This window comes from Mus musculus, chromosome X (assembly GCF_000001635.26).
Source record: "Mus musculus strain C57BL/6J chromosome X, GRCm38.p6 C57BL/6J".
NCBI classification, from domain to species: Eukaryota; Metazoa; Chordata; class Mammalia; order Rodentia; family Muridae; genus Mus; species Mus musculus.
In genome coordinates, this window is record NC_000086.7 from 56,167,773 (window position 1) to 56,239,861 (window position 72,089).

A 72,089-nucleotide genomic window follows, 5' to 3' on the forward strand; every position below is an offset into this window, starting at 1 on the left:
CACAACTAAGGTCACAAGTTCACTGGCTCACAGAAGGGACAAGGCCCAGTCAGAAGCAGCAAGACCAGCTTCCACGAGAGATAACCAGATGGCAAGAGGCAAGCACAAGAATCTAAAAAACAGAAACCAAGGCTATATGGCATCATCAGAACCCAGTTCTCCCAACACAGCAAGCCATGTATACCCCCAACATACTGGAAAAACAAGATTCTGGCTTAAAATCACATCTCTTCATGACGATAGAGGACTTTAAGAAGGACATAAATAACTTCCTTAAACAAATACAGGAGAATACAGTTAAAGAAGGAGCTAGAATCCCCCAAAGAGGAAACAAAAAAAAATACAGAAAAACACAACCAAACAGGTGAAGGAACTGAACAAAATCATCCAGTATCTAAAAATGGAAATAATAAAGAAATCACGAAGGGAGACAATCCCAGAGATAAAATACTTTCTCAGAGTAAAAGGCTAGAAAAAAAATTCCAAGCAAATGGTTCCAAGAAACAAGCTGGCATAGCCATTCTAATATCCAATAAAATCAATATTCAACCAAAAGTTATCAAAAAAGACAAGGAGGGACACTTCATCCTCACCAAAGGTAAAATCTACCAAGATGAACTCTCAGTTTTGAACATCTGTGCTCCAAATGCAAGGGCACCCACTTCATAAAAAAACTTTACTAAAGCTCAAAGCACACATTGTACTCACACAATAGTAGTGAGATACTTAAACACCCCACTCACATCAATGGACAGAACATGGAAACAGAAGCTAAACAGAGAAAAAAAATGAAACTAACAGAAGTTATGAACCAAATGGATCTAACAGATATCTATGGAACATTTCATCCTGCAACAAAACTATATACCTTCTTCTCAGCACTTCAGCCCCCATTTATCCACTCCATGATAACTATAAAGTATCATTGGTAAGTCTTGCCACAAGGAATGTTAAACAATTCTACCTGGTGTCAATATTATGCGCAATGACCATTGGAAATGATTTGTAAACTATTTCCTCAATCTATAATTTACCATTATGTGAAGGGTGGATTGCTGGCTGATTCAGATACACATATCTTATAAAAATGTTTAATGAAGTAAAGAGAATTTTGTCTTGTTTGGGATTACAAATTGCTGTTGAAATATACAACACAGAGGTTCTATTAATCATATAGGATATAAGATAGGTCTGCAAAAAACTTCCAGCCACAATAGTCACAGATCAAAGAAACCAATTAATTAGAAACTTTTAATGATTTTTTAAAAAAACGTTAGGAGATATTAATTGGCTGAGACCCATATCTGTATCTGGATTGACTACTCAAGAGCTAATTGATTTAATTACTGTAATATTTGTTTATATCTCATGAGGTGATTTGATCTTAAATAGTTCAGGAAATAAATCAGCTGAAGCTAAAATAGAATTGGCTCTGGTAGAAAAGAATACAGGATGCATATATGGATCTTTATTTGCAAAGCAGAATTGTATCTTATTTATTTTGCCTTCTACATACTTTCCCACAGGAATTCTTATGATGAAAGAAGTTAGTATCTTAGAATGGATAGTCTTAGCATGTAAACAGAATACAAAATATCCAGAAAGGTTTTCTGATTTGATTGTGAAAGGGAGGATAATACTTCATCAATTAGCAGGAATAGATCCAGCAGAGATTGCAGTGCCATATACTCGTGCTCAATAATCACCTCATTATGGGTAATCAGTGAGGATTGGCAAAGAATTTGAAGTGACTTGGGGGAGGGGATTAACATCAAATACCCCAAAGGCAAGCAACTTCATTTTATCAAAAGAACTAATTGGATTCTTCCCCATATAGTAAGAGAAACACCAATGCCTAAAGATCCTCCTTTAATACAGATAGCAATGAACCAGAAATTGCAGGTTATACATCAGGAAGTATAAGTAAAATAATACAAAGTCCACATACTGCAGTCCGGAAATCTGAACTATATGCTATTCTCATGGTTGTATTAGACTTTGCAGAACCTCTTTATATAGTTACTAACTCTCAATATGCAGGGAGTTGTTTTGCAAATAGAAACTGCTGAACTCATTCCAGGTGATTTCTTTGTTATTTATACAACTACAAGTAATTAAAAAAGAGAGGTCATCCTATCTATCTATCTATCTATCTATATATATCTTTCTATATCTATCTATTTATCTATCTATCTCTATAAATCTATATCTATATCTATATCTACCTATCTATCTATCTATATCTATCATCTATCTATCTCTATCTCTATCTATCTATCTCTATCTATTTCTCTATCTCTCTATCTCTCTCTATCTATCTCCATCTATCTATCTATCTCTATCTCTATCTATATATATATATATATATATATATATATATATATATATATATATATCTATCTATCTATATCTATTTATCTCTATCTATATATCTCTATCTATCCATCTATGTATCTCTATCTATCTATGTATCTCTATCTATCTATCTCTATCTATCTATCTCTATCTATCTATCTCATCTATCTATCTATCTATCTATCTATGTATCTCTATCTATATATCTCTATCTCTATCTATCTATATCTCTATCTATTTATCTCTATCTATATCTCTCTCTATCTCTATCTATCTATCTCTATATATCTCTATCTATATCTATCTATCTATCTATGTATCTCTATCTATATATCTCTATCTCTATCTATCTATATCTCTATCTATCTATCTATTTATCTCTATCTATATCTCTCTCTATCTCTATCTATCTATCTTTATCTATATATCTCTATCTATCTATCTATCTATCTATCTATGTATCTACTTATATATTTGTATTTAATGATATATATAATTATATATCATTATATATATCTATATCTATCTATCTATCTCTCTCTATCTATCTATCTTTATCTATATATCTCTATCTCTCTCTCTATGTATCTACTTATATATTTATATATAATGATATATAATATATATATCATTATACATCATTATATATATATCTCTATCTCTCTCTATCTATCTATCATATTCATTCTCATACAGGTTTCCCAGGACCATGAGCACTAGGAAATGATGAGCTAGACCAATATTAATGAGAAATGTATTAGAGCCTTCAAATTTTCATAAAAGACATCATATAAATAGTAAAAGCTTAGAAAAAAACCCTATAACTTTACAACAGGCCAAGGAAATTTTAAAATCTATTCTAGTTGTTCCTTATATAATCAATCTCTACTACTACCTGCCAGAAATAACCCTTAAGGTTACAAAAGAAATGAAGTTTTGCAGACATATATGTTTCATTTTGCAGTGTTTAGAAAACTAACCTATGTAAATCATGTAATTGACAACTATTCAGGATTCCAATGAGCTATGTCTTGAGTTCTGAAAAGACTGCTTTTGTATTAACTTGTTTATTACAACTGATAGCTATGTTAGGAATATCTTTACAGATTAAATCTGATAATACAGGCATCATGTATCCAATAAAATGCACCAATTATTTAAATATTATAACATGAAATACATTACGAGTATACCATGCCATCAATCCTACAAAACAAACAATTGTGGAAAGATCTACCATGACATAAAAGGAAATGCTCATTTAACAGCAGGGGGATGTAAGATCTCCCAGAGATAGGTTAAAAAATGCTTTATTGATTTTAACTTTTTTAAATGTCAATGAGACAGGCAACACAGCTGCTGAAAAACATTGGACTTTAGAAAGGAGTGCTGAATTAAACCATCCCAATTTTTGTATTAGTTATTAATTGTATTTACATTTCAAACATTGTCCCCTTTCCTGGTTTCCCCTCTGAAAACCTCCTATTCCCCTCCCCCTGCTCACCATCCCACACACACCCACTTCCTGGCCCTGGAATTCCCCTACACTGAGGAATAGAGCCTTTACTGGACCAAGGGCCTCTCCTCCCATTGATGACCAACAAGACCATCCTCTGCTACATATGCAGCTAGAACCAGGAGTCCCACCATGTGTACTCTTTCTTTGGTGGTCTAGTCTCTGTGAGCTCTGGAGTTACTAGTTGATTCATATTGTTGTTCCTCCTACAGGGATGCCATACTCTTCAGCTCCTTGGGTCCTTTCTCTAGCTCCTTCATTGGAGACACTGTGCTCAGTCCAATGGTAGGCTGAGAGGATCCATCTCTGTATTTGTCAGGCACTGGTGGAACCTCTCAGGAGACAGCTATAACAGGCTTCTTTCAGCAAGCACTTGTATGCACCACAAAAGTGTCTGGGTTTAGTGATTGTATATTGGATGAATCCCCAGGTGGAGAAGTCCCTGGATGGTCATTCCATTAGTCTCTGTTCCATGCTTTGTCTCTGTAACTCCTTCCATGAGTATTTTCATCCCCATTCTAAAAAGATGGATGTTTTCACAGTTTGGTCTTCCATCTTCTTGAGTTTCATGTGGTTTGTGAAATTTATTTGGGTATTCCAAGCTTCTCAGATAATATCCACTTATCAGTGAGTGCATATCATGTGTGATTTTGTGATTGGTTTACCTCTCTCAGGACGATATCCTTCAGATCCATCCATTTGCCTAAGAATTTCATAAATTCATTGTTTCTAATAGCTGAGTATTATTCCATTGTGTAAATGTACCACATTTTCTGTATCCATTCCCCTGTTGAGGGGCATTCCTCTGTGTTCTTTCCAGTCTCTGGCTATTATAAATTAGGCTGCTATGAACATAGTGGAGCATGTGTCCTCATTACCAGTTGGAGCATTTTCTGGATATATGCACTTGAGTGGTATAGCTGGGTCATAAGGTAGTACAATGTCCAATTTTTGAGGAACTACCAGAATGATTTCCAGAGTGGTTGTACCAGCTTGCAATCCCACCAGCAATGGAGGAGTTCTCATCTTTCTCCAAATCCTCATCAGCATCTGTGGTCAACTGAGTTTTTGATCTTAGCTATTCTGACTGGTGTGAGATGGAATCTCAGGAATGTTTTGATTTGCATTTCTTTGATGACTAAGGATGTTGAACATTTCTTTAGGTGCTTCTCAGCCATTCGGTATTCCTTAGTTAAGAAATATTTGTATAGCTCTGTATCCCATTTTTTAAAAGGGTTATTTGTTTCTCTGGAGTCTAATTTCTTGTGTTCTTTGTATATATTGGATAATATACCTCTACCAGATGTAGGATTGGTAAGAACATTTTCCCAATCTGTTGGTTGGCATTTTGTCTTATTGACAGTTTCTTTTGCCTTACAGAAGCTTTGCAGTTTCATGAGGTCCCATTTGTCAATTCTTGATCTTAGAGCATAGGCTGTTAGTGTTCTGTTAAGGAAAATTTCCCCTGTGCCCATGTGCTCCAGGATCATCTGGAGTACTTATCCCAATTATATTAAGGATGTGTTTTCTTCCGAATGTAAGTCAGGAAATGTGATGCTTTGGGGGGAAAAGTAATCTTTCTTTTCAACAGAAAGAGAAAAGCTTCCTTCTAAATTAATAAAGATTTGATTTAATGGGGGAGTGTAGTAGTTTGTGTTCTTATTCTAATTGTGTTACCCAAAAACATGTTTGGAATATCCAGCACATACACTAAAGGAAGCCTGACCCAGTTGGTTCTGATTAGGAAATAAAGTTGCCAACAGCCACTGGCTGGGCAGGGAGACAGAGGCAAGACTTTTTTTTTATGTTGCCTGTCCCTTTCAGTTTATTTGTAAGCACATGTAAGTCTTTCAATAAAAACATGGGGTTATTACATTTATTTTTCATGTGAGAGAGCTAGGATATAGAAATGATGTAGGACATAGGATATAGAAATGCACCTATGGTTGTTCAGCTCATCAATGGGAAGGAGAGGCCGTTGGTCCTTTGAAGGTTCTATGCCCCAGTATAGGTGAATGCCAGGACCAGGATTGGGAGTGGGTGGGTTGGGGAGAAGCAGGAGGGGGAGGGATAGGGGATTTTCAGAGGGGAACCTAGGAAAGTTGATAACATTGAAATGTAAATAATGAAAATATCTAATAAAAAGAACTTTTAAATTCCCAGGCACAGTGGAGGAAATGAAGGAATTCCAAAATGCGAGGGGCATAGAATGGACCAGGACAGGAAGAAGGAGGGTGAGATGGAGGAAATGTGGATCCATAGGGAAAGCAGCCCTATGGGAGGGCTTCACAGAGGGTCACAGAACAGCAAAGATAGTATATGGATTTAGACAATGTTAACTCAGAATTACAGGAGGGGAGTGTGTACTAGCCATGGGAAGGTTTGGAAGTGTCCAGACAGTGTGTGTGTGTGTGTGTGTGTGTGTGTGTGTGTGTGTGTGTGTGTGTGTTCATTTTCTAATCCAGAGACTCTGGCAAGTTGCAAGGGGTGCCAGGAGTTTAGAGCAGATTAAATATTTACCACAACAGAGGAGACCTCCTGAAAATCTTGGCTGTGGAGCTGAAGGAAGAAACCAAGAACAACAACAAAGCAGGTTATGTAAGTGCTGATACCTCTACATGAGAACATATCTAAAACTGGCTGAGACATGAATGTTTCTGCATAAGCCAATAAATCTTGTTGGCTAGAGGGTCTTTAGGACTTATTCCATGTAATCTTTTTATATGGCATGGATGGAGATTAATATCACAGTTTTGTTACACAGTCCAAACTGTCTTATAAAGTTTGTTTGAACTGCTTTTTACCTGTTCAGACAATGAGCAAAGATTCATCTTTGGCTGATTTGTGCATACCATACATGCCACACATGTGTTGATATAAAAATGTTTATTGCCTTTCAAAGTTTCTGTGCTTTGAGAATAAAAGGACCAGACACCAATGAAAACAAGACAAATATTCCAGATGAGCCAGCCACTCAAATTGCCTTTTTTGCTGTTTCCTTACAACCCTGTATGTCCTTAATCTGTTGCCTGTCCATATAATTTGCTCACCAACAGGGCTGCTGTGCCAGGCCTCAGTGGAAAAGGATGTTCCGAATTTGGCAGAGGATTGATGAAACACTATGGTGGGATACCCAGGGGTGCCACCCTCTCAGATAAGAAGGGAAAGGGTGGTGGCAGGAGGAAATTTGTGACGGTACAGGGAGGAGGGGGGAGTTATTGCAATGTAGAAAATAAAGAAATAAAAATCTTCATCCAGAACAACTTCAAAAAGGCTAGCTAAGATACTATAGCATCGGTGAGAAGCTGGAAGCAATCCCACTAAAATCAGGGACTAGACAAGGCTGTCCACTCTCTCCATACCTATTCAACATTGTACTCGAAGTCCTAGCTAGAGCAATTAGACAACAAAAGGAGATCAAGGGGATACAAATTGGAAAGGAAGAAGTCAAAATATCACTTTTTGCAGATGATATGATAGTATATATAAGTGACCCTAAAAATTCCACCAGAGAACTCCTAAGCCTGATAAACAGCTTCAATGAAGTAGCTGGATATAAAATTAACTCAAACAAGTCAATGGCCTTTCTCTACACAAAGAATAAACAGGCTGAGAAAGAAATTAGGGAAACATCACCCTTCTCAATAGTCACAAATAATATAAAATATCTTGGTGTGACTCTAACTAAGGAAGTGAAAGATCTGTATGATAAGAACTTCATGTCTCTGAAGAAAGAAATTAAAGAAGATCTCAGAAGATGGAAAGAATTCCCATGCTCATGGATTGGCAGGATCAATATAGTAAAAATGGTTTTCTTGCCAAAAGCAATCTACAGATTCAATGCAATCCCCATCAAAATTCTAACTCAATTCTTCAACGAATTAGAAAGGGCAATCTGAAAATTCATCTGGAATAACAAAAAACCTAGGATAGCAAAAACTCTTCTCAAAAATAAAAGAACCTCTGGTGGAATCACCATGCCCGACCTAAAGCTGTACTACAGAGCAATTGTGATAAAAACTGTATGGTGCTGGTATAGTGACAGACATGTAGACCAATGGAAAAGAATTGAAGACCCAGAGATGAACCCACATACCTATGGTCACTTGATCTTTGACAAGGAAGCTAAAACCATCCAGTGGAAAAAAGATAGCATTTTCAACAAATGGTGCTGGCACAACTGGCTGTTATCATGTAGAAGATTTCGAATTGATCCATTTCTGTCTCCTTTAAGGTCAAAACTAAGTGGATTAAGAAACTCCACATAAAACCAGAGACACTGAAACTTATAGAGGAGAAAGTAGGGAAAAGCCTCGAAGATATGGGTACAGGGGAAAAATTCCTGAATAGAACAGCAATGGCTTGTGCTGTAAGGTCGAGAATCGATAAATGGGACCTCATAAAGTTGCAAAGCTTCTGCAAGGCAAAAGACACCGTCAATAAGACAAAAAGACCACCAACACATTGGGAAAGGATCTTTACCTATCCCAAATCAGATAGGAGACTAATATCCAATATATATAAAGAACTCAAGAAGGTGGACTCCAGAAAATCAAATAAACCCATTAAAAAATGGGGCTCAGAGCTAAACAAAGAATTCTCACCTGAGGAATACCGAATGGCAGAGAAGCACCTGAAAAAATGTTCAACATCCTTGATCATGAGGGAAATGCAAATCAAAACAACCCTGAGATTCCACCTCACACCAGTCAGAATGGCTAAGATGAAAAATTCAGGTGACAGCAGATGCTGGCGAGGATATGGAGAAAGAGGAACACTCCTCCATTGTTGGTGGGATTGCAAGCTTGTACAACCACTCTGGAAATCAGTCTGGCAGTTCCTCAGAAAATTAGACATAGTACTACCGGAGGATTCCGCAATACGTCTTCTGGGCATATATCCAGAAGATGTTCCAACTGGTAAAAAGGACACATGCTCCACTATGTTCATAGCAGCCTTATTTATAATAGCCAGAAGCTGGAAAGAACCCAGATGCCCCTCAACAGAGGAATGGATACAGAAAATGTGGTACATTTACACAATGGAGCACTACAAAGCTATTAAAACGAATGAATTTATGAAATTCCTAGGCAAATGGATGGACCTGTAGGGCCTAATTCTGAGTGAGATAACCCAATCACAAAGGAACTCACACAATATGTACTCACTGATAAGTGGATATTAGCCCAGAAACTTAGGATACCCAAGATATAAGATACAATTTGCTAAACACAGAAACTGAAGAAGAATGAAGACGAAAGTGTGGACACTTTGCCCCTTCTTAAAAATGGGAACAAAACACTTATGGAAGGAGTTACAGAGACAAAATTTGGAGCTGTGACAAAAGGATGGACTATCTAGTGATTGCCATATCCAGGGATCCATCCCATAATCAGCTTTCAAACGCTTACACCATTGCATACACTAGCAAGATTTTGCTGAAAGGACCCAGATATAGCTGTCTCTTGTGAGACTATGCTGGGGCCTAGCAAACACAGAAGTGGATGCTCACAGTCAGCTATTGAATGGATCACAGGGCCCCCAATGGAAGAGCTAGAGAAAGCACCCAAGGGACTAAAGGGAACTGCAACCCTATAGGTGGAACAACAATATGAACTAACCAGTACTCCGGAGCTCTTGTCTCTAGCTGCATATGTATCAAAAGATGGCCTAGTCAGCCATCACTGGAAAGAGAGGCCCATTGGATTTGCAAACTTTATATGCCCCAGTACAGGGGAACACCAGGGCCAAAAAGGGGGAGTGGGTAGGTAGGGGAGTGGGGGGGTGGGTATGGAGGACTTTTGGGATAGGATTGGAAATGTAAATGAGGAAAATACCTAATAAAAAATTAATAATTAAAAAAATATTTCTCTTCTCTAAATTAAAGCAAATATAATGAATATGATAAACATCATTTACTTTATAATGTATTATACAATCTTAAAGGTCCATTTAATATATAACAGAGTTTTGCTATGGACTTATGGAAGACTTAGTTCTATAAACATATTTAGTTAGGATATTCGCATATCAATAACAGTTCTCAATTTTTGGCTATACTGTTCAAATTCATCATTTCAGCCATAGGCTACAGAAAAGCCTTTTATCAGTACTAATAATCACTGGCACATTAGTAGTAGTGGGGGAGGTGGGGGTGGTGGGGGTTGTTGTGGTTGTGGTGGTGGTGGTAGTAGTAGTAGTATTAGTAGTAGTATTTGTTATTTGTTTTTGCTTTGTTGATGTTAATATTATAGAAAAATATTATTATTATTATTATTATTATTATTATTATTATTATTATTAACTTATGAAAAACTATTGACAATTTGAGAACTGAAAAGCATTTTCCCGTTTTGGTTTTTTTTTTTTTTTTTGACCAGGGAAACATGAACTACAAAAAAAACAATTTTTCACTTTTCATTTATTGAGCCCAACAGATCATTCTGTGTTAGGGAAAATGATCCTTTTTTTTTTAATTCAATTATCTCTACTTTAATGTCAATTACTAATGAACATACAAGCCATCTCACACATGAGATGTTTTAGCCATAGGGTTAATTTTTCCAAACTAAGTTGGTTCAAGTTTATTGCAGCTTACTCTTCTAGTATGTACATATACAATACCTGGAAGTATTTTAAATGTCAATTTAGAAGTACAGTTAGTCTTGATGGTAGATTACAAGTTCAGGAATTATTTCTTTTTTTTTTAATTTTTTATTAGGTATTTAGCTCATTTACATTTCCAATGCTATACCAAAAGTCCCCCATACCCACCCACCCCCACTCCCCTACCCACCCACTCCCCCTTTTTGGCCCTGGCGTTCCCCTGTACTGGGGCATATAAAGTTTGCGTGTCCAATGGGCCTCTCTTTCCAGTGATGGCCGACTAGGCCATCTTTTGATACATATGCAGCTAAAGTCAAGAGCTCCGGGGTACTGGTTAGTTCATAATGTTGTTCCACCTATAGGGTTGCAGATCCCTTTAGCTCCTTGAGTACTTTCTCTAGCTCCTCCATTGGGAGCCCTGTGATCCATCCATTAGCTGACTGTGAGCATCCACTTCTGTGTTGGCTAGGCCCCAGCATAGTCTCACAAGAGACAGCTACATCTGGGTCCTTTCAATAAAATCTTGCTAGTGTATGCAATGGTGTCAGCGTTTGGATGCTGATTATGGGGTGGATCCCTGGATATGGCAGTCTCTACATGGTCCATCCTTTCATCTCAGCTCCAAACTTTGTCTCTGTAACTCCTTCCAAGGGTGTTTTGTTCCCACTTCTAAGGAGGGGCATAGTGTCCACACTTCAGTCTTCATTTTTCTTGAGTTTCATGTGTTTAGGAAATTGTATCTTATATCTTGGGTATCCTAGGTTTTGGGCTAATATCCACTTATCAGTGAGTACATATTGTGTGAGTTCCTTTGTGAATGTGTTACCTCACTCAGGATGATGCCCTCCAGGTCCATCCATTTGGCTAGGAATTTCATAAATTCATTCGTTTTAATAGCTGAGTAGTGCTCCATTGTGTAAATGTACCACATTTTCTGTATCCATTCCTCTGTTGAGGGGCATCTGGGTTCTTTCCAGCTTCTGACTATTATAAATAAGGTTGCTATGAACATAGTGGAGCATGTGTCCTTCTTACCAGTTGGGGCATCTTCTGGATATATGCCCAGGAGAGGTATTGCTGGATCCTCCGGTAGTACTATGTCCAATTTTCTGAGGAACCGCCAGACTGATTTCCAGAGTGGTTGTACAAGCCTGCAATCCCACCAACAATGGAGGAGTGTTCCTCTTTCTCCACATCCACGCCAGCATCTGCTGTCACCTGAATTTTTCATCTTAGCCATTCTGACTGGTGTGAGGTGGAATCTCAGGGTTGTTTTGATTTGCATTTCCCTGATGATTAAGGATGTTGAACATTTTTTCAGGTGCTTCTCTGCCATTCGGTATTCCTCAGGTGAGAATTCTTCGTTCAGTTCTGAGCCCCATTTTTTAATGGGGTTATTTGATTTTCTGAAGTCCACCTTCTTGAGTTCTTTATATATGTTGGATATTAGTCCCCTATCTGATTTAGGATAGGTAAAGATCCTTTCCCAATCTGTTGGTGGTCTTTTTGTCTTATTGATGGTGTATTTTGCCTTGAAAATGATCTTTATTATAGAAAGAGTGTGGGTAATCTAGTACTTTAACCAATACTGCCTTTTTCTTGTTTTTAAATACAATCTTCCTATACTATAAGCAGCACATCTTCCTATCTTTTGGTTGTAACAAGAATTGTTAAGTCAATTCATAATTGGCATAGTGGTACATGAGTTTAGGAGGCAGAGGCATATAGAATCTGTGTGAGTTCAGGACCAGACTGCTGTACATAAGAAGTTCAGGTGATCCAAGTCTACAATATATGGCTTAGTTTTAAATAAACAACCCCTGATAAATTTTCTTTTTTAGATACTTAAATTTTATGGGATGAATTCTCACACTCTACATTACATGGCCACAAATAGACTGAACCCTTGGCTAGCCTCCAACTTGCAGCCATCGTCCTAGTTTCTGGGACCTAAGTGCTGGAATTACAGGCCTCATATACAGTGTCTAATTTCACTCATATTTCTTCGAGAAAGGTATACGCATTCTGGGACAAAGACAGTCAGCCTACTTTGATATATGGGTGCTAAGAGAAGGATATACATGTTGCTTTCCAACTTACTCCCAGTGATGTTATCCTGGGAATTGAATCATCCTCTCTACTTCACTTGGTTTGAGGAGACAAACAGTGTCTTAGGGGCTTTCTTGGTCTTAGAATCAATCTGTATGCTTGGCTCTGATTGTTGATGGTCTTTCTGTGTTGAAAAAAATGAGAACTGGGAGGATGCAAGTTTGCCACCAAAACTGAGAAGTTATTTAGGGTACAGTATGACTATGGGTTAGTGTAGAGTCAGAACGCAGAATGGTCAGAGTCTGTGATGCTCACCTGCTAGCATGCTGACAGAAGTAGTCAGATAGGATCCAAGCTCTTCACTACCAAGTGCAAGGGATCCTAGGGAATCAGTACCATGCCATCTGCACTGATAAGTAGCCATACACCGAGTGACAGGTGGCAACAGCAATTGTTTAGATGTTGAAAACACCCTTTGGCATCAGTGACTTCAGCTCCCATGATGATCATAGAACATCAACTACCTTCAGTCTCTTCCCTCTGTGCATAATGAGTGCATCCAAACTAAATAGCACAGGATGAGGAAGGCAGCACCCTAATTATCATGCATATACCTATTGTGATTCCAGATGTTACTTTTTGCTACCCTTTTGTGAGTCTTCGTGTAATATTTTACTAGCATGCACAATACTCAGTTTTGACGTTTCAAATGGGTAGCTAGTCACTGTTTCTGGATAATAGAATCATCCAGTATGTTTCATGGGAGATGGTTTTCTGCTTTGTGTTCATGTGGTTATTCTGTTTTCATGTAAAGAATATTAATCTTTTCTTTATGTAAGAAAGTTACAAAGGAAAACTATTTCCACCAAGTTTCACTATCTTTGAAAATTCAGAATAATATTATTCCCCCAGACCATGGAGCCAGCCTTGCATGACTTGTTTTTGACAAATCTTCTAATGGTAGTTACTTCTCCCACTTCATGATGAACTCCTGCATCCAGGTCCTGATAGAGGGCAGAACATTTTCCTTCCTTTCTTTTCCAGAACTGTGCTGCTCATTCTTGTCTCAGTTGACCTAATTCTGCTCCACCCCCATCTCCCATGCAACCACATTTTCTTCCTTCAAGGGCACCACAAAACTATCCTCAATTTATCTTACCCAGAGTGTTTTCTCGGTGTAAATGCAACATTTTTTTTCTAATTTGAATTAAAGCCATCATTGCAAATTGTGTAGAAGTGTACTTTTTACACTAATGAATTTTGAGTTCCTAGAAATTAGTAGCACTGTATTTCTAAAGTCAGAAGCTAAGTTTACGGGTGCATTAAACATAGGTGTGGAACTCACATTTGCACGACACCTAGCAGTCCACAGAGCAAGCACAGACACAATTTATGCCATCATCTCAGGTTCATAATATATCTTTAACGGGAAATGTATTTTCTAGGTTTGAGAACAGTTGTTCAAACAATTTCTGCAGCAGGAGAACTGTTTTAGCATGCATAATAAAATCCATTGTCTCTGACATAGGACTATGTCCTAAAAGTATACTTAAAATGTCTTAAATAAAGTTTTCAAGACCAAGGGGCCTCTCTTTCCAATGATGGCTGACTAGGCCATCTTCTGCTACATATGCAGCTAGAGAAACGAGCTCTGGGGTTACCGATTAGTTCATGTTGTTGTTCCACCTATATGGTTGTAGACCCCTTCAGCTATTTGGGTACTTTTTCTAGCTCCTCCAATGGGGGCCTGTGTTCCATCCTGTAGATGACTGTGAACATCCACTTCTGTATTTGCCAGGCACTGGCATAGCCTCAGGAGAGACAAGAAGTGGGAGTGAGTGGGTAGGGTAGCAGGGCAGGGGGAGTATATATGGGATTTTGGGATAGCATTTGAAATGTAAATGAAGAAAATATCTAATAAATTTTTTAAATTAAAAATAAATAAAAGTGAAAAATAACCATTAAAAGTATCTTAAATACTCACTACAGTACTGTTGTTTTGATGGGAAATCCTTGGTAGGGGTACATATTCCTTCATGTAATTTTTATTTCACCTGTAGTCACTGTCTTCCCCTATAGGTGAAAGCTATAAATGAGCTTCCTGCTGTTGGTGAGGCATCAAACCTTGGTAGAAGCCTTTCTATTAGATGTGTCAGCTCAGTAACTGAAGAAGATGTCTATATCAACAAAGACACATTTTTCCCATTATACACGTTGTCTGGAGGTAGGAGTTATAGCCTTAAAAACAGAGCAAGAAATGTAAGTATTGGGCTTGGGTTATAAGTTGTCCAGAGTATGGGGGAGCATCCTTGTTCACAGGGCTTTTGCCTTTCCTTCCTGGAGGAAGATATTTAAGTTGAAAGTACTGGGAAAAATGGAAAAAAAAAAAAGAAAGTACTGGGAAAATTACTTTACATTCAGGAACAGTTGGTCAGCATGTGGCAGTGAGGAAGGACCTTGGGAATGCAGTGGGACCTGACTGTATTAATAATCAACAACTGCCATTTTACAGCTGTTTCAGCATTCAGGCCTTTCAAGGGGGACTTGCTGCTGGTTGAGTATTCCATGAACCCAGACACTTCAAACATCAATATCCACTCTGTGAGCCCCCGTCAACTCTCAGGATATGGATGAGGTAATTGACCTCCATGTTGTCTTGTCATGGGTAGGCAGCTGCCTCTCCTTTTTACTGATCCCTTTCTTGAACAGGATTTTCTATACTATGTTTGGCAGTATATCCCTTGCCAGAGTGGACAAACTTGTTCACTGAAGAAAAGTAAGTAAGGAGAGAATGATGGGCAGGAGAGTGAGAGAGAGAGAGAGAGAGAGAGAGAGAGAGAGAGAGAGAGAGAGAGAGAGAGATTGATTGATTTCTTAGTTGTGTTTTCCTTGATGTTATGCTGTGCTGTGTACAAAAGTTGGAAAATCATCTTGGCTGTGAGGAAATTGTGGAGAAGGTTTTATTGCACTGGGTTTGAGTTACTCAGCCTCTTGATGAAGGCAGGTCAGAACTTGACTAGGACAGCCTGAGAATGAGTTGTAAATTCAGAGATGTAGAGTGTGAGGTCATGATGGGTGATGGTCCTACTGATTGGATCTGGGAGTCTGGGGGTGTGGAGGGCCGTCTGTGGTGGGTAACATGCTTCCCCAAACCTACTGTCATCATTTCTCATCATAGGTCTGTGTTACTGGCATTGATGGAAGACATGGTGTTGTGGAAGCCAGCATCTTTTTCACCCTGGATTCTCTCCATACTCTCCCTGGATATACACCTAGATTGTATGATATTATGAACGCTACTGTGGTAGACAGCATCCAGTCCCACTGTTCTCAAAGAGTGGTTTCTATGACTCCAGTGGATATGTTGTATTAACCCATACTTTTGAATCATTTTAACATTACTTCTGCATTCTAATGTCTGGTTAAATAACATAGTATGAGTAAGCAACATAAATGTGTTTGAAGTCAAGAATGTATAATTTGAGCACTCTCTTTGTTTTGTTGGTGGTGGTGGTGATGGTAATATCTCTTTATTTTTGGAAGATGACCTGTCAGTTCAAAAATGTGCCCAGGTGGGTCTTGACTATAGAGCAAACACCGCATGCCCAGGTCAAGTTCACCATTGTCCATATGCAAGAATGTATTCTCTGCTGCCAGGGGAACCTCTTTTCTATGCTAACATGTCACTTCCATAGAAAGGAGTGTTGAGGTGTGTGTTTCTCCATCAGCCAGCAGTTAGGTTATTTCTTGGTAAATATCAGGAGCATATTTCTAAAGACATTAGTAAGTAAATTCATTGAGCAGTAGTATTCCTTTGCTATAACTTCAACATTAGGGATTAAGTTGCTCAACATCCTATTAGGAACTCATTTACTCATTTAGATGAGAATGTTAGCTAGTGTTAAAATATGTTCTGTGACTGAGTTTTTGAGATAAGCGTAGCTTTTTTTTTTTTTTTTGTAGACATGAATCTGTTGGAAACATTCCAGCTTGCTGCTTGAAGTTCAGACAGGTTTTCCTATGGTAAAGGGCACTTGGATGTCTCACATTCATACTCCATTCAATTTCTTGCTTCTCTTTGATGAAATATAAATGTTTCCCTGGATCAGCGGCATTTGAGAGCTTAAATATCACTGTTAAGTTGTTTTGTCCTCAACCCATGTGTATTGTCTATAATTTGAGCCTATTTCCTGGTAAACAGGAAACAGTAGACTTCTTAAATCTATTCCCCCCTGTCCACCAACCAGTTGTGCCTGCTCTGCCTGATAATGATTGGAGACTATATTAAGGATTGGTCTTAATGAGTTTGAACTTTGGCTTACTGATCATTTCCACAGAATTTTTTGATGTTGTTTTTGAGACAGGGTTTCTCTGTATACCTCTGGCTGTTCTGGAACTCACTTTGTAGACCAGGCTGGCCTCGAACTCAGAAATCTACCTGCCCTTGACTCCTGAATGCTGGGATTAAAGGCATGTGCCACCTAGCCCTGTTTTCACAGATTCTTATCATATTAAAATTAATCTGATAGTGTGACAGTTGTGCTTGCATGCACATATACACACCACATGTCATAGTGCTCATGTGCAGTTCCAAGGAAAACCTGTGAGAATCTGCTCTCCCAAACTGTGTGAGTCCCAGCAACTGAATTTAGGTCATCAGGCCTGATCAAAAGTATCTGTAAAAACAATTTCAACTTTACTTTGTGTCTACGTAGACACTTCCCAGCCTCCCAACCCCCAGTAGCTACATCTGCCTTAGCAAAGTTTTGGGGATTGTCTGTGACTCTGACCCTGGCTCAGATGTGTTAACCATACTAATTGATGTTTGTGCAAGTTTAAACACAAAACTGAAATAATTAAGAGGAAATGTAAATTAAAAATAGTTGCCATGTAGTATCTGGAACGTTTGCAAGGAAACAGATGTTAAAAGGCTGCCTTAAATTTGTTGCTGACATGTTCCCTAAAACACTGAACTATTGCGGCTTTTTTCTTTAAAAACATGATATCTATGAACTTGGGCACTAAGAGATATTTTAGAGGTATTAGCCCACTTTGGACCATTAATAAAAGGAATCATACTTTTGCTTGGTTTAATCAGCATGATTATCAAAACTGATTTTTTTTTTAAAAAATTTTTTTTCTTCATTTGACGCTCCTAGCAAGATTCCTCATGGTCCACGGACGGAGCCTTACTCCATGGCATTACTTCTCCTTCAGGAAGGGGTGGCAGAGATGCTGCTCCCTGAAAATGCTCCAGGATCCCCACTCCTCTCATGTTTTCCCAGAAAACAAAACATCTTGAGTCCTTCTAACAGTCCTAGGAGGCAAGTCTGTATACAGAATCCTGTTCTGGTTCTGACTTGAGTTCTGGTTAAAGATTATCATGCCTGTTTGTTTTCAGGTCCTTCAAATTGGGAAGAAAAACATCTGAGGAGAAGCTTTTCACTAGCCCTATTGCACTTAGTAGGGTCACCAATAGTGTGGATATGGTTTTCCAGTTGGGCTTCTCAGGGCATATCCGGTTTTGCCCTGAAAGAATGGCTGGCCAACTGTGTGTGAGAGTGACTGAATGCAAGCAGAGCAAGTCTGGCCTAAGGAATTAATTAGATTTCTTGATTTTAATCACACTGCTGTTTCTGTTTTGTTTCTATTTTACACAGACCCTTATTTTGGTGGTGGTACCTAGGAAAGGGGAACTGGGATGCAATCTGCACTCCCTTGATTGAGATTCTGTCAATTTCTCCAGATTCTGCCACTAGATGGTACCACCATTGTTTAAAGTTTGTTTTTACTTTTTTTCTACAACAAAGCAAGTCTCTTTTACTTGCCAGGACTGGGAATTTCTAGTACCCACATATGTACAAACACACACATACAGACAAACACACACACACACACATGCACACAGGCACAAACACACATATACACATACTTGCTCTAACAACCGGGAAGCCAGGGCAGGTCTTACCTGGGGTAATATCTTTATTGTTAGTGCTTCTGGGTTTGCTCATATTAATCTTTAACTACTTTAAGTCACATAGATTCCTCCTAACATGGTGACCAGCAACTTTAAATTCTTACAACATAAGGGTCCATGATTCTCCGAAGAATGACACCAGGACTCAAATAGTATATAAAAACAGTGTTTTATTCTGCAGAAGTCCAACATGCTGGGGTCTCATATTATCAAGATAGACCCAGAATTGAGCTCTCTCACCCAATTTAAAGTACATTAAGGGAATCCAGGAATAGGGCTTTGTCTTATTTTATCTCTAGGCATTCCAGAACCATTACTGGGGTGTGGTGGCTGGAAACTGTTACTGAGGAATCCCATGGTGGGTGGACTTTGTTTTAGTCTATCCCTAAGGTGAGAAGGGCAGGCTGGAAACTGCGAACCCATTGTCCTTGCTTCAGGACAGGTGGTGGGGCAGTTTCTAATGGCAGGGAAGTTTCTGACTATCTTTCTGAAGTCTGGGTTCTTAGGCCTAATCTCATGAACTGCCAATTTGAAGCCTGTCAAATCAAGGAGTCAGCCTGTCTCATCAACCCCTGTGATGTAAGCTAAAGAAATTCTCCTGAAGGGGTTGGGCAAGAATATGGGATGCATTTTCAAAATGAAGGCTGTGCACTTACTGTGAGACTGGCTGACCCTCCTCTGAAGTGGGATGGCCATTTTGCAGGAACTAGATAAATGTTTACAATAGAGATTAGCAGCACTGCCTAGGATCAGCCCAGTGACAGGCAAGAATTTCACACTTTAGTGTTAATAGCACCAGGGGGTTTTTACTCTTAGCAGGCCTCAAGAATAATGTAGTGTCATGGATCCCTAAATTCCTAGGCCTTGCTAAATCTTTATCTTGTCTGGAGAATCTCCATTTATCAGGAGAGTATATCAACTTGCTCTTGGCATGGTATGTAGCCTGTACTAAAGATTTCTATCTCAGTGAGATTCCCAGGCTCTTTCTGCAGACCAATTGAGCTAATGGCTCTGTTTTATTGTAATGCATAATTAGTTACTGAATAGGTTAAACTCCTTGCTGTTATCTGGGATCTTGGAACACTGGGGGAGGCTTTAGCTATGTCAAAATTCAATCTTAAAAGGCACTTATAATAGGGTAACACTAAATAGAGAGCACGTGGATCCATACACTAGACTAACAAGGGAGTGGAAAATTAATGTATGGGTTAGAGAGATTAAAGAGAGTGCCAGACTGCAGGAAGAGAGCTTCCTTGAAACTCTTTTTGCTTCATGAGCAGCTTTTAAGCTTCTCGGCTTGTCAAACTGACTCAACTAGAGTGTGTGGCAAGAACCCTCTGTCCCATCCCATCCCACTCTTACCCCCATTCTAAATTCTTTCACTGGTATTTATCTATACCCCTTGTTTCCAATCTCCCATCCCTCCCATGATTATCAATACCCCTCCTGGAGATATTAACAACAGTTTTACCCAACTTCTTTTATTCCCTTCACTGCCCTTGGCTTCTTGCTTAAGAGCCCGTCATTCTCTGGACCTGACTCAGGTTCAAGCCTGTGTTTTTCCACATTGTCACTACCCACTACTTCCTTGGAAGTGCAGTGACTTAGACTATGGTGCTGCCCTTCCCTGATCTATGGTCCTTTTTCTACTTGTGATCTGTCTAACTGTTATACCCCTTTTTCTGATAAGCCCAGAACACCAAGCCTGCTCCTGTCACCTGTCCCCCGTCCTCACTCTTCCACCTGGGATGGTTCCCAGAATCTATTTTCGGTTACTTTACTTCAGAGGAAAGGGCTCACATTGAAGCAGAGCCATGGAAGGTTTTTTCTGGCCTCATCAATTGGTATGGATGCTGAAAATCTACTTGCTTTTAAGGCAAATTTCCCATCTAAACACCCTGATTGTCACCCCAATATGTATACTGGTTCACAGGCCCTGGGCATTTTCTACTGGTACATTATGACTGGAATTCATGGTGCAGCTTGAAAACTCACAATTTTTCCCAAGACTACTATGGTTCTTCAGAGCCCATAAGAGTTTCCAGGGGCACATATCAAGGAGTTACACGAAGCTTTCCAAATTATACCCTTTCGACCCACTGGATCCAGAAAATGCAGGACATTCACTTTGGCTTTTATCCACAATCTTTCCTGGATATATGTGGAAAAGCTCAAAAAGCTAGAAGATTTTGCAGGGATGAATAGCCCCCAGCTCATCAAATGTCCCAGAATTTTGTTTCTGTTTTTTTTTCCCCCAGTAACCAAGACACTGAAAACAAAAACAAACTGTCTCTCAGAGAGGTCTGCCTTACTTCTTTGCCTGCATTCCTACTGTTGTCTCCTGACCATCTTTTGATGCTTTCTGTCCTATTATGGAGTCCTGGTCTCATCACTCACACATCTAAAGCACCTAAACTTCCTCTGTCCATCTTACTTTCTGCTCAGTGACAGAACAGGAGTGGTACTTGCACTAAGTCACCAGAAATCCATTTTTGACCTGGATTGTCTCTGAGTTTCTAGATGGAAGCTGGGACTGAAGCTAGTCTTATTAGACTTCAACCCTGTCAGCCAGATGTAGTTGTCAGGGGTGGAGTCAGGTTGAGTTATCAACACTCTAAATGTACCAGTGTTTCCCTAATCCTATACACAACAAGAGCAGGGACTGTGTCAGTACCCACAGCCATATGCTTGGAGCCTGGAATTGTGAGCTTTGGGCTTCAGCACGTGGAACAAACCATTGCATATATTTGATTACAGTCTACACATTACTTCTGCTGTGTGCCCACAGAATCTTACCCCCAGAACAACATTCCAGGAAATTCTTGAGAAAGTGGAATGTTGTATATCACTATCCTACAAACAGAACATTTGCCATTTTCATAAGGCCAGTTGTACCAACTTAAGAACAAAACATTGATGCTGGGTTTGTGACTGTACATTCACTCCTTCATAGGAGAGGGCAGGGAGATTTGTTGGGCCTTCACCACTCCTCTTAGCTACAGAGTGGTTTGAGTATATAGGTTGGGGTATACTATGTAAAGGGGACTCCATCTATGAATTTGTAGGGAAGCCATTATCTATACTGGGTGAAGACTTTCTAGTGTGACTTTTTTTTGGGGTCACCAACATTTCTCTCAGTAATGCCTCATTCATGTTCCATAAGTCTAAATCAGTTCAGTTTCCCCCAGGGGGAATTGGACCTTTGAAGTGGGGTTAGACACTGCCTAGTCCCCCACTGCCTTATCTTTTGTGACTTGTGATTGATAAGAAATGTATTTATTCTAAAGCCAAAACCTACATTTTTTTGAGACAAGGTTTCACTGTATAGCTTTATATGTCCAGGAACATACTACTATGAATTATGATGTAAACATCTGTGTTTCCCAATGGTCTTAGGTGACTGCTGCTCTATAGACTAGGGTGGCCATGAACTCAGAGATCCACTGGCCTCTGCCTCCCAAGTGCTGGGATTAAAGGCACCTGCTACCATACCGTGCCTCTAAACCTATATCTTTACTCATAAAAGTTAATTAACATTGCAAAAAATCACTACCACAGATTAACAGCTGTTTATTTAGAACTCAACAGGAATAGGGGTGCCACACTTTAAATGTTACTGATTACTGATAATAAACTACAGTGAAACTGGAAAGGCATGTGTCTGAGGTAACATGAATTACATCAGCTCGGCTTCACGATTTCCTCAAGACTCATCAGAAGAATTTTTATAGTTAAAGAAAACAGAGTATTTTGGTGCCTCTTCTCTTCCATGTTGTGAGAAATCAATATTTAACCATCTGTCAATTTTCTTTCCAGGAAAGCCATTTGCTTTTTAAACTCACTGTGAATACTAGAAAGTACACTGCTATTGTCTTTGTCCAAGTTCTCCATACCCTAAATCACAAAAGAATGGTTTAATTAAAAAACTTTTTACCACAGGTTCTAAAGTTTAAAATCAATTTTCACAATTAAGAATCTTTTCTTATTCAAATAATATATTTTTATCTATTCCATCTTCATAAAATCATTGTAATATATAAACACCCAAAGTCATACCATAAAGAAGGTATATGAATTATATATATGAACAAGTGAATGAAAGGTAATTACAGTATTGCTAAAATAGTACACTTTGTGTGAATTAATAGTTTAATGAGAGGTTAAGGTTAGATAGAGCAGAAAACGTGCAGCTCCCAGTCATCCTTAAGTTCAGTTGGGAGCATAATGAACTGGACACTAACTTAGACAATATACCAAGACTCAGTCTCAAAAGCAGGGTGGGGCCAGGGATTTACGTTAGTTGGTACCATGCCTGCCTAGCATGAATAAATCCTAGATTTGATCCTTAGGGTAGCATAAACCAAGTAGTTGGACGTGTTAATAATCTTAGCACTCAAGAGGTGAAGGCAGAAGGATTAGGGTTTCATGGCTAATCTCAGGTATGTAGGAAGACAGAGGCCAGTCTGAGCCACATTAAGACCATACCTTTAAACAGAGACGAAGGAAAAATGTCTAGAATTAGAAATTCCAGAAAAGCTGGCTCCTGCTCTCACAGCCACTGCAGTACATTGTGCTCCATAGAGACAGGGCTGGGGCAAGCAAGAGCCAGATAGGGACTGGGCAACTCTGTGCCTCACAGAGGAAAATCAACTAAACATGGGCAAAAGAGATCTTAAGAAGCCAAGAGGCAAAATGTCCTCATATGCATTCTTTGTGCAAACCTGCTGGGAGGAGCACAAGAAGCACCCGGATGCTTCTGTCAAATTCTCAGAGCTCTCCAAGAAGTGCTCAGAGAGGTGCCAGACCATGTCTGCTAAAGAAAAGGGGAAATTTGAAGATATGGCAAAGGCTGACAAGGCTCGTTATGATAGAGAAATGAAAACCTACAACCCCCAAAGGGGAGACCAAAAAGAAGTTCAAGGACCCCAGTGCACCCAAGAGGCCTCCTTCAGCCTTCTTCTTATGAAAAGGCAAGCACCCTGGCTTATCCATTGGTGATCTTGCAAAGAAACTAGGAGAGATATGGAACACTGCAGCAGAAGACAAGCAGCCCTATGAGAAGGCTGCCAAGCTGAAGGAGAAGTGTGAGGATATTGCTGCCTACACAAATAAAGGGAATCCTGATGCAAATAAGGGGTGGTCAAGACTGAAAAATAGTAAGAAAAGGAAGAGGAAGATGATGAGGAAGATGAAGAAGATAAGGAAGATGAAGAAGATGAATAAGTTGGTTCTAGGTTTTTTCTTGTCTATAAAGCATTTAACCCCCCTGTACAGAACTCACTCCTTTTAAAGAAAAAATAGAAATGTAAGGCTGTATAAGATTTGATTTTAAACTGTACAGTGTTTTTTTTTTCTATAGTTAACACAGTACTGAATGTGTCTTTAGATAACCCTATCCTGGTGGTATTTTCAATGACCATTACCCTTGCCTGGTACAGTCTGGGGATTGTAAATTGGCATGGAAATTTAAAGCAGGTTCTTGTTGGTGCAAAGCTTAATTTAGTTTTATATGGGGACAGTAGTTTGGTTTTGGTTTTTGTCATTTTCCTTTGGTTTTATTTTTGGTTTTTTTTCTTTGTTTTTTCATCTTCAGTTGTCTCTGATGCAGCTTATATGAAGATAATTGTTGTTCTGTTAACTGAATGCCACTCTATAATTGCAATAAAAAATTGCAGCTGTTTTGTTGACATTCTGAATGCTTCTACGTAAATAGATATTTTTATTAAAAAAAAAAGAAACTAGACAGTTCAAAAGTCCAACCAGTAAATTTGATCATTTTGAAAATTTCTAATAAGGTTCTCAAATATCAGGTGATAGTTTATTTATTATGACCAACAGTATGAATAAAAATAATCAAATTCTCTGTATTATGAGATTGTTTTCAAGTTATATAAAGCAAAACCCACATTTTATTCCTTTTTTTATTATGGGATCATGCTGTGTAGCCCAGCTAGTCTGCAACTTCCCATCTTTTACTCTCAAGGCTCCCAAGAACTGATAGTATTTGCCTATGCTACTGTATTCATTGAAAAATTAAGTAAATTTAACTAACACGTTATTTTTTTGTCTAGTATCCCAGGTGTGCTCTTATGTGTGGAGAGACTTTTAAAAAATAGCACAGGAGAGCTCACCCCTTTAAAAGGAAAAAAATGTATACAAAATAGTTCAAATGCTCCATAACTGGAATGGAAATAAATCTAGTTTTAGTTATAGTGTAGAAAATAGGGTAATTCCAACTAGGTTGGCAAAATAATAATTTTTCAAAAATAGAGGAATTAAAATCTTCTAGGGAACGAATATAACCAAAGAATGGAAGGAAGTACATAGCCTGTGGTATAAAGCAACTATACAGAGAGATGATGTTAGTGAACAGCTACAGTAAGTGGAAGGGATCTTGTAGAATAGGGAGTTATACATTAAATGGTTTTTTTTAAACTAATTTACTCTTTTGTTCACTTTAGATATAGGACTGATAGGACCCAAGGTGGATCTGACCGAAAGGCTGCTCCCTGGGAACTAGCTTTCATGGTGGCAGGGAAGTTGCCAAAAGAGGGAGGCAACCAATAGTCTTATTCAACTATGGTGAATATGAACCACAACAACTGCTAGCACGGCATAATAACACTAAAGCTGCAGCAGTGGCATGAACACATTGGCAGTAAACCAAAAACTCTCTAATTGGACTTCAGACCTGCTCTTTGATGTTTTTGGAAATAGTTTTTGAAAGTGTCTTAGAGGTAATCCTATAAATGTGTAACAGTTAAAAAGGATTTTATCATTTATTTATATGGGCATGTATATGTGCACACACATGCATATGGGTGTTCATGAAGGCCAGCAGGTGTCCTATCTCCTGAAGCTGGGGTCATGAGCCAATTGAAATGTGTGCTGGGAAGCAAGTTCCAGTTCTCTGAAAGGGCAGCAAGAAATCTTAACTGCTGAGCCACCTCTGCAGCCCCTGCCCGAATCTACAAATTTTAACCCTCACCTTTTGTGTTCTGGACTCACTTTTAAAATGATAAAATCATTTTAGCTGTGGTAGTTATTCTAGAATCTATCATGTCAAAAATGCTTCTATAATATGTTTGGAAACAAATGTATTGGAGAATCTCAACAAAGCACCTCCATATTTAATAAATTCTAGGCATACAAGTTCAAATAAGTATGTTAAAATGTTAATATACTATATATTTGATGCATATGCACTTTTCTGACAGAAAGACTCATTTCCCACTTTGAATAATTCCTCACCAATACTGTGAAGAGATCTGCCAATTTGCTTATCACTCCAGTCACAATCAATTAATGCAGAATAGAAAGTAGTTAAAATGTTGCAATGTATGAAGAGAATGCATTGCATTACAATATACTACATACCTTTAAGAGCGTGTCATTTGCCTGCTTAAGTGCTTTCAGGCTGTGGACCTGCCGTGATGTGGTTTGTGGAAAAGTCTTCTGTTGCTGACAAAAGGCACTCTACAAATATAAATGGATAGCTCTGTAATAGCAAGTAAGTATGAAGTTTGTTGCTCTTGATGCTGGGTAAAGTCTACAACTCTGCTGATAAGATGGAATGAAATATTCAGTTCAGAAAAAAAACAATTATAAATTAATCTTAAAGGATTCCTTAAAATGAATTGCTTTTATAATAAGTGTCATCGATATTTTTATATGTTTTTATCATTAATTTAGGTAATTTTTGTTTTTGCCACTAAACAGGAAAAAACAGCCTCTAAGTCCTGGCATAGGAATATTTAAAGACATATTCTGCACTATATAGAACTCATCATCTTCCTGCCTCAATATTTCCAGTAGTAGGTATTACATGCATGCAGCTTGTGCCAATGAGCAGAAATTCTTCATATTCAAGACATAACTTATTCTTGCAACCCCTAAATAGATGATTTTTCAGTAACAACGCCCTTTCATCTTCTTAACCTATCCTCCACCAAGGACTTTGCCCTCTAACCTACTTTATCTAATCTTTTAAATCCTGTCCTCTAGATTTTGCCACCGGTGATAACATACCTCTCTATAGTACTGGTAATCGCCAATATGTATTATTAGTTCCATGGCAAATGTTGTTTTGAACCTTATTATGTAGATTAATTCTGTACAAACTCATTTAATACTTTGAACAACTACAGGAAATAGATTCTCACCATTCAATCTCAAAGATGAGGAAAGTGAGATGCAATGGTACACTGTCTGCTGTTCAGAGCTACCTATTACTACAATTAGATCTAAATCATTATGTTCCCAGAATCTACACTATAATCATTTTAGAAACTCTCTCTCTCCACATATTATTGGCTTATATACACTTTACACTGTAGCTTCTTACTCTTCTTAGTATTTTAGCTGATCCATCCTTCACTACCAAAAATCCATTAGCTCATCTTCTTATCATTGTTGTCCCTACACCTGGTATCTTCAGTTTTCTCTTTCTAGCCTTAAATTCCTTAACCGGTTATTAAAACTACCTCTTTGTATACAAACCTTCCTCAGCACTTACTCTTTCCCATTTATTTGGTTAAATCCTAAATTTGGAAACCTCAGCTCTAGCTAATCTGTCTGATAGCAGCACTTTTAGAATCTGATGACCTTATTTCATGGAGCACACAGAGTGTACACATGTACACATGTACCCAAGTGATGGTTCAGTCTCTCATCATCACATCTCCCACCTACATATGGCTATATGCCATGTGTTTTCCTATCCAGTTTTAAAGCTGTCTAAGCTTCCTTTTGACTAAGTTTCAGTCTCTTCACATACCCCACTATTACAAACTCATCAGCTGTCTTTGTTTTCCTCTTTGTAAACATATGCCTTTTTTTCTTAAAACAAACAACAGAAACTATTTAAATTATTCCTTGGCCTATCATAGGTTTTCCTATCATGTCTTATATTTATTTCTATGAAATTTCTGCTCACTTTTACAATCTAATCATGAGGATTCAGGACACCAAAGATGAACTCTATATTGCTAAATCTACCTTATTTTACCTGTAAATAGCATACTGCAAAAGTTAACAGTCTTTTATTCTTTCAGAAAACTTCCTTTACTTGGATGAAATTAATTTCTACCTAATAGGTCATTTGACCTCAATCTGTTTTACTGGCTCACTCTCAAGAATCAATACACTGAAAGACCCCAAGGATCTATCTGCCCTTACACTTCTCATTTAAAGCTTTAGTCAGCTCTTGATGGTTTCATCTGATCTTCATGGCTTAAAAGTTACTTAAAATTAACAATTCTCAACTCTGTATCCTTGACAAATTGATTTCTCCCCAACTCCATCCTCACATACCAGTGGCTTACTCAACTGCTCCACTGTATGTCACAACTGTTTCAAATGGGACATTCTGCAACTGGATTGACCATCCAACCCCAGAACTGTTTGGATATAATCAAGACACCAAATGTAATATAAAAATGGTTTCCTAAATACAAAAAGGTGAAAAAATGAATGGAAAGTGCATTTAATGCCATAAAATGTATACATGGGTTTACTTTCATAAGAATAGATAAGTAACATGGATTTGACTGCTGAGGGTAAATAATGTTGTGAACTGGTACGGTAGCTTTACAAGAGTGTGCTTGCCTGACTTGCAAACCTGCCCTGGGTTAAGTCAAGAAGTCAGAAGGAGAAAGAGGATGAGAAATAGGGAAGGAAAGGGGGTGTGAGGCAAGGGGGCGGGAAAGAAGGAGAGGAGCATGAAGACGAGAGGAAGAAACCACTGTAAAACATATTCTGACAACAGTGATGGGTTCAGGAATGGGAAGATGATCAAACCTAGTTCAGTGATATTTCCTCACAGGAATATTATGCCAGGGCTATCAAAAAGACTTTCTCAGTTCAGTACAGCTAATAAATTTGTTATTACATCTAAAAATGGAAGATTTACCATATGGTATTTAGTAAGTTAAGTAACACCTAGAAACAGCTCAGATAATACTACATAATACAACCTTCACACCATTCAACTATGTATGAAACAAACCTACCCACAATTTCTAATACAGAAACTAGGAATCTTTAATTAATTCCTCCACAAGTTTTTGTTGCTTGAAATTGCAAGAATCTTAACTGGATATCAAAAGTCAAACGGCTTTTATTAGCAGGGAATGTGTCTATATTACTGTGCTTTATGGTTCAGCAGGAACAGAACACAAAACTAATAACATAACAAAACCTGACTCATTTCCCTTTGACTTATGCAAGCTTAGTTTCTATTTTTACTTGAGACTTAGTTATAATAGATTAAGTATAACACCAATTGTGATACCAACAGTTAGGTTATCTTCAAGGTCTTCAACATTCTTCATATCAAAATCCCACTGCTGAAACAGAGTTATAATCTGCTCAGTATATTCAATTTTAAACTCCCGTCTGTAAAACATAATGATGAATATTGTATTACATATCAAAATGAAGAGAATGTACAAGAAAAATTTATTTCCCTTATTATGTACTATAAAAGGACATAGTAGCAATGTAAATATTCTTGTGGGAAACTAAAAAATAAAATTAAATTTATATCAATTCCACAAGTATTGTTCCTAACTAAAAATCTGTTCTCCCATGACTGTCTTATTAAATAATAATAATATTTGAGCATCCATCTACCTGTACATGTTCATACATGTGTGTATATATATGCAATATCATATACATAAGGATGTGTGAATTTTAGAAAAAAATCATTTCATCTTCACTTTTGTTTCATTTTTTTCTACTGAAAACATGTTCTAATATCAACACTACATAAGTTCCAAATAGACATATAACAGTTTTTTTTATCTATTTGACATAGCCAAGATCACAAGGGAATGATTAAATCTCATAAAATACATAAATTATTTACAATTTGAAATTGACATTTTTCTACCTTGTCAAACATATCTATAAAAATGAATAGCTTCTATGACATCTACCTTTTACTGTACTTTCAGAATGAACACAAATGTCTTTTTAAAACTGTCAATTCTCTTCAATTATTATTTAAAAGGAGAAAATTATGATATTCACAGGCTTCCTAGAAACGTACTCCAGTCCAGGAAGCTATTACAACTCTCATTAACATAGAGAAAACAGAGCCAAAATTTTGCAGTAGACTCCATTTGGTGGAGTAATTTGCATCAATGGATACTATGAAATCATCGAAATATGACTATAAAGTAATGAAGTCTTACACTTCATCTTGATGAACTTTCCAATGTTGTTTGATATGCTTGTCACAATCTTTGACAACATCTTTAATATATGACTCCATCCTCCTTTTCTTTTCAACAACAGCACTGCTAAGGTGAGCTACATAGAAAAAAAATCATTAAAATTTAATGTTAGCTGGGCGTGGTGGTGCATGCCTTTAATTCCAGCACTCGGGAGGCAGAGGCAGGCAGATTTCTGAGTTTGAGGCCAGCCTGGTCTACAAAGTGAGTCCCAGGAAATCCAGGGTTATACAGAGAAACCCTGTCTCAAAAAAAAAAAAAAAACAAAACAAAAAAATTAATGTTGTTGAAGACAATATTTCTCCCACATATGCAAATAAACACAGATAAAGGTAAAAACCATTGAACAATACCAAAGATATACCATCAGTCTCAACTAACCTGACCCCTGAGATCTCTCCAACACTGAGCTGCCAACCAGGCAGCATACATGAGCTAGTTCTAGGCCCCTGACATATATACAGCAGGGGACTGCCTGATCTGGCCTCAATGGGAGATGATGCACCTAACCCTCAAGAGACTTGAGGCCCCAAGGCGTGGGAATGAAATGAGGAACTGTGGGAGGGCTGACAGGGGCAGAAGGCAACTGGACCATAAATAAGTGAAAGTAATAATAAAAACACTTAAACATTAAAAATTTCAATTAAAATTAACATCAAGAAAATGCCTAATGCGTGTTATATTTTATAGCACTTTTAATTTTTAGACTAGATATATTTAAGCAGTAATGTTTATAGAAATATTCCAAGGTCAAATAAAATTCTAAATATATGAAACATCTCTGTTCCTAAGCATTGTGAATGAGAACTACCTAAAATTACTATAATTCTGATGTTCCTACTGAAGATAATCTTTTAAATTTGGAGATCATAAAAAATCTAATAAACAAGATGCCAGAACAAAAGTGTAGTGGGAAATACTAAAAAATGGCCCAGCCTGGTTCCTGAGCTAATGCCAGCAACTGGTGGACCACATGGTTCCAGCCAGGTGATCTCAATTCGGCTGTCTCTCTGGCGGGGCTGGGGTATTCTTTCTGCTGGCCAATTCTCTGGCATGGCTGGAGCTACAGTTCCCTTCTGTACCACAAAAGCACCATGCAATGACCATCCACCCCATGGTTAGCTGCCACACCACCCATCAACCAAGTAAATCAAACCTCTTGAAGCTTATAATTAACCAATCAGTATTATGTATCAATAAGTTCTCAATTTACAAGATGCCAATACAATAATTACGGAATAATGATAAATGCTTTATTGCAATTACTCTAACCTCATGATATCATAACTACCTGTAGCTGTTTAAAGCCACACTGGTTCACATCTGCCTCCATCTTGTCCTTCTCCTCTCTACCCCAGATGCTCTCTCTCCCCTGCAACTCTCACTGCTGCCTCCCTTTTCCCTGTCCCATCTCAGGCCTCCCGCTACCTAATATTTTAGTGTGATTGGACAGGAAAAAAAATCTGTCACAAAAAAACCTTTAATTTTTTCCCAAGGAAAAAATCATAAGAAAGGACTTTGTAGTTTACAGAATACTCTTCAATTGTAAGGATGCTTGACTGCATTGCTGTAACTAATTATATGAAAAAAATGAGTAACAACAAGAATACACTCTATCAAACAGCCAGAATCAAGGATGAATGTGGTTGTCACACACCTTTTATACCCAATGTTGGAAGGCAGATGCAGGCAGATTTTTTGAGTTCATGGATAGCTACACGGTGAATTCCAGACAAACTAAGGTTGCATAGTGAGACCTTTTCTCAAAATATTTTTAAGTTAAGTTGAAAGTTTTTCAAAAGTTGAAGGCAGGCATTCAAAAAGGGTAACAATGAAGTGATAAAATTTATCCATAATACAGCAATGATAATTTGAAATGTACTTTATAAAAATGAAAGCAAATCCAAAGATGGAAGAAATCTTAGTTTAGTAATTATTAAGAATATTTTAAATAATTTTGTGAAGTTTTTATAGGACATATTTACAGTTTGTAAAAATTTTAATACTTCAAATAATGTTTGCCAAAGTTACACCTTTCTACCATAAGCAACTGTCACTACCTATGATGAAACTTAACTATTATATAAATATTTTATGTTTTCAGCATCTATAATAAATTTCCAAACAAGTACTCTGATAAAACCCAACTGGGGAATACTCCAAAAGGACTTGAAAGTATAAATTATCCCTGAAAAGGAAGAAATGCTAGCTGTTTTTTAAAGAATATTGTCTCCTAAACTGGATGAGGTATTTCTTTAATTGTCAGAATTAATGAAAAACATACAAGATTTAAAAAGAAAAGAGACCATGGCTTTAAAATAAAACAAGGGTTGCATATATTGGAGGGTTTGGAAGGAAGAAGGGGAAACGGCATATTATAATCTCAAAAAATAAAAGGTTACTGCATAAGAGATCAAATAAATATGAGTATTGTCTCTTACAAAGTTCATAAAATGGATAATTGTGATTTTTTTACATCTGATTAAAGATCTCTCACTGACCAGTAAAACTGTCTTTTATTTTTGATACATAATTTATTGTTAAACTGATATGAGCAAGACTAATTGGACTCAGTGTGCTAAATATATACATCATAAAAGAGTCTGGTACAGGCAGAGGCAGGTATATGCCTTTGAGTTCGAGGCCAGCCTGAGCCAGGTGATCCCACCAGAGACCACCACATAGATACACTTAAAGCTGAATATAAAGTCTTTATTTCAGGCTAGGGGATGTATGGAGAATTTGTCCAGGTCATGCAGCCCTGAACCTTACAATTCTTAGCCTTTTGTGCAGAAAAAAAAAAAAAAACAAACATCATATCCTGGTTGGCATTTCATGAAGTATTGGGACTACAGGAGCAAAACAGCAGGGACAGTACACACATAAAAGTTTCATTCAGACTTTCCCAATCACATCCTGGAATCATTGACTTTGCCATTGTTGCTGTTTTGACAGATGGGCTAGCTAGTTTTTGTAGTTGTTTTTGTTTTGGTTTGCTTTTGTTTTTTGTTTGTTTGTTGTTTTTGTTTTAATTAGTTTGACATAAACTCATCTGAGTGAAGATATCCCCAAATAAGGAAATACCTCTATAATATGGGGCAAGCCTATATGGCATTTTCTTAATTAGTGATGGGAGAAGGTCCAGATCTCTTCATCTCTCTCAGTGTCTCTCTCAGTGTCACCCCACTCTCTGTGTGTGTGTGTGTGTGTGTGTGTGTGTCTGTCTGTCTGTCTGTGTGTGTGTGTGTGTGTGTGTGTGTGTGTGTGTCTTTCTCTGTGTCTGTCTGTCTGTATACATGTCAATGTGACATCCCTTGGTACATATTCGTGATTCTATATGAGAGCAAGCTGAGCAAGTCACAAAGAACAAGCAGTAAGCAGCACTCTTCCATGGCTCTCCTATCAGCTTCTCTCTCCAGGTTCCTGCCCTATTTAAGTTCCTGTTCTGACTTCCTTAAATGATGAAGTTTGGTTAAAAAGAGTAAGTCAAATAAATGTATTACTTCCCATGTTGATTTGGTCATTGGTTTTTTTCTCGTCACAGCAATAGTAACTCTGACTAAGACAGGAAGATTTTTTTCCCTCTTGTTGGAATGCAAGGCCTGAATGGTGTTTCTATCATGGCATCAGTTGTGCTAAGATCTCAGGATCTATTAAATTTCTGGGAGTCTATAAAGTTCTGGGGGCCTGTTACAATAAAGACACCATGTTAAAAGATATAAAAGTTGGGAGGGAAAAAGGAACCCAGGAGGATTCCTAGAGAATAGGGTAAATGAAGCATTGATATACACAAAGATGTGTATGCATAAATCTGTTAATCCAAAGAACTATTTTTTATAAAAGCTTTGCATCTATTTCACTTTCTACAATTCCTTTTAAGTCACACACACTCAAATATACCAGCTTTACTTTTCCTATCAAGGTAACTAAGAAAATCTCCAACGGCAAGTCAAAAATATTAGAGTAAAACTCTATCACTGAGAATAAAGCATAAATTAATAATCCTCTAGCACATTAACCATCTATAGCTTTAAGCAACTTTCTCTAGATACATATACATAAAAAATGTACCTCCAATGTTTTCCATCCTATTCTTTACTTCATTTCTGTAAAGAAATTACATTTAAAAAGTTAAAGCTGGGTGTTTAATTCAATGGTCAAGTATCACTCCAATGTTCAAAGCACTAGATTTGATACCTATCACTAACAAAGCTAAACCTTTCAATTGAATGTTTATAATATAAAATGCTTGATTTCAAGGAAATATCACATGTAAAATAACATATACAGTACTTGTTAGATAAAATGGAAAAACTTTTCCTAGTCTTATTTGTAATTGTTTTCTTTTAAATGGGAACTTGGGCAAAGATTATCATGAGAAAGCTACGTAGCTGAGAATGTCACTGAACATCTTACCTTCCTGCCTCCACCTCCCCAGTGCTGAGATTACAGTTATGAAAATAAATTTTAAGCAGGCAAAAATTAATATATTACCTTGTATCTGTACCACCCATTCTTGTAGGAACCAATGCCTTCTCAGTATTACTAAATACTAGGCTTCTTGCTGCATTGAACAAGAAAAAAAACTTTTGAAATTAAATATGCTATTTTTGTTCATTTAAATGAAATATAAATTTTATTTGTAGTTCTTTCAGACATTTTCCAACTCTGTATTTTAAGCAAAAACGTAAATACAATATTATTCTGAAGGTTAGAAGAAATAATATCTTAAATTATTTCTGTTTTGTAGGAAGAGCTTTTAAGTCTTTCTGAGGTAATACCACTTTAAGTTATTTACAATTTATTGATGTGTGAAAAACTGTAGAGGTGAAGTACAATATGTATTCCTAAGACTTTGATACAGGCTTATGAGGAACAAATAAGAATAAACGAATTACATGGAAATATGTACCTTTATTCTATTTCAAGCAACTATGTAAAAAAAAAATCAAATGAACCATGCAAGTAAGATGACTTGGAAGGTAAGGTAGCAGAGCTTACTTCCAAGCCTAAAATCAACACGACTCATATCTGATACACACATGGGGGAGGAGAGAACCAACTCCTATAAATTATCATCTCACCAGCCCCCTTCCCAAAGACACAAAAATAAATTGAATTATAGGATACCATCAATATTCAGAAGTAGATAAATTGTACCTGTAAGTGTAGAGTGTGCTGAATACTCCAGAACATCATCCTCTTCTTCACCATCATCAAGGTTATAGACTGAGAAGTGCTTCCTATTGTCCATTATTGGCTTCACAAATGCAGGCTTCTTTATTTTTTTCAGGGAAAAATATGTTTTTTCATTTAAAAGTGAAATAGGGAACAAATCTCTAATCTGTTTCCAGCGCAATGAACTTAAACCAATATAATGTAAACTAAACAATAAGAATGGCCTGAGTTGAATAAAAGGTTACCAATTTCCATATATTATTGAATCAGAAGTCAGCAATCTGTAATTTCTGAATTTAAAAAAGAAGAGGGCTGGAGAAAAGCCTCAGTTATTAAGAATGCATACTGTCCCTTCCGGCCCACTGCAGCACCGGGGTCCCTGGCCTGTGGAGTCTCCAGACACCCACAAGGACCCACACAGGATCCGGCACGGGAACCCAAGACCTCTGGTGAGTGGAACACAGAGCCTGCTCCAATCCAATCGTGAGGGACCTGAGACTACATTAATTAAGGAAGCAGATAACCCGGCCTGATCCGCAGCTCAAGTTCCTTCTGGCCCACTGCAGCACTGGGGTCCCTGGCCCGGAGAGTCTCTGGACACCGGCAAAGACCCACACAGGATCCGCCATGGGATCCTAAGACCTCTGGTGAGTGGAACACAACTTCTGCCAGGAGGCAGGTTCAAACACCAGATATCTGGGCACCTTCACTGCAAGAGGAGAGCTTGCCTGCAGAGAGTACTCTGACCACTGAAACTAAGGATAGAGCTAGTCTCCCAGGTCTGCTTATCAGACTAACATAATCACCTGAGGAACAAGCTCTAACCAGAGACAACTATAACAACTAGCTCCAGAGACTACCAGATGGCAAAGGCAAAGGTAAGAATCCTGTTTACAGAAATCAAGACCACTCACCATCATCAGAACACAGCACTCCCACCCCACCTAGTCCTGGGCACCCCAACACAAAAAAAAAGCTAGACACAGATTTAAAAGCATATCTCATGATGATGGTAGAGGACATCTAGAAGGACTTTAATAACTCACTTAAAGAAATACAGGAGAACACTGCTAAAGAGTTACAAGTCCTTAAAGAAAAACAGGAAAACACAACCAAACAGGTAGAAGTCCTTATAGAAAAACAGGAAAACATATCCAAACAGGTGATGGAAATGAACAAAACCATACTAGACCTAAAAAGGGAAGTAGACACAATAAAGAAAACCCAAAGTGAGGCAACGCTGGAGATAGAAACCCTAGGAAAGAAATCTGGAACCATAGACACGAGCATCAGCAACAGAATACAAGAGATGGAAGAGAGAATCTCAGGTGCAGAAGATTCCATAGAGAACATCAGCACAACAACCAAAGATAATACAAAACGAAAAAAGATCCTAACTCAAAGCATCCAGGAAATCCAGGACACAATGAGAAGACCAAACCTACAGATAATAGGAATTGATGAGAATGAAGATTTTCAACTTAAAGGGCCTGCAAATATCTTCAACAAAATAATAGAAGAAAACTTCCCAAACCTAAAGAATGACATGCCCATGAACATACAAGAAGCCTACAGAACTCCAAATAGACTGGACCAGAAAAGAAATTCCTCCTGACACATAATAATCAAAACAAAAAATGCACTAAATAAAGAGAGAATATTAAAAGCAGTAAGGGAGAAAGGTCAAGTAACATATAAAAGAAGGCCTATCAGAATTACACCAGATTTTTCACCAGAGACTATGAAAGACAAAAGAGCCTGGACAGATGTTATACAGACACTAAGAGAACAAAAATGCCAGTCCAGGATACTATACCCGGCCAAACTCTCAATTACCATAGATGGAGAAACCAAAGTATTCCACGACAAACCCAAATTCACACATTATCTTTCCACGAATCCAGCCCTTCAAAGGATAATAACAGAAAAAAAAACAATACAAGGACGGAAATCGCGACCTAGACAAAGCAAGAAAGTAATCCCTCCACAAACCAAAAAGAAGACAGCCACAAGAACAGAACGCCAACTCTAACAAAAAAAAACAAAAGGAAGCAACAATTATTTTTCCTTAATATCTCTTAATATCAATGGACTCAATTCCCCAATAAAATGACATAGAATAACAGACTGGCTACACAAACAGGACCCAACATTCTGCTGCTTACAGGAAACCCATCTCATGGAAAAAGATAGACACTACCTCAGAATGAAAGGCTGGAAAACAATTTTCCAAGCAAATGGTCTGAAGAAACAAGCTGGAGTAGCCATCCTAATATCTGATAAGATTGACTTCCAACCCAAAGTCATCAAAAGAGACAAGGAGGGGGCACTTCATTCTCATCAAAGGTAAAAACCTCCAAGAGGAACTCTCAATTATGATTATCTATGCTCCAAATACAAGGGCAGCCACATTCATTAAAGAAACTTTAGTAAATCTCAAAGCACACATTTCACCTCACACAATAATAGTGGGAGACTTCAACACACCACTTTCATCAATGGACAAATCGAGGAAATAGAAACTAAACAGGGACACAGTGAAACTAACAGAAATTATGAAACAAATGGATCTGATAGATATCTACAGAGCATTTTATCCTAAAACAAAAGGATATACCTTCTTCTCAGCACCTCACGGGACCTTCTCCAAAATTGACCATATAATTGGTCACAAAACAGGCCTCAACAGATACAAAAATATTGAAATTGTCCCATGCATCTTATCAGACCACCATGGCCTAAGGCTAATCTTCAATAACAACATAAATAATGGAAAGCCAACATTCATGTGGAAACTGAACAACACTCTTCTCAATGATACCTTGGTCAAGGAAGGAATAAAGAAATTAAAAACTTTTTTGAGTTTAATGAAAATGAAGCCATAACGTACCCAAACCTATGGGACACAATGAAAGCATTTCTAAGAGGGAAACTCATAGCCCTGAGTGCCTCCAAGAAGAAACTGGAGAGAGCACACACTGGCAGCTGACAACACATCTAAAAGCTCTAGAAAAAAAGGAAGCAAATTCACCCAAGAGGAGTAAATGGCAGGAAATAAACAAACTCAGGGGTGAAATCAACCAAGTGGAAACAAGAACTATTCAAAGAATTAACGAAACTAGGAGTTGGTTCTTTGAGAAAATCAACAAGATAGATAAACCCTTAGCTAGACTCACTAGAGGGCACAGGGACAACATCCTAATTAACAAAATCAGAAATGAAAAGGGAGGCATAACAACAGATCCAGAAGAAATCCAAAACACCATCAGATCCTTCTACAAAAGGATGTACTCAACAAAACTGGAAAACCTGGACGAAATGGACACATTTCTAGACAGATACCAGGTACCAAAGTTAAATCAGGATCAAGTTAACGATCTAAACAGTCCCATGTCCACTAAAGAAATAGAAGCAGTCATTAATAGCCTCCCAACCAAAAAAAGCCCAGAACAAGATGGATTTAGTGCAGAGTTCTATCAGACGTTCAAAGAAGATCTAATTCCAAGTCCGGCACAAACTATTCCACAAAATAGAAGTAGAGTGAACTTTACCCAACTCATTCTATGAAGCCACAATTACTCTGATATCTAAACCACAGAAAGATCCAACAAAGATAGAGAACTTCAGACCAATTTGCCTTATGAATATCGATGCAAAAATACTCAATAAAATTCTAGCTAATGGAATCCAAGAACACATTAAAGCAATCATCAGCCTGACCAAGTAAGTTTTATTCCAGGGATGCAGGGATGGTTTAATATACGAAAATCCATCAATGTAATCCATTATATAAACAAACTCAAAGACAAAAACCACATGCTCATCTCGTTAGATGCTGAAAAAGCATTCGACAAGATCCAACACCCATTCATGATAAAAGTCTTGGAAAAATCAGGAATTCAAGGCCCATACCTAAACATGATAAAAGCAATATACAGCAAACCAGTAGCCAACATCAAAGTAAATGGAGAGAAGCTTGAAGCAATCCCACTAAAATCAGGGACTAGACAAGGCTGCCCACTTTCTCCCTACCTATTCAACATAGTACTTGAAGTCCTAGCCAGAGTAATTCCACAACAAAAGGAGATCAAGGGGATACAAATTCAAAAAGAGGAAGTCAAAATATCACTTTTTGCAGATGATAGGATAGTATATATAAGTGACCCTAAAAATTCCACCAGAGAACTCCTAAACCTGATAAACAGCTTCAATGAAGTAGCTGGATATAAAATTAACTCAAACAAGTCAATGGCCTTTCTCTACACAAAGAATAAACAGGCTGAGAAAGAAATTAGGGAAACAACACCCTTCTCAGTAGTCACAAATAATATAAAATATCTTGGTGTGACTCTAACTAAGGAAGTGAAAGATCTGTATGATAAAAACTTCAAGTCTCTGAAGAAAGAAATTAAGGATCTCAGAAGATGGAAAGATCTCCCATATTCATGGATTTGCAGGATCAATAGTTAAAATGGTTATCTTGCCAAAAGCAATCTACAGATTCAATGCAATCCCCATCAAAATTCCAACTCAATTCTTCAACGAATTAGAAGAGCAATCTGAAAATTCATCTGGAATAACAAAAAACCTAGGATAGCAAAAACTCTTCTCAAGGATAAAAGAACCTCTGGTGGAATCACCATGCCTGACCTAAAGCTTTACTACAGAGCAATTGTGATAAAAAACTGCATGGTACTGGTATAGTGACAGACAAGTAGACCAATGGAATAGAATTGAACACCCAGAAATGAACCCACACACCTATGGCCACTTGATCTTCGACAAGGGAGCTAAAACCATCCAGTGGAAGAAAGACAGCATTTTCAATAAATGGTGCTGGCACAACTGGTTGTTATCATATAGAAGAATGCAAATCGATCCATTCCTATCTCCTTGTACTAAGGTCAAATCTAAGTGGATCAAGGAACTTCACATAAAACCAGAGACACTGAAACTTGTAGAGGAGAAAGTGGGAAAAAGCCTCGAGATATGGGCACAGGGGAAAAATTCCTGAATAGAATAGCAATGGCTTGTGCTGTAAGATCGAGAATTGACAAATGGGACCTCATAAAACTGGAAAACTTCTGCAAGGCAAAAGACACAGTCAATAAGACAAAATGGCCACCAACAGATTGGGAAAGGATCTTTACCTATCCTAAATCAGATAGGGGGCTAATATCCAATATACATAAAGAACTCAAGAGGGTGGACTCCAGAAAATCAAATAACCCCCTTAAAAGATGGAGCTCAGAGCTAAACAAAGAATTCTCACCCGAGGAATACCGAATGGCTGAGAAGCACTTGAAAAAATGTTCAACATCCTTAATCATCAGAGAAATGCAAATCAAAACAACCCTGAGATTCTATCTCACATCAGTCAGAATGGCTAAGATCAAAAACTCAGGTGACAGCAGATGCTGGCGAGGATGTGGAGAAAGAGGAACACTCCTCCATTGTTGGTGGGATTGCAAGCTTGTACAACCACTCTGGAAATCAGTGTGGTGGTTCCTCAGAAAATTGTACATAGTACTACTGGAGGATCCCGCAATATGGCTCCTGGGCATATATCCAGAAGATGTCCCAACGGGTAAGAAGGACACATGCTCCACTATGTTCATAGCAGCCTTATTTGTAATAGCCAGAAGCTGGAAAGAACCCAGATGCCCCTAAACAGAGGAATGGATACAAAAAAATGTGGTACATTTACACAATGGAGTACTACTCAGCTATTAAAAAGAATAAATTTGTGAAATTCCTAGGCAAATGTTTGGACCTGGAGGACATCATCCTCTGTGAATTAACACAATCACAAAAGAACTCAAATGATATGTACTCACTGATAAGTGGATATTAGCCCAGAAACTTAGTATAGTGAGATATAAGGTCCAATTTGCTAAACAAAAGAAACTGAAGAAGAACGAAGCCCAAAGTGTGAATACTTTGCCCCTTCTTATAATTGGAAACAATCACCCATGGAAGAGTTACAGAGACAAAGTTTGGAGCTGAGACAAAAGGATGGACCATCTAGAGACTGCCATATTCAGGGATCCATCCCATAATTAGCCTCCAAACGATGACACCATTGCATACACTAGCAAGCGTTTGTTGCAAGGACCGTGATATAGCTATCTCTTGTGAGACTAGGCCAGGGCCTAGCCAACACAGAAGTGGATGCTCATAGTCAACTATTGGATGGATCACAGTGCCCCCAATGGAGAAGCTAGAGAAAGTATACAAGGAGCTAAAGAGATCTGCAACCCTGTAGGTGCAACATTATGAACTAACCAGTACCCCGGAGCTCTTGACTCTAGCTGCATATGTATCAAAAGATGGCCTAGTCAGCCATCACTGGAAAAAGATGCCCATTGGACAGGCAAACTTTATATGCCCCAGTACAGGGGAACACCAGGGCCAAAAAATGGGAATGGGTGGGTAGGGGAGTGGGAGTGGAGGGTGTGGGGCACTTTTGGGATAGCATTGGAAATGTAATTGAGGAAAATACATAATAAAAAAAAAGAATGCATACTGTTTGTGTAGAGGACTTAAACTTAATTCCCAACAATCACATCAGGTGGCTCAGTACTTCCTGTAACACCAACTCTAGGAAGGTTTAACAACTCTGGCCTCCACAAGCAACTGGACTCACATGCCTATTCTTACCTACATCCAAATATACTTGAAAATTAAAATCTTAAGGAAATAAATGCAATGATAGTTTTAAACCTGATGCCTAATGTGTTTGTACTTAAGCACTGGGATATCTAATTTTTGGTCCCATGTTTGTCAGTTTCTTAGGAATTTAGAGCAAATATTTAAGGCAGTTTCTGGCCCAAACAAACCTGTGGATGCTATCATTATAGATCACACACATGCCCCAAATCTGCTGATAGCAAAATAAATATAAAACAAAACCTGACAGGGCTGAATATTTAGTATGGTGGTACAGGGCATGTTTACCATGCAATGAGATATGGCTCAACTGTCAAAACTACCAGAAAAAAATGACAGATATGGTGACTCTGGTCACTCTTTAATTATAGCATTCCATTCTGGAGGCTGAAAATGGCTAGCTCAAGGCCAGTCTGAGCCACTTATGGAGTCTGTCTCAAAAAGAATCAAACAAACAAAACCCTAATTGATCAAACAAAAAGATGGATGTGCCTATCCATTGTTATAATCCCAATACTCCAAAGACTGAAGCAGGAATATTCAAGTCATGTCCAGATACAAAGCAGTATCATTTCTTAAAAAAAAACAAAACAAATATAACAACAAAAATTAGGACTTAAAAATGGTTCAGTAGTTAGGCTCACTGAACTACTGGGGGAAGGGAGTTCAAGACAGGATCTCTGTGTGTAACCCTGGCTGTCCTGGAACTCAGTTTGTAGACCAGGCTGGCCTCGAGCTTAGAGATCCTCTGCCTCTAGCATGCTGGGGTTAAAAGTGTGTGCCACTAGGCCACACCCCTCGCCGCAAAGATAGATATTCAGTTCCCAGTACCAGCAGTTAGTGCTACCAAGCTAAATATACCTCAAACTCAAACTCCAGTGGATATAATGTCCTCTCTGGCCTCCACAAACAATGCCTGTGCACACAGGATCACGCGAGTGCACACACACACAGAATTTTGTTTAAATCTGGTTTGGGTTCTTTAAAAAAGTGATGTCTATTCCATTTATACCAAACATGCAACACCACACACAGACAGTACAGAAATAAATATGGTTCTGTCCCTCAATATACCAGCTGCAGACAACATGTCTCCAGCCACACCTCTGAAGCCCCCAGTGGTTCCTCAGTACATCTAACATGTGCTAGTCCCTCAGTCCACCCAAATCCCCAGTTTCCAACCCCTCCTGCCCTCTTTAGCTCTTCCTAACCCTCATCTCCTCACCTCTCCTATAGGCTCCCTCTTTGTCCCCAGTTGCCATCTCTGTAATAATAACTGAGACTTTCCAGGGTACCCACTCCTCTGGACTTTCCTTCTTTCCAGGCTTCCTTCAGCCTGTTCAAGGTCCAATACTCAGCAAGGTTCACTACCTCCATTTTCTTGTGAGAGGCTTTAACAAGATTCACCACCGCCTCCAATTTTCCCTGGGGGGTGGGGCATGGAAAATCAGCAAGATCCACCACCCCCTCCATTTTCCTCTCAGCAAGCTCAGCAAGGTTTACCACTGCCTCCATTTTCCCTTCACTGACTTCAGCAAGGATTACCATTGTAATATCCAAAATAAATTCAAGAGTACCCAGTACCTTCCCGCTTCAAAAGGACTTTCAAAACTATACTAGCAGGCCAAGTACAGAGCCAGATAAAAAAGCTGGCTGACTAAACAAATATAGAAACATAGTTTTAACAGTCAAAATTACTAAGTTTCCAGAACAAGATTACCAATTCCTGTGCCCCACCTCACACTAAAACCACAAGGACAGACAAAATGAGTGTCACCCTACACAAACCAACCAATGTCTAAAAAGGTTATTGGCTAGAGCAATTAAAATAAGCCAAACTACCCTGGTGCCTATATCCGGCCCTTATAAAGGTATATAAAAAAAATGTGTTCTTTCTTTGCTCTGGATCTCTCGTCTGGCCTGAGTGCTGAGAGGGGGTTCCCCAACATGTTGGATAACTAAAACCCTCATGCGTTTTACAAAGATGATGGTATCTGTGGTCTTTGAAAGCAATGGTCTTTTGACAAGCTACAACATTATCACCTCCATTGTCCCTTCACCGACCTCCACCACCAGCAACATATTCCCCTCCACAAGCTCTGCAAGGTCCACCACTGGCTGTACGTTCCCTTCAGCAAGCTCAGCAAGGCTCACCACCACCCCATTTCCCCCTCGCAGACAGAGACCATCACCCCCATACACCACAGCCTCCATTTTCCCCTCCGCAAGCGTGGAAAGGTCCACCACTGGCTCTAATTTCCCCTCAGCAAGTTCCGCAAAGCTCACCACCACCTCCATTTCCCCCTCGCAGACAGAGACGACCACCCCCATACACTACAGCCTTCATTTTCCCCTCGGCAAGCTCGGAAAGGTCCACCACTGGCTCTAATTTCCCCTCAGCAAGTTCAGCAAGGCTCACCACCACCTCCATTTTCCCCTCGCAGACAGAGACCACCACCCCCATACACCACAGCCTCCATTTTCCCCTCGGCAAGCTCGGAATGGTCCACCACTGGCTCTAATTTCCCCTCAGCAAGTTCAGCAAAGCTCACCACCACCTCCATTTTCCCCTCGTAGACAGAGACCACCACCCCCATACACCACAGCCTCCATTTTCCCCTCGGCAAGCGCGGAAAGGTCCACCACTGGCTCTAATTTTCCCTCAGCAATTTCAGCAAGGCTCACCACCACCTCCATTTTCCCCTCGCAGACAGAGACCACCACCCCCATACACCACAGCCTCCATTTTCCCCTCGGCAAGCTCGGAAAGGTCCACCACTGGCTCTAATTTCCCCTCAGCAAGTTCAGCAAAGCTCACCACCACCTCCATTTTCCCCTCGCAGACATAGACCACCACCCCCATACACCACAGCCTCCATTTTCCCCTCGGCAAGCTCGGAAAGGTCCACCACTGGCTCTAATGTCCCCTCAGCAAGGCTCACCACTGCCTCCATTTCCCCCTCGCCTCCAAGACCTCCACCACCTCCTCCCTTTTCCCCTGGAAAGCCTCAGCAATGTCCACAATCTCCTCCATTTTCCCCTCGCTGACATCCACCACCTCCACCTCCTCGGACGACCACCATTTTCACCTCAAAAACGACTGCTGTCTTCATTTTCTGCTCTGTGACCTCAACAAGGTCCACCATTCCCTCTATTTACCCCTTGGTGATCTGTGCAAGGTTTACCACGGCCTCCATTAGAGGCCCAGGCCCAGAGTAAAGCCAACAGGATTTGTTTCACCAGTAAAAAGGTGACCTGGACGAACCTCCGTCAAGGCAGGACACACTTTCCCCCTCCTCCACACCCGTCCTTTCTCATACTCCTCCTTTCCTCACACTCGCTCCTTCTCCAACTCCTCCTCCCGTTCTCACACTTTCCCTGTGCACACTCCCTCCTCTTTACACTTGTCCACTCCTCACACCTGAACTAACCCCATTGGGTGAAACAGGCTTACAAGTTTCCAGATAAGTGAAAACTCTCACAAAGCTGGCATCTTTCTCCTCGAAGCTTCTTAGGCAAAATGGTGTCTCAGACGACCGAGAGATAAGCCAGGATCATCCAGGCTCCTTGCTGATTGGCTGAAAGATATGCACATGCGCACTTGATGGTGCGACGGGCCCAGGGGGGTCATGGGACCTAGGGGAAGTGCATAGGGCCTGGGGGCGGTAAGTGGGCCCTAGAAGAGGCACATGGGCCCAAGGGTTGTCACATGGATCCTGCTGTGACTGACGGGCCCTGGCCCTCTTCCTATGTATGATGCCTTCTGAGGCCTCTTGCTTTTCTTTTTGTAAATTTTATAGCAGAGCTGCCCTTGCAGAGGACCTGAATTTGGTCCCAGAGCATAGCAGATTGTTTGTTTCTTGTTTTATTCTGACCTCGGTACCTGAACAGAAACAAGCATGTTCATACACACAAATAATTTTAAAACTACAAAAAAAAAATAGTTAAATACAAAAAATGTAAACTCCTCAATTTTGAACCAACATTTTGTCTATATTCATTGAATTATTTATGCACTATTCAGCAGTTTCATGGATCGCTATACTGCACTTGTCTCATCCATACTTATTTGTTATTTCTCATTCAGAAGTATAAAATGGGTCTTCAAAGGCCAAATCTCCTTAAAAATAAGGAGACTTCCCAAGAAGCTTCATATGTTCAAAAAAAACAAAACCAAAAAAACAAACATCCTAACAATGAATAATGTTGTTTTTCCATAAGTAAAAATGCTTGTCTGCCTATATATTTGTGTGGGTACATATGTGTTGTATGTGTGTATGTGCAGACAAAGGATACCATGGGTGTCATCATTCCTCAAGTGTGTCTACATTATTCTTGGAACTTAGTGGTCAGGTTATTTAGGCTGACTAATGAGCTCCAGGAATTTGCCTATCTTCATCTTCACCCTTGAGTTATATGCAGTACTACACTGGGCCATTTCTCATGGATTCTGATGATTCAGTTCAGGTCTCATACCCAAGGACCTACTTTCGTAAAATTTTAACTTTGCTTTTTCTGTATGTGAGTGTTCTACTATCTTGGTCATATTTTGGTAGAAAGATATATACTTGTTGAATATAATAAATTTGATATTTTTCATTTTCTAATGTCTGAAACTGCTATACTGGATTTACATGGTCCTAAATGTTGATTTCCTATGGAATAGTAGCTTGATAATTCTGGTATTTTTTTTTTGGTCTCTCTGGAGGTAAATTTTAGTTAACTGTCATTTTCTACACAATTCCATATTACATTTAGTTTTGAAAAATGTTGTGGATATATAATAAATGAATGGTATAATATAATAAAATATATGTGATTATAATTTTTCTTCTTGTTCTTTAGTGAACAATAAACTATATGATATAATAAAATCTTTGATTTATAAAAAATTATTTTTCTAATTTTGGGGGTAATTTATTTGTACCATTGTGATTGTCATAAAAAGACTAGGTATTTGTATGAGGACATCTTGCAAAGGCTCAAACTGTAAGCCAAAATAAGTCCTTCATAAAGTTGCTTTTGTCAGAATATTTATTATTGCTGTTATTATTGATAGTGGAGTTTGAACTTACTTAGTTGTAACCATCCTCAAATACAAGATGTCCCTGATTCAACTGCCTGAGGAGCTGAGATTGCAAGCTTGGCCTACCAAGACCAATGCTTTTTGTCTCTTTTTCAGGCAAGGTGTCACTATTTCCTCTTGGGTATCCTTGACTCTTCCAGAGGACCCCAGTTCAATTCCCAGCACCCAGATGGCAGCTCACAACTGTCTGTCACTATAGTTCCAGAGGATCTGGCACTTTAGCACAGATATGCAAGCACAATGCCAACATACATAAAAATAAATACAGTTTTAAAAATCCACTCAACAAAAGGGAGACAAGAAACAATACCAAGCAATGTGACCAATAACTTAAGATACCTAGGTCTTAGGAATCATAAACATGAATAACAATAAGACGGGCAAAACTCCCTGAGAGCCCAGTGGCAGAGTCAAAGCAAATTAACCCTCTCGACCTCAGATCAAGTGGTGAGGAGCATGCAGGACTGTGGCCTGCAGCTTGCTCACTGCCCTGGCCTTCTGCCTGCTGCAGCCCTGGGTGCTGAGTGCTGCTGCTGTCTGCTCACTGAGCACTAGATCTGCTTTGCTGTATGTGTGTAAATTCACAGAGAAACATAAATGGATAACAACAGAGGAAGGGATGGGAATGGAGGGGATCAGCAATTTTGCACAGGAAGGTTTAGGAGATGTTGCTTACTGTAGTCTGCCTGAAGTAGGGACAAAATTGAAAAACCAAGGAGTTTGGCTCTTTGAAGAGCATGAAGGCTGCCAGTGAACTCTCCTCTTCTATGTCCGGAGAGGTTACCAAACTCAATGAAGCACTTGCCGAAAACCCAGCGTTTGTCAACAAATCCTGTTAAGATGGTTGGCTGATCAGGATGATACTGGACCTGGATGAATTGATGACCCTTCAGAGCTGGATGAATTGATGAATGAAGAAGCATATGAGAAATATGTGAAGTCCACTGAGGAGTGACCATGGATAGCACCCTTCCACTTCCAGATAAAACTGGATGTGACCTGCTCCAGCATGCTTGTCTTAAACCAGCGGACTAGACTAGAGGACTTAAAGAACTTTTAGCAGCACTAATGGAAAGAAACTGTTCTTGACAGTGCTACTTAAGACTCACCCCCAACTTCCTAATGGATACGGATAAACACAGTGTACAGATTTTTGATACTCACCATACTAATTATTTTGACTAAAGTTTAAGCCCTGGTGTTTAGAATTCTTAAGATCATCTACAGTGAAAAGTGGTTATGACACTGGGTTTAGTGACAGACCACCGTTTAATCCCAGCACTCAACAGGCAGATGTGAGTTCAAGGTCAGTCTACATAACAACTTTTAGACCAGCCTCAGATATATGGTGAGACCCTACCTACAGGTTTTAAGAATTTCATAGTTCAAGATAACAGTGGTATATTATACATAATTTTATAACTTACCCATATCCACCACTAGGTTTTAGTCAGATACTTAGTGTCTTCTCATTGGAAATGTCTAGGAATGCAGGGAAGTGTTATACAGTGTCAGAGGCAGGAGAGTATTTGTTTCGCCATGTGCTATGTTGGCTGTTGTTTTCCCATCATGAAGTATGGGGTTTGCAACATTGTGGGAAACAAATAAAATATTCATTCTCTCTGAAAAAGAAAAAGAACTGCCAAAACTTAATACTATCATAGTCATTATCTGTGAGAAAAGTAATTTAGATGATATATAGGTGACCTAAAATATTACAGTTCCTTTTTCTATGATCATCACATTTTCTCTGCCTGATTTGTTTTTGTGTTGGGTAGTTTCTTTGCAATTTGTTTAGGTGCTGTTTGTTTAGTCATGTTATTTTGTCCATGTTGGTTCTTACTACATAGGTGCAAATCTAGGATTCATTCATGCTAGGCAGGCATGGTACCAACTAATGTAAATCCCTGGCCCCACCCTGCTTTTGAGACTGAGTCTTGGTATATTGTCTAAGTTAGTGTCCAGTTCATTATGCTCCCAACTGAACTTAAGGATGACTGGGAGCTGCACGTTTTCTGCTCTATCTAACCTTAACCTCTCATTAAACTATTAATTCACACAAAGTGTACTATTTTAGCAATACTGTAATTACCTTTCATTCACTTGTTCATATATATAATTCATATACCTTCTTTATGGTATGACTTTGGGTGTTTATATATTACAATGATTTTATGAAGATGGAATAGATAAAAATATATTATTTGAATAAGAAAAGATTCTTAATTGTGAAAATTGATTTTAAACTTTAGAACCTGTGGTAAAAAGTTTTTTAATTAAACCATTCTTTTGTGATTTAGGGTATGGAGAACTTGGACAAAGACAATAGCAGTGTACTTTCTAGTATTCACAGTGAGTTTAAAAAGCAAATGGTTTTCCTGGAAAGAAAATTGACAGATGGTTAAATATTGATTTCTCACAACATGGAAGAGAAGAGGCACCAAAATACTCTGTTTTCTTTAACTATAAAAATTCTTCTGATGAGTCTTGAGGAAATCGTGAAGCCGAGCTGATGTAATTCATGTTACCTCAGACACATGCCTTTCCAGTTTCACTGTAGTTTATTATCAGTAATCAGTAACATTTAAAGTGTGGCACCCCTATTCCTGTTGAGTTCTAAATAAACAGCTGTTAATCTGTGGTAGTGATTTTTTGCAATGTTAATTAACTTTTATGAGTAAAGATATAGGTTTAGAGGCACGGTATGGTAGCAGGTGCCTTTAATCCCAGCACTTGGGAGGCAGAGGCCAGTGGATCTCTGAGTTCATGGCCACCCTAGTCTATAGAGCAGCAGTCACCTAAGACCATTGGGAAACACAGATGTTTACATCATAATTCATAGTAGTATGTTCCTGGACATATAAAGCTATACAGTGAAACCTTGTCTCAAAAAAATGTAGGTTTTGGCTTTAGAATAAATACATTTCTTATCAATCACAAGTCACAAAAGATAAGGCAGTGGGGGACTAGGCAGTGTCTAACCCCACTTCAAAGGTCCAATTCCCCCTGGGGGAAACTGAACTGATTTAGACTTATGGAACATGAATGAGGCATTACTGAGAGAAATGTTGGTGACCCCAAAAAAAAGTCACACTAGAAAGTCTTCACCCAGTATAGATAATGGCTTCCCTACAAATTCATAGATGGAGTCCCCTTTACATAGTATACCCCAACCTATATACTCAAACCACTCTGTAGCTAAGAGGAGTGGTGAAGGCCCAACAAATCTCCCTGCCCTCTCCTATGAAGGAGTGAATGTACAGTCACAAACCCAGCATCAATGTTTTGTTCTTAAGTTGGTACAACTGGCCTTATGAAAATGGCAAATGTTCTGTTTGTAGGATAGTGATATACAACATTCCACTTTCTCAAGAATTTCCTGGAATGTTGTTCTAGGGGTAAGATTCTGTGGGCACACAGCAGAAGTAATGTGTAGACTGTAATCAAATATATGCAATGGTTTGTTCCACGTGCTGAAGCCCAAAGCTCACAATTCCAGGCTCCAAGCATATGGCTGTGGGTACTGACACAGTCCCTGCTCTTGTTGTGTATAGGATTAGGGAAACACTGGTACATTTAGAGTGTTGATAACTCAACCTGACTCCACCCCTGACAACTACATCTGGCTGACAGGGTTGAAGTCTAATAAGACTAGCTTCAGTCCCAGCTTCCATCTAGAAACTCAGAGACAATCCAGGTCAAAAATGGATTTCTGGTGACTTAGTGCAAGTACCACTCCTGTTCTGTCACTGAGCAGAAAGTAAGATGGACAGAGGAAGTTTAGGTGCTTTAGATGTGTGAGTGATGAGACCAGGACTCCATAATAGGACAGAAAGCATCAAAAGATGGTCAGGAGACAACAGTAGGAATGCAGGCAAAGAAGTAAGGCAGACCTCTCTGAGAGACAGTTTGTTTTTGTTTTCAGTGTCTTGGTTACTGGGGAAAAAAAAAACAGAAACAAAATTCTGGGACATTTGATGAGCTGGGGGCTATTCATCCCTGCAAAATCTTCTAGCTTTTTGAGCTTTTCCACATATATCCAGGAAAGATTGTGGATAAAAGCCAAAGTGAATGTCCTGCATTTTCTGGATCCAGTGGGTCGAAAGGGTATAATTTGGAAAGCTTCGTGTAACTCCTTGATATGTGCCCCTGGAAACTCTTATGGGCTCTGAAGAACCATAGTAGTCTTGGGAAAAATTGTGAGTTTTCAAGCTGCACCATGAATTCCAGTCATAATGTACCAGTAGAAAATGCCCAGGGCCTGTGAACCAGTATACATATTGGGGTGACAATCAGGGTGTTTAGATGGGAAATTTGCCTTAAAAGCAAGTAGATTTTCAGCATCCATACCAATTGATGAGGCCAGAAAAAACCTTCCATGGCTCTGCTTCAATGTGAGCCCTTTCCTCTGAAGTAAAGTAACCGAAAATAGATTCTGGGAACCATCCCAGGTGGAAGAGTGAGGACGGGGGACAGGTGACAGGAGCAGGCTTGGTGTTCTGGGCTTATCAGAAAAAGGGGTATAACAGTTAGACAGATCACAAGTAGAAAAAGGACCATAGATCAGGGAAGGGCAGCACCATAGTCTAAGTCACTGCACTTCCAAGGAAGTAGTGGGTAGTGACAATGTGGAAAAACACAGGCTTGAACCTGAGTCAGGTCCAGAGAATGACGGGCTCTTAAGCAAGAAGCCAAGGGCAGTGAAGGGAATAAAAGAAGTTGGGTAAAACTGTTGTTAATATCTCCAGGAGGGGTATTGATAATCATGGGAGGGATGGGAGATTGGAAACAAGGGGTATAGATAAATACCAGTGAAAGAATTTAGAATGGGGGTAAGAGTGGGATGGGATGGGACAGAGGGTTCTTGCCACACACTCTAGTTGAGTCAGTTTGACAAGCCGAGAAGCTTAAAAGCTGCTCATGAAGCAAAAAGAGTTTCAAGGAAGCTCTCTTCCTGCAGTCTGGCACTCTCTTTAATCTCTCTAACCCATACATTAATTTTCCACTCCCTTGTTAGTCTAGTGTATGGATCCACGTGCTCTCTATTTAGTGTTACCCTATTATAAGTGCCTTTTAAGATTGAATTTTGACATAGCTAAAGCCTCCCCCAGTGTTCCAAGATCCCAGATAACAGCAAGGAGTTTAACCTATTCAGTAACTAATTATGCATTACAATAAAACAGAGCCATTAGCTCAATTGGTCTGCAGAAAGAGCCTGGGAATCTCACTGAGATAGAAATCTTTAGTACAGGCTACATACCATGCCAAGAGCAAGTTGATATACTCTCCTGATAAATGGAGATTCTCCAGACAAGATAAAGATTTAGCAAGGCCTAGGAATTTAGGGATCCATGACACTACATTATTCTTGAGGCCTGCTAAGAGTAAAAACCCCCTGGTGCTATTAACACTAAAGTGTGAAATTCTTGCCTGTCACTGGGCTGATCCTAGGCAGTGCTGCTAATCTCTATTGTAAACATTTATCTAGTTCCTGCAAAATGGCCATCCCACTTCAGAGGAGGGTCAGCCAGTCTCACAGTAAGTGCACAGCCTTCATTTTGAAAATGCATCCCATATTCTTGCCCAACCCCTTCAGGAGAATTTCTTTAGCTTACATCACAGGGGTTGATGAGACAGGCTGACTCCTTGATTTGACAGGCTTCAAATTGGCAGTTCATGAGATTAGGCCTAAGAACCCAGACTTCAGAAAGATAGTCAGAAACTTCCCTGCCATTAGAAACTGCCCCACCACCTGTCCTGAAGCAAGGACAATGGGTTCGCAGTTTCCAGCCTGCCCTTCTCACCTTAGGGATAGACTAAAACAAAGTCCACCCACCATGGGATTCCTCAGTAACAGTTTCCAGCCACCACACCCCAGTAATGGTTCTGGAATGCCTAGAGATAAAATAAGACAAAGCCCTATTCCTGGATTCCCTTAATGTACTTTAAATTGGGTGAGAGAGCTCAATTCTGGGTCTATCTTGATAATATGAGACCCCAGCATGTTGGACTTCTGCAGAATAAAACACTGTTTTTATATACTATTTGAGTCCTGGTGTCATTCTTCGGAGAATCATGGACCCTTATGTTGTAAGAATTTAAAGTTGCTGGTCACCATGTTAGGAGGAATCTATGTGACTTAAAGTAGTTAAAGATTAATATGAGCAAACCCAGAAGCACTAACAATAAAGATATTACCCCAGGTAAGACCTGCCCTGGCTTCCCGGTTGTTAGAGCAAGTATGTGTATATGTGTGTTTGTGCCTGTGTGCATGTGTGTGTGTGTGTGTGTTTGTCTGTATGTGTGTGTTTGTACATATGTGGGTACTAGAAATTCCCAGTCCTGGCAAGTAAAAGAGACTTGCTTTGTTGTAGAAAAAAAGTAAAAACAAACTTTAAACAATGGTGGTACCATCTAGTGGCAGAATCTGGAGAAATTGACAGAATCTCAATCAAGGGAGTGCAGATTGCATCCCAGTTCCCCTTTCCTAGGTACCACCACCAAAATAAGGGTCTGTGTAAAATAGAAACAAAACAGAAACAGCAGTGTGATTAAAATCAAGAAATCTAATTAATTCCTTAGGCCAGACTTGCTCTGCTTGCATTCAGTCACTCTCACACACAGTTGGCCAGCCATTCTTTCAGGGCAAAACCGGATATGCCCTGAGAAGCCCAACTGGAAAACCATATCCACACTATTGGTGACCCTACTAAGTGCAATAGGGCTAGTGAAAAGCTTCTCCTCAGATGTTTTTCTTCCCAATTTGAAGGACCTGAAAACAAACAGGCATGATAATCTTTAACCAGAACTCAAGTCAGAACCAGAACAGGATTCTGTATACAGACTTGCCTCCTAGGACTGTTAGAAGGACTCAAGATGTTTTGTTTTCTGGGAAAACATGAGAGGAGTAGGGATCCTGGAGCATTTTCAGGGAGCAGCATCTCTGCCACCCCTTCCTGAAGGAGAAGTAATGCCATGGAGTAAGGCTCCGTCCGTGGACCATGAGGAATCTTGCTAGGAGCATCAAATGAAGAAAAAAAATTTAAAAAAAAAAAATCAGTTTTGATAATCATGCTGATTAAACCAAGCAAAAGTATGATTCCTTTTATTAATGGTCCAAAGTGGGCTAATACCTCTAAAATATCTCTTAGTGCCCAAGTTCATAGATATCATGTTTTTAAAGAAAAAAGCCGCAATAGTTCAGTGTTTTAGGGAACATGTCAGCAACAAATTTAAGGCAGCCTTTTAACATCTGTTTCCTTGCAAACGTTCCAGATACTACATGGCAACTATTTTTAATTTACATTTCCTCTTAATTATTTCAGTTTTGTGTTTAAACTTGCACAAACATCAATTAGTATGGTTAACACATCTGAGCCAGGGTCAGAGTCACAGACAATCCCCAAAACTTTGCTAAGGCAGATGTAGCTACTGGGGGTTGGGAGGCTGGGAAGTGTCTACGTAGACACAAAGTAAAGTTGAAATTGTTTTTACAGATACTTTTGATCAGGCCTGATGACCTAAATTCAGTTGCTGGGACTCACACAGTTTGGGAGAGCAGATTCTCACAGGTTTTCCTTGGAACTGCACATGAGCACTATGACATGTGGTGTGTATATGTGCATGCAAGCACAACTGTCACACTATCAGATTAATTTTAATATGACAAGAATCTGTGAAAACAGGGCTAGGTGGCACATGCCTTTAATCCCAGCATTCAGGAGTCAAGGGCAGGTAGATTTCTGAGTTCGAGGCCAGCCTGGTCTACAAAGTGAGTTCCAGAACAGCCAGAGGTATACAGAGAAACCCTGTCTCAAAAACAACATCAAAAAATTCTGTGGAAATGATCAGTAAGCCAAAGTTCAAACTCATTAAGACCAATCTTTAATATAGTCTCCAATCATTATCAGGCAGAGCAGGCACAACTGGTTGGTGGACAGGGGTAATAGATTTAAGAAGTCTACTGTTTCCTGTTTACCAGGAAATAGGCTCAAATTATAGACAATACACATGGGTTGAGGACAAAACAACTTAACAGTGATATTTAAGCTCTCAAATGCAGCTGATCCAGGGAAACATTTATATTTCATCAAAGAGAAGCAAGAAATTGAATGGAGTATGAATGTGAGACATCCAAGTGCCCTTTACCATAGGAAAACCTGTCTGAACTTCAAGCAGCAAGCTGGAATGTTTCCAACAGATTCATGTCTACAAAAAAAAAAAAGCTACGCTTATCTCAAAAACTCAGTCACAGAACATATTTTAACACTAGCTAACATTCTCATCTAAATGAGTAAATGAGTTCCTAATAGGATGTTGAGCAACTTAATCCCTAATGTTGAAGTTATAGCAAAGGAATACTACTGCTCAATGAATTTACTTACTAATGTCTTTAGAAATATGCTCCTGATATTTACCAAGAAATAACCTAACTGCTGGCTGATGGAGAAACACACACCTCAACACTCCTTTCTATGGAAGTGACATGTTAGCATAGAAAAGAGGTTCCCCTGGCAGCAGAGAATACATTCTTGCATATGGACAATGGTGAACTTGACCTGGGCATGCGGTGTTTGCTCTATAGTCAAGACCCACCTGGGCACATTTTTGAACTGACAGGTCATCTTCCAAAAATAAAGAGATATTACCATCACCACCACCACCAACAAAACAAAGAGAGTGCTCAAATTATACATTCTTGACTTCAAACACATTTATGTTGCTTACTCATACTATGTTATTTAACCAGACATTAGAATGCAGAAGTAATGTTAAAATGATTCAAAAGTATGGGTTAATACAACATATCCACTGGAGTCATAGAAACCACTCTTTGAGAACAGTGGGACTGGATGCTGTCTACCACAGTAGCGTTCATAATATCATACAATCTAGGTGTATATCCAGGGAGAGTATGGAGAGAATCCAGGGTGAAAAAGATGCTGGCTTCCACAACACCATGTCTTCCATCAATGCCAGTAACACAGACCTATGATGAGAAATGATGACAGTAAGTTTGGGGAAGCATGTTACCCACCACAGACGGCCCTCCACACCCCCAGACTCCCAGATCCAATCAGTAGGACCATCACCCATCATGACCTCACACTCTACATCTCTGAATTTACAACTCATTCTCAGGCTGTCCTAGTCAAGTTCTGACCTGCCTTCATCAAGAGGCTGAGTAACTCAAACCTAGTGCACTAAAACTTTCTCCACAATTTCCTCACAGCCAAGATGATTTTCCAACTTTTTTTTTCTTTTTCTTTTTCCATTTTTTATTAGGTATTTAGCTCATTTACATTTCCAATGTTATACCAAAAGTCCCCCATAGCCACCCACCCCCACTCCCTTACCCACCCACTCCCCTTTTTTTGCCCTGGCGTTCCCTTGTACTGGGGCATATAAAGTTTGCGTGTCCAATGGGCCTCTCTTTCCAGTGATGGCCGCCTAGTCCATCTTTTGACACATATGCAGCTAGAGTCAAGAGCTCCGGGGTACTGGTTAGTTCATAATGTTGTTCCACCTATAGGGTTGCAGATCCCTTTAGCTTCTTGGGTACTTTCTCTAGCTCCTTCATTGGGGGCCATGTGATCCATCCAATAGCCGACTGTGAGCATCCACTTCTATGTTTGCAAGGCCCAGGCATACTCTGACACGAGACAGCTATATCAGGGTCCTTTCAGCATAATCTTGCTAGTGTATGCAATGGTGTCAGCATTTGGAAGCTGATTATGGGATGGATCCCCGGATATGGCAGTCTCTACATGGACCATCTTTTTATCTCAGCTCCAAACTTTGTCTCTGTACCTCCTTCCAAGGGTGTTTTGTTCCCACTTCTAAGGAGGGGCATAGTGCCCACACTTCAGTCTTCATTTTTCTTGAGTTTCATGTGTTTAGGAAATTGTATCTTATATCTTGGATATCCTAGGTTTTGGGCTAATATCCACTTATCAGTGAGTACATATTGTGTGAGTTCCTTTGTGAATGTGTTACCTCACACAGGATGATGCCCTGCAGATCCATCCATTTGGCTAGGAATTTCATAAATTCATTCTTTTTAATAGCTGATTAGTACTCCATTGTGTAGATGTACCACATTTTCTGTATCCATTCCTCTGTTGAGGGGCATCTGGGTTCCTTCCAGCTTCTGGCTATTATAAATAAGGCTGCTATGAACATAGTGGAGAATGTGTCCTTCTTACCAGTTGGGGCATCTTAAAGACACTTTAGTAAAGCTCAAAGCACACGTTGCACCTCACACAATAATAGTGGGAGACTTCAACACACCACTTTCATCAATGGACAGATCGTGGAAACAGAAACTAAACAGGGGCACAGTGAAACTAACAGAAGTTATGAAACAAATGGACCTGACAGATATCTACAGAATATTTTATCCTAAAACAAAAGGATATACCTTCTTCTCAGCACCTCACGGGACCTTCTCCAAAATTGACCATATAATTGGTCACAAAATAGGCCTCAACAGATACAAAAATATTGAAATTGTCCCATGTATCCTATCAGACCACCATGGCCTAAGGCTGATCTTCAATAACAACATAAATAATGGAAAGCCAACATTCACGTGGAAACTGAACAACACTCTTCTCAATGATACCTTGGTCAAGGAAGGAATAAAGAAAGAAATTAAAGACTTTTTAGAGTTTAATGAAAATGAAGCCACAACGTACCCAAACCTTTGGGACACAATGAAAGCATTTCTAAGAGGGAAACTCATAGCTCTGAGTACCTCCAAAAAGAAACGGGAGAGAGCACATACTAGCAGCTTGACAACACATCTAAAAGCTCTAGAAAAAAAGGAAGCAAATTCACCCAAGAGGAGTAGACGGCAGGAAATAATCAAACTCAGGGGTAAAATTAACCAAGTGGAAACAAGAAGAACTATTCAAAGAATTAACCAAACGAGGAGTTGGTTCTTTGAGAAAATCAACAAGATAGATAAACCCTTAGCTAGACTCACTAAAGGGCAAAGGGACAAAATCCTAATCAACAAAATCAGAAATGAAAAGGGAGACATAACAACAGATCCTGAAGAAATCCAAAACACCATCAGATCCTTCTACAAAAGGCTATACTCAACAAAACTGGAAAACCTGGACGAAATGGACAAATTTCTGGAAAGATACCAGGTACCAAAGTTGAATCAGCGTCAAGTTGACCTTCTAAACAGTCCCATATCCCCTAAAGAAATAGAAGCAGTTATTAATAGTCTCCCAGCCAAAAAAAGCCCAGGATTTTCCAACTTTTGTACACAGCACAGCATAACATCAAGGAAAACACAACTAAGAAATCAATCAATCTTTCTCTCTCTCTCTCTCTCTCTCTCTCTCTCTCTCTCTCTCTCTCTCTCTCTCTCTCTCCTGCCCATCATTCTCTCCTTACTTACTTTTCATCAGTGAACAAGTTTGTCCACGCTGGCAAGGGATATACTGCCAAACATAGTATAGAAAATCCTGTTCAAGAAAGGGATCAGTAAAAAGGAGAGGCAGCTGCCTATCCATGACAAGACAACATGGAGGTCAATTACCTCATCCATATCCTGAGAGTTGACGGGGGCTCACAGAGTGGATATTGATGTTTGAAGTGTCTGGGTTCATGGAATACTCAACCAGCAGCAAGTCCCCCTTGAAAGGCCTGAATGCTGAAACAGCCGTAAAATGGCAGTTGTTGATTATTAATACAGTCAGGACCCACTGCATTCCCAAGGTCCTTCCTCACTGCCACATGCTGACCAACTGTTCCTGAATGTAAAGTAATTTTCCCAGTACTTTCAACTTAAATATCTTCCTCCAGGAAGGAAAGGCAAAAGCCCTTTGAACAAGGATGCTCCCCCACACTCTGGACAACTTATAACCCAAGCCTAATACTTACATTTCTTGCTCTGTTTTTAAGGCTATAACTCCTACCTCCAGAAAACGTGTATAATGGGAAAAATGTGTCTTTGTTGATATAGACATCTTCTTCAGTTACTGAGCTGACACATCTAATAGAAAGGCTTCTACCAAGGTTTGATGCCTCACCAACAGCAGGAAGCTCATTTATAGCTTTCACCTATAGGGGAAGACAGTGACTACAGGTGAAATAAAAATTACATGAAGGAATATGTACCCCTACCAAGGATTTCCCATCAAAACAACAGTACTGTAGTGAGTATTTAAGATACTTTTAATGGTTATTTTTCACTTTTATTTATTTTTAATTTAAAAAATTTATTAGATATTTTCTTCATTTACATTTCAAATGCTATCCCAAAATCCCATATACACTCCCCCTGCCCTGCTACCCTACCCACTCACTTCCACTTCTTGTCTCTCCTGAGGCTATGCCAGTGCCTGGCAAATACAGAAGTGGATGTTCACAGTCATCTACAGGATGGAACACAGGCCCCCATTGGAGGAGCTAGAAAAAGTACCCAAATAGCTGAAGGGGTCTACAACCATATAGGTGGAACAACAACATGAACTAATCGGTATCCCCAGAGCTCGTTTCTCTAGCTGCATATGTAGCAGAAGATGGCCTAGTCAGCCATCATTGGAAAGAGAGGCTCCTTGGTCTTGAAAACTTTATTTAAGACATTTTAAGTATACTTTTAGGACATAGTCCTATGTCAGAGACAATGGATTTTATTATGCATGCCAAAACAGTTCTCCTGCTGCAGAAATTGTTTGAACAACTGTTCTCAAACCTAGAAAATACATTTCCCGTTAAAGATATATTATGAACCTGAGATGATGGCATAAATTGTGTCTGTGCTTGCTCTGTGGACTGCTAGGTGTCGTGCAAATGTGAGTTCCACACCTATGTTTAATGCACCCGTAAACTTAGCTTCTGACTTTAGAAATACAGTGCTACTAATTTCTAGGAACTCAAAATTCATTAGTGTAAAAAGTACACTTCTACACAATTTGCAATGATGGCTTTAATTCAAATTAGAAAAAAATGTTGCATTTACACCGAGAAAACACTCTGGGTAAGATAAATTGAGGATAGTTTTGTGGTGCCCTTGAAGGAAGAAAATGTGGTTGCATGGGAGATGGGGGTGGAGCAGAATTAGGTCAACTGAGACAAGAATGAGCAGCACAGTTCTGGAAAAGAAAGGAAGGAAAATGTTCTGCCCTCTATCAGGACCTGGATGCAGGAGTTCATCATGAAGTGGGAGAAGTAACTACCATTAGAAGATTTGTCAAAAACAAGTCATGCAAGGCTGGCTCCATGGTCTGGGGGAATAATATTATTCTGAATTTTCAAAGATAGTGAACCTTGGTGGAAAAAGTTTTCCTTTGTAACTTTCTTACATAAAGAAAAGATTAATATTCTTTACATGAAAACAGAATAACCACATGAACACAAAGCAGAAAACCATCTCCCATGAAACATACTGGATGATTCTATTATCCAGAAACAGTGACTAGCTACCCATTTGAAACGTCAAAACTGAGTATTGTGCATGCTAGTAAAATATTACACGAAGACTCACAAAAGGGTAGCAAAAAGTAACATCTGGAATCACAATAGGTATATGCATGATAATTAGGGTGCTGCCTTCCTCATCCTGTGCTATTTAGTTTGGATGCACTCATTATGCACAGAGGGAAGAGACTGAAGGTAGTTGATGTTCTATGATCATCATGGGAGCTGAAGTCACTGATGCCAAAGGGTGTTTTCAACATCTAAACAATTGCTGTTGCCACCTGTCACTCGGTGTATGGCTACTTATCAGTGCAGATGGCATGGTACTGATTCCCTAGGATCCCTTGCACTTGGTAGTGAAGAGCTTGGATCCTATCTGACTACTTCTGTCAGCATGCTAGCAGGTGAGCATCACAGACTCTGACCATTCTGCGTTCTGACTCTACACTAACCCATAGTCATACTGTACCCTAAATAACTTCTCAGTTTTGGTGGCAAACTTGCATCCTCCCAGTTCTCATTTTTTTCAACACAGAAAGACCATCAACAATCAGAGCCAAGCATACAGATTGATTCTAAGACCAAGAAAGCCCCTAAGACACTGTTTGTCTCCTCAAACCAAGTGAAGTAGAGAGGATGATTCAATTCCCAGGATAACATCACTGGGAGTAAGTTGGAAAGCAACATGTATATCCTTCTCTTAGCACCCATATATCAAAGTAGGCTGACTGTCTTTGTCCCAGAATGCGTATACCTTTCTCGAAGAAATATGAGTGAAATTAGACACTGTATATGAGGCCTGTAATTCCAGCACTTAGGTCCCAGAAACTAGGACGATGGCTGCAAGTTGGAGGCTAGCCAAGGGTTCAGTCTATTTGTGGCCATGTAATGTAGAGTGTGAGAATTCATCCCATAAAATTTAAGTATCTAAAAAAGAAAATTTATCAGGTGTTGTTTATTTAAAACTAAGCCATATATTGTAGACTTGGATCACCTGAACTTCTTATGTATAGCAGTCTGGTCCTGAACTCACACAGATTCTATATGCCTCTGCCTCCTAAACTCATGTACCACTATGCCAATTATGAATTGACTTAACAATTCTTGTTACAACCAAAAGATAGGAAGATGTGCTGCTTATAGTATAGGAAGATTGTATTTAAAAACAAGAAAAAGGCAGTATGGGTTAAAGTACTAGATTACCCACACTCTTTCTATAATAAAGATCATTTTCCCTAACACAGAATGATCTGTTGGGCTCAATAAATGAAAAGTGAAAAATTGCTTTTTTTGTAGTTCATGTTTCCCTGGTCAAAAAAAAAAAAAAAAAAAAAACCAAAACGGGAAAATGCTTTTCAGTTCTCAAATTGTCAATAGTTTTTCATAAATTAATAATAATAATAATAATAATAATAATAATAATAATAATAATAATAATGTTTTTCTATAATATTAACATCAACAAAGCAACAACAAATAACAAATATTACTACTACTACTACTACTACTACCACCACCATCACCACCACCACCACTACTTCTAATGTGCCAGTGCTTATTAGTACTGCTAAAAGGCTTTTCTGTAGCCTATGGCTGAAGTGATGAATTTGAACAGTATAGCCAAAAATTGAGAACTGTTATTGATATGCAAAATCTTAACTAATTATGTTTATAGAACTAAGTCTTCCATAAGTCCATATCAAAACTTTGTTACATATTAAATGGATATTTAAGATTGTATAATACATTATAAAATAAATGATGTTTATCATATTCATTATATTTGCTTTAATTCAGAGAAGGGAAATAACTTCTTGCTATAAATGGAAGTAATATGGACATGACAACCAATAATTATCATTGTTCAAACATATTTAAATAAGAAAGAGAGCTAAAACAAATCTTTAGGAACAGAAAAAATATGATAATGCAGCCACATAGTAGAAGAAGCCCATTAAACTCACCCCATACCAACATTAGTGTTTGTCTTAATCCAAGAGAGAAATCAAAATCCCCCTAGGTTAAAAGACTTTGGATAAACTCAGCCATACATTGATTGCTCTCAGGATATGAGTTCTTTCATCTTTTTCACAAGTGCAAGGATATTTGTCCTGATGTTCAGATGCATGTTGTCACTTAATACATCCGTATTGAAGAATACCAATTCATTAATCCAACCATAGTCATTGCACAGAGAGGACATAGCTCCCTGAATAGACTTAAGCCTGGAGTTATCTACAACACAGATAAACAAAGGTCACACCAGTTCATGTCAAATGCAAGCACCCATTACACACAAGTTCTACTCTGACCATTTGTACTGGATGTTTTTATGTAGCTTAAAACAAGCTAGAGAGAGTCATTGGATGGAGGGAACCTCAGGGATGAAAGTGGCATAAGATCAGGTTGTAGGCGCCTGTAAGGACATTTCTTAATGAGTGATTGATGGAGTGGGGCACAGACCACTGTAAGTAGACCACCCCTGGGAGGTGTTCCTGGCTTGTATAAGAAAGCCTGCTGAGCAAGGCATAGGGGAGCAACAAGCAAAACTGATCTCTGGCCTCTGCATCAACTCTTGCCTCCAGACTCCTGCCCTGTTTGAGTTCCAGCTCTGACTTCCTTCAGTGATTGACTGAGATGTGGAACCACAAGCCAAATAAACCCTTTCCTTCCCAGGTTGCTTTGGTCAGAGTGTTGTATCACAGCAATAATAATACCAACACACCAATGTAGATGGAGCACACAGCAGCACTTCTCTGACCATAAGACAACAGCCATCTCTGTATCCCAAGGTTGTGACTACTGAATGGCACAGGTATGGCATCTATTTCAGCTGTGGGTGACCTGTCCCAGTGAGAATGTAAGTGCTGTGTTCATCTACCTGCTCAGGAAGACCCTTTAAACTAATATACTATGACTAATATACACCTGACTCAACAGCAGCAGCACATGCATAGCCATAGCTCTAGATTCTCCAACATCCCTTCTGACAAAGCACTAAAAGACATGGGCAGATATAAGGACGCATTGCCAAATTTTCTTTTGTTCTTCATAAGCATAATGTGTAAGCAATGTCTGGGGATCTGGCTCCAGTATCCTGCTGGGACAACTGGTCATCACCCTTTATGATGCCCTCCTTACAACCCTGCTTCCTGGCTTCAGATACACTTGTGCATGGAAAACAAGTCTAAGTTCACTCTCAAAATGTGGTATTCCCCTTCTCTGGGGGATAGACAAAGGCATCTTTCAAGGACAAGATGCGAAGGCAGGACAGCACATCCCACAGAGACTTGTGTCACATGTTCTGTGACTTGGTCTACACACACCCCTGCTTTGATACAATACAGCCCACAGAGACTTGTGTCATGTGTTCTTTGACTTCATCTAAACACCCCCAACCCCCTGCTTAGGTACCGTACAGCCACAGAGACTTGTGTCACGTGTCCTGTGAGTTGGTATAAACACCCCTCTGCTTTGGCATACCAGAGGAGCTTGGGGCACTGTTCAGTACTGGCCTAACTTTGAATCTAAGGGACATTCTCCTGCTCAATGGCCACCCAAGACATTGGCAGATCCATCTGGGCTATTTGTGACCCACTTGGCCTTAAAGTGGAGGAAAGCCTTTTTGAGGAGTCTCATTGTGTGAGTGTGTGTGTGTGTTGAGGGGTAACAAAGATCACCTAGAGGAGGTTCCTGTGATGTTCCTTCAGATGTGTTCCTCCCATGAAAGAATGTAGATATCCACCGTAGAAGGTTCATCATGGTTGTATCACTACCAGCCTGAACAATGTCCAAGGTTAACAGATGACTCACCAGGCATTCTTTGTCTAACTCATAAAATATGACCCTGTTCTCCAGCCTCTGTGAGATGACAGTGAGTGGCTAAAGAGAGGATCTCAGGAAAGCCAGAGACAGGATACCTGGCTGGCTGCTGCCAGCTCCCCTTAAAGCCCCCTCTCCAGGGAGAGCCCACATCTTCCACTGGTCAGCCAATGAGAGTCAATGGTATGCATACATCACTGCTTATGTCATTAGCTATAGCCTACCAATTCAGCTGAATCATATCTCTCTCTCTCTCTCTCTCTCTCTCTCTCTCTCTCTCTCTCTCTCTCTCTGTCTGTCTCTCTATCTCTCTCTCTCTGTCTCTCTCTCCCTCTTCCTCTCCCTAGCTCTCCCCCCTTCCCCTTCCCTCTCTCTCTCATTAGAATATTTCCTAGTAATTCTAGACTCCAAATTAGAAACAAATCTAGACCTAGGGATCCCACTCACCAAGATCTACTTCCCCTCTGTTTTCTTTCAGAAAGGAGCAGGCCACTGAAAGACAACGAAGCACAACAAAACAAGACACAACAATACAAGATGAAAGGCCTTATGCAGTGTTTGGACAAGACAGGGGGAAATTATGAAGAAAAGAATACCAAAAACAGGCAAGAGTGTCAGAGACAAACCTGCTGCCAGTGTTAGGAATCCCACAGATATACCAAGCTATCAACCATAACATATATGCTAAGGACCTGGTACAGACCAACATAGGCCACATAACATTACACAGAGAACCTGCTGAAGACCCACACAAACCCAATGCTTGTTGCTTATGTCTCTGTGAGCCCATATGAGCCCTGCTAAGTTAATTCAGTGGGTATTGTTCTCCTGGTGTCCCCAATTGCTTCTGACTCTTATAATCTTTTGTGTGCTACTTCCGTTGGGTTCCCTGAGGTCTGAGATGTGGGACACTATGGAGATCTCCCAATTTGACTCTCTCACCAATTGGCAATGATCTCTGCACCCTCTCCCATCTGCTGCTGTAGGAGACCTCTCTGATGACTCTGACTGGATGAGGCATCTATGTATGAGTTTAACAAAAAATATCAACAAGTATAATTTTGTTTGTTTGTTTGTTTGTTTGTTTCCTCTCTTGTTTGGTTCTACCCAAGGTCTCTGTGCTATCCAGTCTTCCAATCCTGGCAATCCAGACAGTGCCAGGCATGAGAGTTCCCTTTTGTGGTAGGGACCTCAAGATAAAGCAAACATTGGTTGACCACTACCACAAGTTCAAAGTCAACCATTGCCTCTCTTGCAAGCAGATTGTAGATTGAAGGTTTTGTGGCTGGCTTGGTGTCTGGGTTTTTCTTTTTATAGCCTGTAGAGTACTTCCCTCCACCAAAGAGACTAGAACATAGGAGTGAAGGTTTTACATGGGTACCATCTTGACCTCCCTATGTTCATGAGTTGCGTGGATGTTGTCCTCTGTAATGGGATTCCCACTGTCCTTTTTTGGAAAGTGGTCCTCTGTCATAGCATAATCCTTGGTTGTTTGAGGATCTCCATAAGAGATCCTGAACTGAGTGCAATCCTATCCCATCCCTAGAAGCTTGCCTGACTACAAAAGATGTACTCAGTTCAGACTCAATATCCTCCGATAGTAGGGTCATCCTTAAGAGATTTCAGAAATTTCCATTGCACTAGGTGTCCACAATTCCCAATTTCAGCTGTATCTCAATTCCAGCTGTTTCCACACTCCCCAACTGTCCCTCAATTCCAGCTGTCTCTCCCTGCATTCACTCCTCTATTTCTCCTCTTCAACGAATCCTTCCTCCTTCTGTCCCCACAGGCTCCCAGTCCACCCAAAATCTATTCAATTTCTTCTTCCCAGGGGGAATCCATGCACATACCGCTGGTGTCCTCCTCATTTCCTAAGGTTTCTGGGTCTGTGGACTGTAGCTTGATTATTATTTACCTAATAGGTAATATCCACCTATAAGGGAATACATACCATTTTTTTTTCTTGTGGGTCTGGGTTACTCACTTGAGATATTTTTTATTGTTGCTTCCACTTACCTGAAAATTTCATGGTGTCATTTTTTAAACAGTGAAATACTACTCCATTGTGTAAATGTACCATATTTTTATCTGTTCTTATGTTGGAGTATATCTAGATTGTTTCCAGTTTCTGTTATGTATAAAGCCTCGATAAACATAGGTGAGAAAGTTTTCTTGTGTTAGGATGGAGCATCCTTTGATAGTATGCTCAAGTGTGACATAGCTGATTCTTGAGGTAGATATATTTGTAATTTATTGAGGAAATATCATATTGATTTTGATGCTAGCCATAGAAGTTTGCTGTCCTACCAAGAATGAATGCCTGTTCCCCTTCCTTCATACGAAGCAAGAATGCACAGTCAGTCACTTCTGTTGCTGATCTTCCTCATTTTGACGTATGTAAGATAGAATCATTTTTTCTCTTTTGTTAATTAGGTATTTTCTTCATTTACGTTTCAAATTCTATCCCAAAAGTCCCCCATACCCTCTCCCCCACTCCCCTACCCACCCACTCCCACTTCTTGGCCCTGGTGTTCCCCTGTACTGAGGCATATAAAGTTTGCAAGACCAAGGGGCCTCTCTTCCCATTGATGGCCGACTAGGTCATCTTCTGCTACATATGCAGCTAGAGACAGGAACTTTGGGGATAATGGTTAGTGCATATCATTGTTTTACCAATAGGGTTACAGACTACTTTAGCTCCTTGGGTAGTTTCTCTAGCTCCTCCATTGGGGGCCCTGCGTTCCATCCAATAGGTGACTGTGAGCATCCACTTCTGTGTTTGCCAGGCACCTGCATAGCCTCAAAAGAGACAGCTATACAAGGGTCCTTTCAGCAAAATCTTACTGACATATACAATGGTATCTGCTTTTGGAGGCTTGATTATGGGATGGATCCCCGGGTGCAGTAGTCTCTAGATGATACATCCTTTCATCTCAGCTCCAAACTTTGTCTCTGTAATTCCTTCCATGGGTGTTTTGTTCCCAATTCTAAGAAGGGGCAACGTGACCACACTTTGGTCTTCATTCTTCTTGAGTTTCATGTGTTTTACAACTTGTATCTTGGGTATTCTAAGTATCTGGGCTAATATCCACTTATCAGTGAGTACCTATCATGTGAGTACTTCTGTGATTGGGTTACCTCACTCAGGATGATACCATCCAGGTCCATCCATTTGCCTAGGAATTTCATAAATTCATTGTTTTTAATAGCTGAGTAGTACTCCATTGTGTAAATGTACCACATTTTCTGTATCCATTCCTCTGTTGAGGGGCATCTGGGTTCTTTCCAGCCTCTGGCTAATATAAATAAGGCTGCTATGAACATAGTGGAGCATGTGTCCTTCTTACCAGTTGGAACATCTTCTGGATATATGCCCAGGAGAGGTATTGCGGGATCCTCCAGTAGTACTACATCCAATTTTCTGAGGAACCGCCAGACTCATTTCCAGAGTGGTTGTACAAGCTTGCAATCCCACCAACAATGGAGGAGTGTTCCTCTTTCTCCACATCCTTGCCAACATCTGCTGTCACCTGAATTTTTTATCTTAGCCATTCTGACTGGTGTGAGATTGAATCTCAGGGTTCTTTTGATTTGCATTTCCCTGATGATTACGGATGTTGAACATTTTTTTACATGCTTCTCAGCCATTCTGTATTTCTCAGGTTAGAATTCTTTGTTTAGCTCTGTACCCCATTTTTTAATGGGGTTATTTGATTTTCTGGAGTCCACCTTCTTGAGTTCGTTATATATATTGGATATTAGTCCCCTATCTGATTTAGGATTGGTAAAGATTCTTTCCCAATCTGTTGGTGGTCCTGTTGTCTTATTGACAGTATCTTTTGCCTTACAGAACCTTTGCAATTTTATGAGGTCCCATTTGTCAATTCTCAGTCTTACAGCACGAAGCCATTGCTGTTCTATTCAGGAATTTTTCCCCTGTGCCCATATCCTCGAGGCTTTTCCCCACTTTCTCCTCTATAAGTTTCACTGTCTCTGGTTTTTTGTGGAGTTCCTTGATTCAATTAAATTTGACCTTAATACAAGGAGATAAGAATGGATCAATTTATAAAAGAACCAGCTCCTCGTTGGGATGATTCTTTGAATAGTTCTTCTTGTTTCCACTTGGTTGAATTCAGCCCTGGGTCTGATTATTTCCTGCTGTCTACTCCTCTTTGGTGAATTTGCTTCCTTTTGTTCTAGAGCTTTTAGGTGTGTTGTCAAGCTGCTAGTGTGTGCTCTCTCTAGTTTCTTTTTGGAGGCACTCAGAGTTATGAGTTTTCCTCTTAGAAATTCTTCAATTGTGTCCCATAAGTTTTGGTATGTTGTGGCTTCATTTTCATTGAACTCTAAAAAGTCTTCTACATGATAACAACCAGTTGTGCCAGCACCATTTGTTGAAAAGGCTGTCTTTCTTCCACTGGATGGTTTTAGCTCCCTTGTAGAAGATCAAGTGACCATAGGTGTGTGGGTTCATTTCTGGGTCTTCAATTCTATTCCATTGGTCTACTTGTCTGTCTCTATACCAGTACCATGCAGTTTTTATCACAATTGCTCTGTAGTAAAGCTTTAGGTCTGGCATGGTGATTCCGCCAGAGGTTCTTTTATCCTTGAGAAGAGTTTTTGCTATCCTAGGTTTTTTGTTATTCCAGATGAATTTGCAAATTGCTCCTTCTAATTCGTTGAAGAATTGAGTTGGAATTTTGATGGGGATTGCATTGAATCTGTAGATTGCTTTTGGCAAGATAGCCATTTTTACAATGTTGATTCTGCCAATCCATGAGCATGGGAGATCTTTCCATCTTCTGAGATCTTCTTTAATTTCTTTCTTCAGAGACTTGAACTTTTTATCATACAGATCTTTCACTTCCTTAGTTAGAGTCACGCTGAGATATTTTATATTATTTGTGACTATTGAGAAGGGTGTTGTTTCCCTAATTTCTTTCTCAGCCTGTTTAATCTTTGTATAGAGAAAGGCCATTGACTTGTTTGAGTTTATTTTATATCCAGCTACTTCACCGAAGCTGTTTATCAGGTTTAGGAGTTCTCTGGTGGAATTTTTGGGGTCACTTATATATACTATCATATCATCTGCAAAAAGTGATATTTTGACTTCCTCTTTTCCAATTTGTATCCCCTTGAACTCCTTTTGTTGTCGAATTGCTCTGGCTAATACTTCAAGTACTATGTTGAAAAGGTAGGCAGAAAGTGGGCAGCCTTGTCTAGTCCCTGATTTTAGTGGGATTGCTTCCAGCTTCTCTCCATTTACTTTGATGTTGGCTACTGGTTTGCTGTAGATTGCTTTTATCATGTTTAGGTATGGGCCTTGAATTCCTGATCTTTCCAAGACTTTTATCATGAATGGGTGTTGGATCTTGTCAAATGCTTTTTCTGCATCTAACGAGATGATCATGTGGTTTTTGTCTTTGAGTTTGTTTATATAATGGATTACATTGATGGATTTTCGTATATTAAACCATCCCTGCATCCCTGGAATAAAACCTACTTGGTCAGGATGGATGATTGCCTTAATGTGTTCTTGGATTCGGTTAGCAAGAATTTTATTGAGGATTTTTGCATCGATATTCATAAGAGAAATTGGTCTGAAGTTCTCTATCTTTGTTGGATCTTTCTGTGGTTTAGGTATCAGAGTAATAGTGGCTTCATAAAATGAGTTGGGTAGAGTACCTTCTACTTCTATCTTGTGAAAAAGTTTGTGCAGAACTGGAATTAGATCTTCTTTGAAGGTCTGATAGAACTCTGTACTAAACCTGTCTGGTCCTGGGCTTTTTTTGGCTGGGAGACTATTTATACCTGCTTCTATTTCTTTAGGGGATATTGGACTGTTTAGAAGGTCAACTTAATCCTGATTCAACTTTGGTACCTGGTATCTGTCCAGAAATTTGTTCATTTCGTCCAAGGTTTTCCAGTTTTGTTGAGTATAGCCTTTTGTAGAAGGATCTGATGTTGTTTTGGATTTCTTCAGGATCTGTTGTTAAGTCTCCCTTTTCAGTTCTGATCTTGTTAGTTAGGATTTTGTCCCTGTGCCCTCTAGTGAGTCTAGCTAATGGTTTATCTATCTTGTTGATTTTCTCAAAGAACCAAATCCTCGTTTGGTTAATTCTTTGAATAGTTCTTCTTGTTTCCACTTGGTTGATTTCACCCCTGAGTTTGATTATTTCCTGCCGTCTACTCCTCTTGAGTGAATTTGCTTCCTTTTTTCTAGAGCTTTTAGATGTGTTGTCAAGCTGCTAGTATGTGCTCTCTCCCGTTTCTTCCTGGAGGCACTCAGAGCTATGAGTTTCCCTCTTAGAAATGCTTTCATTGTGTCCCAAAGGTTTGGGTACGTTGTGGCTTCATTTTCATTAAACATTAAAAAGTCTTTAATTTCTTTCTTTATTCCTTCCTTGACCAAGGTATCATTGAGAAGAGTGTTGTTCAGTTTCCATGTGAGTGTTGGCTTTCTATTTTTTTTTTTTGTTGTTGTTATTGAAGATCAGCCTTAGTGCATGGTGATCTGATAGGATACATGGGACAATTTCAATATTTTTGAATCTGTTGAGGCCTGTTTTGTGACCTATTATGTGGTCAATTTTGGAGAAGGTCCCGTGAGGTGCTGAGAAGAAGGTATATCCTTTTGTTTTAGGATAAAATGTTCTGTAGATATCTGTCAGATCCATTTGTTTCATCACTTCTGTTAGTTTCAGTGTGTCCCTGTTTAGTTTCTGTTTCCATGATCTGTCCATTGGTGAAAGTGGTGTGTTGAAGTCTCCCACTATTATTGTGTGAGGTGCAATGTGTGCTTTGAGCTTTACTAAAGTTTCTTTAATGAATGTGGCTGCCCTTGTATTTGGAGCATAGATATTCAGAATTGAGAGTTCCTCTTGGAGGATTTTACCTTTGATGAGAATGAAGTGCCCCTCCTTGTCTTTTTTGATGACTTTGGGTTCGAAGTCAATCTTATCAGATATTAGGATGGCTACTCCAGCTTGTTTCTTCAGACCATTTGCTTGGAAAATTGTTTTCCAGCCTTTCATTCTGAGGTAGTGTCTATCTTTTTCTCTGAGATGTGTTTCCTGAAAGCAGCAAAATGTTGGGTTTTGTTTGTGTAGCCAGTTTGTTAGTCTATGTCTTTTTATTGGTGAGTTGAGACCATTGATGTTAAGAGATATAAAGGAAAAGTAATTGTTGCTTCCTTTTATTTTTGTTGTTAAAGTTGGCATTCTGTTCTTGTGGCTGTCTTCTTTTAGGTTTGTTGAGGGATTACCTTCCTATTTTTTCTAGGGCGTTGTTACCGTTCTTGTATTGGTTTTTTTCTGTTATTATCCTTTGAAGGGCTGGATTCGTGGAGAGATAATGTGTGAATTTGGTTTTGTCGTGGAATACTTTGGTTTCTCCATCTATGGTAATTGAGAGTTTGGCTGGGTATAGTAGCCTGGGCTGGAATTTGTGTTCTCTTAGTGTTTGTATAACATCTGTCCAGGCTCTTCTGGCTTTCATAGTCTCTGGTGAAAAATCTGGTGTAATTCTGATAAGCTTGCCTTTATATGTTACTTGACCTTTTTCCCTTACGGCTTTTAGTATTCTATCTTTATTTAGTGCATTTGTTGTTCTGATTATTATGTGTCGGGAGGAATTTCTTTTCTGGTCCAGTCTATTTGGAGTTCTGTAGGCTTCTTGTATGTTCATAGGCATCTCTTTCTTTAGATTTGGGAAGTTTTCTTCAATAATTTTGTTGAAGATGTTTGCTGGTCCTTTGAGTTGAAAATCTTCATTTTCATCCACTCCTATTATCCGTAGGTTTGGTCTTCTCATTGTGTCCTGGATTTCCTGGATATTTTGAGTTAGGATCTTTTTGCATTTTCCATTTTCTTTGATTGTTGTGCCGATGTTCTCTATGGAATCTTCTGCACCTGAGATTCTCTCTTCCATCTCTTGTATTCTGTTGCTGATGCTCAAATCTATGGTTCCAGATTTCTTTCCTAGGGTTTCTATCTCCAGTGTTGCCTCACTTTGAGTTTTCTTTATTGTGTCTACTTCCCTTTTTAGGTCTAGTATGGTTTTGTTCATTTCCATCACCTGTTTGTATGTTTTTTCCTCTTTTTCTGTAAGGACTTCTACCTGTTTGATTGTGTTTTCCTGTTTTTCTCTAAGGACTTG

General features: G+C 39.2%; 1 protein-coding gene, 1 long non-coding RNA gene and 2 pseudogenes across 3 annotated transcripts; 2 read left to right on the plus strand and 2 right to left on the minus strand.

Moving 5' to 3' along the window:
* Window positions 1-22,054: 22,054 nt before the first annotated feature.
* Gm773 (predicted gene 773) lies at window positions 22,055-45,114 on the minus strand. 2 transcript variants are annotated; one of them, NM_001033423.2, is made up of 8 exons: window positions 45,042-45,109; window positions 34,901-35,018; window positions 34,235-34,304; window positions 33,812-33,846; window positions 29,702-29,819; window positions 28,799-28,898; window positions 25,881-25,979; window positions 22,055-22,397 (listed from the first exon to the last, which is right to left on the minus strand). In NM_001033423.2, exons 2-8 carry the CDS (start codon window positions 34,992-34,994, stop codon window positions 22,293-22,295), a joined length of 621 nt encoding a protein of 206 aa, NP_001028595.1. In that variant the 5' UTR covers window positions 34,995-35,018; window positions 45,042-45,109; the 3' UTR covers window positions 22,055-22,292. The 2 variants fall into 2 exon arrangements, with proteins under 2 accessions (NP_001028595.1, XP_006528162.1); XM_006528099.2 differs by having other exon boundaries at window positions 22,063-22,397; window positions 45,019-45,114.
* Window positions 23,040-23,922, plus strand: Gm14627 (predicted gene 14627; annotated as a pseudogene).
* On the plus strand, window positions 47,070-48,298 carry Gm2120 (predicted gene 2120; annotated as a pseudogene).
* Gm35893 lies at window positions 55,378-58,744 on the minus strand. The gene is made up of 3 exons (XR_386933.2): window positions 58,607-58,744; window positions 58,228-58,341; window positions 55,378-55,662 (listed from the first exon to the last, which is right to left on the minus strand). It is a non-coding gene; the product is annotated as a predicted gene, 35893 (long non-coding RNA).
* Between the last annotated feature and the right edge of the window lie 13,345 nt (window positions 58,745-72,089).

What these genes read in the sequence shown, in the direction of transcription:
- Gm773 (NM_001033423.2), bottom strand. Translation starts at nt 34,994, where the DNA reads ATGGACAATAGGAAGCACTTCTCAGTCTATAACCTTGATGATGGTGAA. An exon ending in ATGGGTGGTACAGATACAAG is followed by an intron (nt 33,847 to 34,234) that starts GTAATATATTAA and finishes ATTTCTTTACAG; the next exon opens with AAATGAAGTAAAGAATAGGA. An exon ending in CAAATGACACGCTCTTAAAG is followed by an intron (nt 22,398 to 25,880) that starts GTATGTAGTATA and finishes TTTGTGATTTAG; the next exon opens with GGTATGGAGAACTTGGACAA.